The sequence below is a fragment of the Elaeis guineensis genome, chromosome 2 (assembly GCF_000442705.2).
Source record: "Elaeis guineensis isolate ETL-2024a chromosome 2, EG11, whole genome shotgun sequence".
In the NCBI taxonomy this organism is placed as follows: domain Eukaryota; kingdom Viridiplantae; phylum Streptophyta; class Magnoliopsida; order Arecales; family Arecaceae; genus Elaeis; species Elaeis guineensis.
Genome location: NC_025994.2, coordinates 125,172,532 through 125,226,397, shown reverse-complemented (window position 1 = coordinate 125,226,397; position 53,866 = coordinate 125,172,532). Strand labels below are relative to the sequence as shown.

At 44.3% G+C, this 53,866-nt stretch overlaps 2 protein-coding genes across 5 annotated transcripts; both read left to right on the top strand.

Moving 5' to 3' along the window:
• The first annotated feature begins 9,423 nt into the window (after window positions 1–9,423).
• LOC105052356 (ABC transporter A family member 7) lies at window positions 9,424–20,634 on the top strand. 4 transcript variants are annotated; one of them, XM_010933175.4, is made up of 18 exons: window positions 9,438–9,675; window positions 9,978–10,359; window positions 10,460–10,542; window positions 10,650–10,794; window positions 11,798–11,917; window positions 12,045–12,169; window positions 13,186–13,344; window positions 13,688–13,850; window positions 13,932–14,057; window positions 14,167–14,250; window positions 14,382–14,746; window positions 17,406–17,606; window positions 17,986–18,095; window positions 18,259–18,343; window positions 19,163–19,291; window positions 19,393–19,498; window positions 19,837–19,925; window positions 20,091–20,634. In XM_010933175.4, the coding sequence occupies exons 1-18, from the start codon at window positions 9,598–9,600 to the stop codon at window positions 20,388–20,390; spliced, it is 2,850 nt and encodes a 949-aa protein (XP_010931477.1). In that variant the 5' UTR covers window positions 9,438–9,597; the 3' UTR covers window positions 20,391–20,634. The 4 variants fall into 4 exon arrangements, with proteins under 4 accessions (XP_073107069.1, XP_019703592.1, XP_019703590.1 ...); XM_019848031.3 differs by lacking the exon at window positions 19,393–19,498 and having other exon boundaries at window positions 9,428–9,675; window positions 20,091–20,314; XM_019848033.3 differs by lacking the exons at window positions 19,163–19,291; window positions 19,393–19,498 and having other exon boundaries at window positions 9,425–9,675; window positions 20,091–20,314.
• Window positions 20,635–33,565: 12,931 nt separating this feature from the next.
• On the top strand, window positions 33,566–34,829 carry LOC105052439 (uncharacterized). Its single transcript, XM_010933279.4, has 2 exons — window positions 33,566–34,024; window positions 34,325–34,829. The coding sequence occupies exons 1-2, from the start codon at window positions 33,623–33,625 to the stop codon at window positions 34,541–34,543; spliced, it is 621 nt and encodes a 206-aa protein (XP_010931581.1). The 5' UTR covers window positions 33,566–33,622; the 3' UTR covers window positions 34,544–34,829.
• Window positions 34,830–53,866: the final 19,037 nt, after the last annotated feature.

Below are 53,866 nucleotides of genomic sequence, written 5' to 3'. Positions count from 1 at the left end.
TTGGAGTCTCGATCGTGATTCACAGGTACTGAGCAAGATTGGAACTTGCATTTGAATGCACATTATCTATTTGATTAGTTGTTTTTGGCGTTGCAATTATTGAATAGTGGCATGAATTGATGGGGAAAAATGGGTGTGGGGGCAAAAAGAGGATTTTGTTTCGCTTAGGTTAAGAACTCTCATAAAATATTCAGTTTTACGTTTTTTCTCGAAATATTTGATATTTTTGATGTGTAAATCTGTTTTCTTGATTTGGTCATTGTTTTCCTACGCTTTAGTACTGGAATTCGGTGCGGCAAGGGTGAGAAGGTATATGGGTTTGGAAACATTGGAAGTTTTATGTTGCTAGAAGGAATGAAAATCTGAGGGGCTTATTATGATAGCATTCGGATATGAATGTGCTAAATTTTAGGTTCTTCTTTCATTATTGCTAGTTGATATCTTATTGTCAAGTGAGTATGAGTCTTCTACTATCTTGTGCAATATTCGTACTGCCTTTTATCTTCCTTTGAACCTTTGTTTCTAGGAGAACTTGAAGATTGCTTTAGAAAATTATGCCACCCTGCACATGGCTCATAATTAAGCTCTAGCATCCTCGTCAAGCTAGGGATTTAAATTCATGCATTCATTTAGAAACATTACAATCGGAACTAAATATATATTTGCACGAGTTCGACATCCCTCAGATTTTTTATCCAGTTCTGTTCGACTCAATTATTCACCATCCATTAATTGTGGTGTCCAACCGTCAAAAGGTAACTCAGATGGTGTAATTTCTGGATTTATCTCCTCCTGTTCTATATTAATTATTCAATTACCTATTGTCGATGGTGAAGCCTCCTACTTAAGAGTATATCTTTGTTGATTCTTTTGTTATTTGGTTGCCATCGAATAATTATCTAATTTAGTTGTTAAAAGTTTATGACACAGTGCACAATATTTAATTAACATGCACAATATTTGGATCTTGACCTTGCGCGCTCGGGTCTTTGGTCCCAGTTGGCACCGAAGGCATCCAGCCCTACGCGCTCAGGCCGATGAAAGATGCCAAGCAATGTTAATTATGAATTAATTTTAAAAAAACTTACATTGCATAGAACTATAAACCTGTCTTTTGATTAATGTACATATTTTATTGTATCCGTACATTTATTTATTTTTGTACGGGTAAAAGAATTATGTACATTGGTCAATTGATTATCCAGTATGGATAGTTTGAAAAATGTGAGTAATTCTATAGGTCATTACAATAATCAAATGGTATGCTGAGGGTTCGAAAAAAATTTCGGACGGTATTTTTCTTTTGTTCTCCCTATACGGGAGAACTAAGAAAAAATATTGCCGAAATTTTTTTCGGCTCTTGTTGCATATCATTTGATTACTATAATTGACCTATAGAATTAATACATTTTTTGAATAGAATAGGACCTTCTTTACCTATTAGTTGATGATAGCAAGCATTTACTATGTAAATCTTATCATATCTAGATATATTTTTGAGTCTTCAAGTTATATAATGAACTACAGTAGCTGTTATTTTTTTAAATTTTATGAAATGACTGATATTTTTTACTCATTGCATTAATATAGATTGTATAATTTTTTTTATGTTTAGATAAGTTGCAAGTTCGATCATTTTTATCCTACAATGGACAAAAGTTGGATAAATAAATCAAGGAATAGTAAAGAATATTTAGATGGAGTTCATGACTTCATTAAATTTGGTATGGAGAAAAGTAGTTTGAATGAAAAGATTTTATGTCCATATCGAAAATGTGTAAATAGTTCTTCTTTAGATCCACAAATTGTTGAAGAATATTTGGTATGGAATGATTTTTTAAGAGGTTATACCGACTGAATTTTTCATGAAGAATCTATGTTGCCATCATCATGTAACCAACCCCTGACTCATTTTGGATCCACTAGCCTACAAGATAATTCTGCAAGAGATGATGATATAAGGGGTTTGATCACAGATACTTTTGGACTTGGTGTTCAAAATTTAGAAGAATCCAGTAGTATACAAGAAACAGTTGGGATGTTTGATGGATGTACGCATACGGAACGTATGCATATTGAGGAGCTTATACATACATCTAATGATGAGACAGCTCGTTATCACACCTTAATGAAAGATGCAGATGAAGAATTATATTCAGGTTGTACGAAATTTTTTAAGATTTCTTTTCTTGTACATTTATTCCATTTAAAATATTTGAATGGATGGTCTGGGAAGAGTTTTACAATGCTGCTCAAGTTATTAAAGGATGCATTTTCAGAAAGCACTCGTTTACCACCATCGTATTATAAAGCCAAGAAAGTAGTAAAGAAATTGGATCTTGGATACGAAAAGATTCATAGTTGTCCGAAAGATTGTATGTTATATCGGAGTGAAAATGCTAATCAAGAGTCATGCAATATATGTGGATCTTCAAGATGGATAACACAAAAAGAAGATCGAGATGATGTATTGAATGAATTGGATGCAACGTGGAGTAAAAAGAAATCGACGAAGGTATTACGTTACTTTCCTCTTATACCTAGATTGAAAAGAATTTATGCATCGTCAAAAATAGCTTCAACAATGAGATGGCATGATGAAGGACGTACAAAGGATGGAATGTTGAGACATCCAGCAGATAGTTTTCAATGAAAAGCATTTGATGATAGGCATTCTGATTTTGCCTCTGATGTTAGCAGTGTTAAGTTTGGCTTAGCTTCCGATGGCTTCAATCCATTTCGGACTCTGAGTTCTACCTACAGTACTTGGCCAGTCATTTTGATACCTTATAATTTATTATTGTGGATGTGCATGAAACAATCATCACCTATCTTGTCAATGGTTATTCCAAGAGATAAGGGTCTGCTCGAGATATCTTGCTAATGATAGAATTTATATGCCTCCTGCATGTTACACAATATCTGCTCGAAAAAAGGATAATTTTTTGAGAGTTTTGAAAAGATCAAGGTACCTGATGGATATGCATCAAATATTTCACGATGTGTGCATCTAAAAGATCGAAAACTTTCAAATCTTAAAAGTCATGATGGTCACATATTGATGCAAGATATCTTTCCAATAGCTTTAAAATCGTCATTGCCGAAACAAGTTGTTGCAATTATACTTCGATTATCGTCATTCTTTAAGGTATTATGTTCAAAAGTTATTGATCCTCGAAAACTTGATTAGTTAGAATCCGATATTGCAATTACACTTTGCCAGATGAAAAAGATTTTTCCTCCTGAATTTTTCACTATTATGGTACATCTGCTCATTCACCTAGCTTCAGAAGTTAAAGTTGGTGGACCGGTATATTATAGATGGATGTATCCTATTGAGAGGTATTATTGCAAACCTTAAATCTTTTGATAATTTTATTAGAAACAACAGTATACTGATATTTTAATAAATATTTAATTTTTCAAGGTATCTTATGTGTCTTAAAGATTATGTGCGAAATAGAGCCTATCCCGAGGGCTCGATTGCTGAAGGATATATTGCGGATGAATATTTGACATTTTGTTCAAGATATCTTCAAGGTGTAGAGACTATTTTTAGTCGACCTCAACAGCATAATGACTTTGTGGAGAATGCAGAACTGTATAAGTTCTCAACTGCTGAAAAATTCTTGAGAAGAGCTGAAAGTATTGTACTTGATCAAAAATCTTTAGCACAAGCACATCGTTATGTATTACTTCATAATGACATAATATCTGACCATCGTAGGTTAGTATATTTAAGGTATGACATTAAGATTTAAATTTTATATTAGATATAATGTTCTAAATGATATATTTATATTTTATGTAGTGAATTTTTAATTTATCAGAGATGAGCCAATCATAACATTCATCCTAATGCAAGGATTGAACAGCGATGGTTGGTCAAGTTATTCCCTATGTGGCTTTCGAATTAGATGTGATTTATATTTAATTATGGGATACATTAATTTTTGATACATATTTAATATCAGATAACTCAACAGTACTTCATATCATTTTTTTTAGGTATCAAAGATGATGGAGAAAAATAATTCAGATGAACTAATAGCTCTTGCTCGAGGATCTAACAAGATTGTGAATAGATATAACAGTTTCATAATTAATGACTTTAAATTTCATACTAGAGAACGGGAGAAATTTAGAAAAACACAGAATAGCAGTGTTATGGTGGAAGCGGATGGAAAATCCTATTATGATGCACTTAAAGATATTTATGAGTTGGATTATTATGAAAAATTTAAAGTAGTATTGTTTAGATGTGATTGGGTAGACATAAACTCACCAAGAGGTTTGAAACAAGATGCAAATGGATTTACACTTGTAAATTTTTCAAGGTTGATACACACTGGTGTGTTATTGAAGGATGATCTATTCATGTTTTCATCTTAAGCTCGTCAAGTATTTTATGTACAAGATGCAAAAGATAAAGATTGGTTTACTGTAATCAAAACAAAACCTAGAGACTTATATGATATGGAAAACCAAGTGGAGGATGATGACGATGACACTTATACACAATGTATGTCCTACAATTTTGTTCCAGCTGATGATTTAAATACTACGACGACGTTGGTTAGGACAGAATTTGAAGGAAACACTATTGCTTGATTGTTATTAATAATAATTATTTATGTTGTATATAATTTATATTAATTATTGTGTTATTTTACTCTATATATTAACTGATTCTACTTTTTATTTATATAAATGCTAGGTGACATCATGCATCGCAGGGGACGATATGCTGGTGTGCAGTTCCAATTTTCACAGACAGAGGCCGGTATGTCTTCTTCAGCACAGCAGCCTGAGGCCAGTTCAGCTGCACAGCATTCCGAGCCCTGTCCTTCTTCATCATCAGCACAGCACGATCCTCCTATTCATCAACCAGATGATGAGATACACGTGCAGGGTATATATTATCTTTTATATAATTTTATTTTTATTTTATTTTATGTATATTTATGATATCATTATTTTTATGTATTTTTTGCAGATGGATCTGGGAGAGTACGCCCTAGACGCGGACCCACAGTAGTACGAGATGTGTGGCAGATGCGTGAGGGTGAGAGAATTGTTGTGGAGTGCAATCAGCTAGGTCAAGCAATTAAGAAAGCTGCCTGCTTATTGACTTCATTTTTGGGGACTGTTGCTCGGAGGCCTCAGCTATGTCCGTTGGGCTATGCAAAATAGAATGACATGCTTCCAACGTACAAAGTTGAGCTCCTCCGAGTTATAGAGGTAATGAATTGATGTTCATACTGTATATTAATTGTTAATCACTTATATAATTTATTTCATTTAATTTTTTTTTTTATAGAGCAAGTTTGTTCTCCCTCCATCCACTCATGATTTTGTAATGAAGTCTCTCAACCGCAAATGGAAAGAATATAGAGCACAATTGAAGAGGGACTATATGAGACAGGGTATGACAGAGGAGGAGGTTGCTAGGAATTATCCTCCTGATGTACCCCCTCATCAGTGGATGGAGTTGGTTCATTATTGGTTCTCCGAGAGGACACAGGTATATTATCTGCTCATTATCTTTTCTTTTAAATATTTTATAAAAATATTAATTTATATTGTATATTATATATTATACATATAACAAGTTCTTTACTTTATTTTACAGACTTATTCTGCTATTGGTAGAGCTGCACGAGCAGCTCAGTCTGTTCCACATACATCGATTTCGAAGAGTTATGCACGACTCCGACAGGAGTTTGTATGTTCCTTAAACTTTCATAATTAACTTTTAATTTTTATGTTAAAATATTTATATAACTAATATCATTATGTATCATGGATCATGTCTGTATCATGATACTCATATATTTTTTTAAATTATTATAACTGTTTGCTTAAAATTGAAATTATTTGTGTAGGTGGATGAGCATGGGAGGGAATCCGGTAAAATAGAGTTTTACTGGATGACTCATACTCATCAGGATGGTACTTTTGTTCGTGATGAGTCGAGAGATTTTTATGTACGATATTATTAATATTCTATTTTTTGTAATGATTTTAATTTTATTTTGTTAGCTATTAAAGTATAACTCTTGTTTTCAAAATAAATACAGGAGAGGGCTACATCTCTCATTGCGGAGCATGACGACGAGTCCGCAGCATCTACGCAGCAAAACCGTATCGAGGTCGAGGTGTTCACAGAGTTGATGGGACCAGAGCGCTACGACCGAGTGAGGGGTTATAGAGTAGGATTCACCCCCACTCAGTTATCTGAGGTTAGTAGATATATGCAGCATGCTGCAGTAGATGCTCAGGATTCACGCGTCCGCAGACTCGAGGTGGAGATACAGGAGATTAGACAGAGTCGTGCCACTGAGATGGAGGAGATGCGACAGAGTCGTGTCGAGATGCAGGCCATGAGGGGACAGATTGATCGGCTTACATCTTTATTAGAGATGTATGGCCCATCTCAGGTAAACACATATTATTAAATATATATTTTTATATTAATTTAATGATCTATATATTTTTATTTATAGATATGCAAATCAAGATTTTCATATGTTTCTTGTAGGCTCCTTACACATCAAGCACCCGTCGAGACGGCGGTACGTCACATGGAGATAGCGACAACCATCCGCCTGCAGATTGACATCATTTTATTTTTATTGTAGTCTTATATTTATTTATATTACTCTTGATTGTAATAGACGATTAGTATTTTATTTTTATTTATATAAAACAATGTCTTTTGGTTTGGTTAAATTTGCTATTGAAGTTTGCTTTTGGTGTGAATGGTGGTGATTGTACAGGTTTATATTTGAATAATTGATATAATTTTATACAGGAATGTATGTATTCTTTTTTTTGTATATAAAATCTGTATATATTTTTTTTCTGTTAAAAAATATAACGACGCTTATAAGCATCATTAATAGACTGTTTAACGATGCTTATAAGCGTCGCTAGTGACTTAACTGCCGATGCTTCGAAAAGCGTCTTCGAAAAGGATGGAAGACGCGTTGTCATTAACAATGCTAAAAAGCGCCGCTAAATTTTAATTTTACAACGCTTTAAAGCGTCGTTAGAAAATATTGCGACGCTTTTAAAAAGCATCGGTGTTTGTCGTCTCCACTCTTACATAGGCGACGCTTTCGCGATACTTTTTGAAGCATCGTAAAGTTTATTTCCGACGCTTATTAACATCATAAAATATCTTTTATAGCGTCGTCTTTTACCATTTTTACTGTAGTGTCATTTCTCTCATCTTCTTTGTGTATCAAAAATGATAATATGATATAGAATTTATTTTTTCATTCCAAATTATTCTCAATCAAAACAAACCCCAAACGTAATATCTTCGTACAATATTGGAGATATTGTGGGAAGAGAGGTGTATTGAAATCTTGGTAATCGATTTGATGCGGAAACTTAGGAAGACTTTCTAGCGCAAATCAACATGTTCATTCTGGTTTCAACATGACAAAAAAGCAAAAAAACTGATCTACAAGTTGGATTTGCTAGGAATGGATATCTATATTGAAATAAATACTGGAATATGTGTCTACTATATTTCATTCCGAGGTGCCTCCCATCAGCGGTACTTGGCAATGTGGATTAGCATGTGCTCGTGCCGGTTGACGCAGCCCACGGGTATTCAATAGTCAATGTACATGGATGATCGCTCACAGGTGGATAGGTATCCTGAGAACAAACCCATCATGCGGACCAGATTTCTTGTGTGACTTGCTCCTTTTAAAATTTTTCAGTTCATGACTTCGTGAAACGATGATGAGCCGTTGACACTTGGAGATGAAGTCATCGATTGTGAATTTATAATAACCCAATGTTCAGAGGAGACTGGTCAAGCCGATCCATGCTACATTTCTTAGGACGCATGGTTTTTTTTTTATTATTATTATTATTTTTAAAAAAATCGGTTACCTGTGGTAATCATCGTGAAATCATTAGATGGATCAGGTACCATTCATCATGAACCTAGAATGAATCCATCTGTCAGTTTCATCCCAAGTGGAATCAATCCATTGATGATGAGTGAACCCTAGTTCCAAACCCCCCTCATAATCTCTCGTAGTTGGGTATACGGCCAGAGTTTTGGCTCTAGTCTAGCGGGGAATTGTAGGGGTAGTTTGGGTACATGGAAGAAGGTCCGGAGGGATGCAAGCAAATGCATAAAGGGCATTTTGGTCATTAAGAAGGTTATTTTGGGAAGAAAATCTGTAGCACCGTTCCCAGAAGTTTCTCTACCTTCATTGCTTGCTTAAAGTACTTCGGAACCTGGTGTCCGTTCAACTAACTTTTTGTACTTAAAATTACAGTACGCTGACTTTAATTTATTTGGTTTGTACTAATGTTCAACGAAGCTATTAGAAGTTATGCAATTGTCAAATTTATGCAAGTTGATTGACTAAATAAAGTGGGCTAATAGCTTAGGCACCAATCACTGGACCACGAAACTGCTCTAACATTTCCAGGCATCGCTGATGTCAAATCGTAGAAAAAAAAACTTTGAACCATTCAAGTATTCTTATCTACAAAAGTATAGCTACGAGCAAAGCTTCCTTTTCTCCCCCCCTTTTTTTTTTTTTTTTTCCTACCAAAAAAAAAAAAAAAAAAGGAAACAAACATATGGGCCATACTTTGTCTGCTCTTGGTTCTTCTTTTGTGGTTGCGTCCTTTGATTTGGAGAACCAAGGATTGGTTATGAGGTCTACCACAACCCTTTTTGTCTGCATGTATTTGGTGTCTAGTGCTAATGATTTATTAATTTGGCACATAGATGTTCATCCATTCCAATGACTTTCTTAGCATGAAATGGAACATCAAACATATAAAATAAACTCACGAAGATATCTTTTTTCCTCCGTAAGAATAACAATGGGAGCGCCATCTTTTTAGGTCAAATATAAGGTCTCTTCTCGGTCCAAGCACAAAAGAAAGAAGGGCAAAAGCTCAGAGAAAGGAGGTGCCAACAGACAGAATAGTATCTCATCGGCAAACTCAAATAATCTAATATTATCAAAAAAAAATAATAATAATTTGGAAGTAAAAAAAACTCAATTCATTTTCAAAGAAAAAAAAAATTTGACAACCAACGCTGTAACCAGTATCTTCACTCATCCTGAATGGAAACATCCCATGGTGGGACCATTGGAAACATGACGCCTAATTATTACTTGGATCAGATCCAATAAACCACGCCAAATCCCACGGTGGATAACATGCCATATTATCGTTTGCATATCACCAATTCTCGGTTGCACGTCATCTACTGTTTATATGCTCCGGGATTTGCCCTGGATCAATTGAACCTGGTCCATACAATAATTTCTCGCGATACTCGTCCCCAGTTTGATCCCTTTTCTTTAGACGGTGAAATTTGTTGTCATGTTGGTTGTCGTCCAACGGAGTGGAAATTCTGTATGTAATCCTCCATGCCTTGGACCGGGAGTAGCCAAGCGTTGTCTATATAAGTTGCCGCCGGGAGAAAGAGGCCCGAAATAACCAAAGCCCCATTGGCGTCATTTGGCGTGAGGGCCGAGGACAAGAGCGAGGCTCCAACGGCTATTTACCTTTTATCTATACCTCGTTTGCGTCTCTTTGATCCAAATGGAGCCCTCTTCCCGCGGCCCGGCCAGCTTCCTCACCCAGGCCAATGCTCTCCTCAGGAAGAACCTTACCTTCCAGGTCCTCTCTCTCTCTCTATCTCAATTCTTAGATTCTTTGCTTTCTCCTCACGAATCAATTCAAAAGCTTTGATCACTTCGAATGTTACGGATATCATCAAATCGAAGTTGTTCTATCAATTTTGAACGCTAAAAGTTCATCTTTTGTAGCGAAAGGAACAACTTTGGAGTGCTAAGGATTGAAATTTGGATTTTGATTACTGGTTTTCAAACTTTAGGCACCGTAGAATGGCAATTTAGATCAGGAATTCTGTTGTTCATCTAATCATTTGCCGATATTACTCCGTAATTCATGATTCACAGAAACGGAATCTGAAGACGAACATCGGAATCATTGGCTTCCCGGTCTTCATCTGCGTGGTGCTTGTCATCCTCCAGAATGTACTCAACGATCAGCTCGGCAAGGCCAAGTACCGATGTGGATGTGTCTGCATCGATACAAATGGAGATGGCAACTGCGAGACCGTCTGTGGGCTTCAATACTCGACACCGGATCAAGTGAACAGCTGCCCGATACCCAGCCCTCCGAAGTGGCCAGCTCTATTGCAAGTCCCTCGCCTTGCATCTCGTGCCGTTCGATCTGGTTTTGTTTCGTCCACGGACTTGCCGGATGCGTCCTGCAAAGATTCAAAATCCTGTCCGGCTACTGTACTTTTCACGGGTCGTAACCAAACGCTGGCAGAAAGTATGCAGCTTGTTGCCTAAAAGATGTTACTGGAGATGATGTTCTTAAGCATTAAATATTGTTTGTTTCATTTGTCTTAATTGACTTTATCTATTGATAGGTCTGGCGGGGAATTTGTTTAAGAGCACTTCTTCCTCGATGAATTTCTCAGATTATCTAAATCTTCTATCTAGTGTTGTACCGGTGAGTTTGGTTGATATGTCCGCGTGTTTGTGTTTTTGCTGGATTTATCCTTATCATGCCTCAAAAGGTATGCTTTTGACTTTTCTGGCTGTTTGGTAATCTTTCAGGGGTCGGACACACCGACCAGAGATACACAATTCATCGAACCTGCGTTCGTCTCTGATAGACCATTATATGTGTTGCAACCTCAATGCACAGCAAATTTCACACGTTCAGTTTCCTTTGAGATTTCTAACAGAACGCTTGAGCTAGGTAAACAGCTTCTTGCCTATGTAAAAGGCCAATCTGGTTTTGTTGGAATGTTTTGCTCAATATGCATCAGAAATCAGGAATAGTGGTCTTCACAGGTTTAGTTTTTGATGTCAAACTTTGTTGATAAAGTGTTCCAAGTCACTATTAATCATGTATGAGATTTTGTCCCTTGGTAGCTATATATATGATTGCATCTTGTTTTACAAGTTTGCCTATGTGTAACACAAGATGATTCTATTATATATTGCATAATTCTATTCCAAAATAGATGCCGTATCAACTCATTGGTGTATTTAATTTGTGGAGTTCACTGGCTTAGACACTTATTTTCCTTATCTGATATTGATGGGCATCCATGGCGCTAGAACCTTGTTCAGAGATGTTTTTGCTGGTATTGATCCAGATTTGGATACTCAAGTAGAATTTGGAACTTACTTTGGAAATAAATATACTTCCATGTATCCTCACGAATCAGACAATACTATGCTATTTCCTCTGCTTGTATTGGTACTGTTTACTTTGTTTGTTATTTATTTCGAAACAAAATGCTTCCGATTTTTTCTTCAGTCAAGCACTGGTTAGGTGCTAGATTATAAAATTCATAGGCCTATGTGTACTTGCTTATAGCAAGCATGCAAACTTGTAAAGCCTTCTGTGTTTCACATTATGTGTTGATACTTATTATATGAAACTTAAAAGAGCGATAAAATGTGTTTTCCTCTCATATCTCTGTGTAGCACTTTCTCATGGACTTGACAAGAAAACATTAACAGCAGGGTTTTCCTGAAGGCTGCTATGGCTATCTATTAGGAGATCATACTTGTGCTCTTATTTGTAGTAAGATGCATTAGTACGTGCTAACATGGTGGTGCCAGAATTTTGTTTAGACTGACATAACTTATCAATGTACTGAAAATGGTCCCTTCCACATACGTATACTGCCAAATGCAGATTTCATTCTAAAATGGCTGCATTCTGAATAATGTCTTTGAAATTGGAGCAGAGGTAGAATGTGTTCAAGGACTGTCATTATGGCGTGATAGTTCATCGGCAGTAAATGATGAGTTGTTTAAGGGCTACCGACAAGAGAATACAAAAAGGAAGACAAATGAATACATTGCAGGTGATATTATACAAACTTTTGTTTTCTTTCTAAGGAAAAATGGTTTCTTTTTTTCTTCAATTTACTGTTTTTCAGCTTCATGAATGATGTGGCTTTCTAAATGTAAAATCTGCTTTGTTTATTGCAGCTTATGACATCCTGAACTCTGATGAGAATGGTTTCAACTTGAACATTTGGTACAACTCAACCTATAATAACGACACTGGGTATGTCCCAATTGCATTGTTGCGTGTTCCTCGCTCAATGAATGCGGTATGTACTCTCAGATTTTTTTTCTGAGTATCTTTAATATAATATATGTCTTCTTTTTGGTTTATTGACCATAGTTAGATTATAGACTTGACTATCAAAGTTGTACTATTTTCTTCGATTTTGTAAAAGGACATTGACATACAATTCTCTCCTTGCTGGACTGATTAAATTTTATTAAGAATGATAAAGCCTTGCACATTGAACTTGACTTTCCAATATATTCATTTTTTTCTTTTTCCCCCATCCCCTGCTTAGCCAAACTGAATCAGCAAGTCAGAACTAGTATCAGAAGCCCAGGATCATCCCCAAAAAGAATTTGTGCCTTGAAACTTAATCGCGTATCTGGATTATTTCTTTAAGAGGTCATGTTCTAGTGAAAATGGTCACCTGTGTTTTCCTTCCAATTCAGTTTGTCTTTAGATGCTTATGGCTATTCTCTATCTCATTTTTTTCTCAATTAATTTGTTTTCCATTTAAATTTTCAGATGAAGTATCCCTTTTTGTTGCCCCCCATCCTTATGGATGGGCATACATACTTGGCATCAAGGAGGGGGCTTATTTTGCAAACTTGATGCCATGGCCTTTAATGTCCAATCTTATTCATGATCGTGCAAACTAATGAATGATATGTCTCTGAGATTAAGGTGATGAAACTTTAGGGACAGTTAGTATGGTTGCTTATAGTATTCTATGTACACTACACGTGCGTGTTTAGAGTGCTTCTCTCTTATGTAAAGTCATTGTACTGGGCAGTCCATGGATAATATGATAAAAGTTTTGTTGATAGGTTGTATTTATGCACCACTTAGCATGGTTTACTTCGGTATGGGTCCTGTCTAAGCATCTATACATGACATTGAGTCTTAAAGAGAAGGAAATCTCCTCCATATTCTAAAACTTCTCATTTTGGAGTTCATTTTCCTTTTTGTCCGGTTGATGTTTGCAGATTTTGGTTAATACAATCGACAAGATGCTGATCTTTTCTTTTTCGGAAAAAAAAAAAAAACAAATTACAGGCCTCCAATGCATACCTCCGGTTTCTAAGAGGTATGGGCGTAATGATGCGACTTGAATATGTGAAAGACATGCCAAAATCAGGAACAGATAATAGATTTGATATTTCTTCTCTCCTTGGTGCATTGTTCTTCACGTGGATTGTTAACCTACTTTTGCCGGTGAGTATTACGAGCCAAAATCTCGAGTGATCTCTATTTCCTGTTTTCCCAGTGCCCCATTTTACTTGTACCGCCACTTATTTTATATGTATGCTTTTTTCTGGTGTCTTGAATGCTATTTTGCATTAATGTGTTTTATGTACAAACACACTTGTGCAGATAGATATATTTAGGGAGAGATGGTTGTATAGTCATAAATTGAAAATTTAAAAATATATGTGCTATTTCCCTGCTTTTACTCGAAACTCTGCTATAGTTGCTTTATATCAGCATACTTTTAGGCTCAAAATTTCTGAAATGAAGAGGTAGGTTGTATTGAGTACTTCTTTTGCTTCTGATGTAGGTTATATTGAATTACCTGGTATACGAGAAGCAACAAAAGTTAAAGATTATTATGAAAATGCATGGGCTAAAGGATGGACCCTACTGGGTCATATCTTATGCTTACTTTTTTTCTCTGTCAGCAGTCTATATGATATGTTTCGTGATATTTGGCTCTGTTATAGGTGAGGATAAGAACTTCATTTGTCTACATTTCTCTCAGATTAAGCAGTACATAACCTTTTTTTTTTTTAAATTCTATTCAGGGCTGAAATTCTTCACATTGAATGATTACAGCATACAGTTTGTATTCTATGCCATTTACGTAAACTTGCAGATTGTGACAGCCTTCCTAATGGCAGCCTTTTTTTCTAGTGTAAAGACTGCTACAGGTTAGTCCTTGAATGATTTCTGAGCTCAGAAGAAACAGAAATCTTGCTTAAACACTCAGTATGGGGCTAGATAGTGACATATTTTGTTGATGTGATATCTGATGTGCAGTAATTGGGCACATATATGTATTTGCTTCGGGCTTATTAGGACAATTTCTTTTGCGTTTTTTTATGGAAGATAGCTCATTCCCAAGTAAGTAATATCATTTTTGCATTATTTCTTTTCAAATGCTTGTCGAAATAATGTTTCTGTAAATTGTCTACCTTGATGCCTTTCCCCAAGTCATATGCATTACAAACCAGAAATTCTTTTTATGAATTTAGGAGGTTGGATTATAGTCATGGAGATTGTTCCCGGGTTTTCCTTGTATCGTGGGTTATATGAGTTTGCCCAATATGCTTTCATGGGAGATAATATGGGGACTTCTGGTATGCGATGGAAAGATCTAAGTGACAGTCAGAATGGAATGAGGAACGTCTTGATTATTATGACTGTGGAATGGCTAGTATTGCTTCCAGCTGCATACTATTTAGATCAGGTTGCCTCATCAGGAGGTATCAGAAGAGGTCCTCTATTTTTTCTGCAGTATTTTCAGAAGAAGCCTTCAGCATCTTTTCGAAAACCAAGTTTAAAGCGAGAAGAATCCAAAGTTTTTGTAGAAATGGAGCGACCTGATGTTTCTCAAGAAGTAAGCTCAGTTCCTACATATCTATGCTAGAGTTAATTGTACTGACTTATTGCATTTATTTATTAATATCTGCTTTAAAAAATTATCATCTATATAATATTGCTAAGTTTGAGGTCTTCTACTTGACTTCTACTTCTATTGGTATATGTTAATTAAATATGAGACTGTTTGAGCACTTATTTGAGCAGATTGGCATTAAAATCTTGATGAATGATTGAACAGGATGGCACATTGCTCTATTTCAGATTAAAAGTCAAGATTTACCTTCTCAATACTCTTGAAATATGACCTTTGTTTCTCTTAATTGTTAGATTTACTTAGTTTGGTGACTTCTAACTTCAGATCAACATGACTTCTATTGAGATTGCAATATATTTAGAGCTACATTTATTTTTTAAAAAAAAACAGTGGGATGCCACCATCCAGGTTCGAACCTGGAACTCTCCCCAGTGCATGCATTGAGAAGCGGGGTGCCAACAAAATGACCAAAGTCCTTTTGGCTCTATTAGAAACAACATTATTGACTGGATAATAATACTCAACATGCAGTTGCCACAAGCTGGAACAAGTAAACAAGCAAATGGTTAGATAGGCCCTGCAGTTGCCAACATTCAGTATGCTTGTATGGAAAGCTAGTATCTCATAATGTTCTTCCTCAAGCAGGTGTATCAAATACTAAGAACACTCAGCCTGTCAAGAATAGCCTCTAAATGGAAAAGCCTAGGTTTGACTAGTTGTCAACTGTTCTAGCCTCAATGACTCAAATATACTATGGGACCTAGTGCAATATTAAGCGATTCTTGCTGATATATCCCCTAACAAAGGTACAGTAGCCAGATGTGCAGTGCCTATGATCAGGAGTTCTATCACAGTGAAAATATAAAAAGGCAGAAAAAACCCATATTCCTATTCAGCCTGCGGAATTCTGTTTGAAGAAGAGGCTTTCGATATTTTGAGTATAGTTGCCTGATGATCAGCACGTATTCTCAACCTAATCAACATATCAGTATACAAAAACATGTCTGAGCATCTCTACATATTAATTGCGCTTTCTTTTCCTAAGAGGCCTATTGATAACAAGGAATATCATGCCTTTCATGTACAAATCTTTGTGAATATGCATGATTTGACAAGTGACAACTAAAAGAATAAAGATGGGTCAAACTTGGTAAATTTGAAATATATTAAGGGGGTGTTGGGTTGGAGGCAATGGGGGTCTGGAATCGGAATCGAAATGGGTGACTCCCATTCCAACTATTTGGTTGGGAGGAGTCCCATTTTGATTCCGATTTTCGGGTGGAATGGAAATGGCTCAATTTATATAGAACTCAATCTCTACTCTCCTCTATGGATTCAAATTTTCATTCCAATTTCGATTCCGATTCCGGTCACGAACTAAACACTTCGGAGGATTTGGCCATTCCGATTCTGATTTCAAGCCATTTTGATTTTCATTCTCATTCTGATTTCGGATACGAACCAAACACCCCCTAAATTTGTGACACATCTTTGTTAGGAGCAAAATCTTTTTAATGCTCCTGGGCACTAACAAAATTCTGACTTCAATTGGAAAAAATCAATTGGCTTGAAATTAAATTTCTCTATAGAAAACCATGTGCCTTCTGGGAGATATCAAGGTGCTTTTTCAATTTTTTGGATGGAGAAACACTAATTTCCTATAGATATATATAGGGTCTAGAGACTCATCAAAATCATTTCAAAGATACATCTTCAGCTAATTATTCAGTTTCTATATCATTGCTTCTAAGAAGCTTTTTGTTGATACAAATTGTTGTCATATAGGAGGGTATAGGAGGGAGGGTATTATTAGTCCTACATTGATTGTGAGTCAAGGAGGACTTTGGTATATATAGGAAGGGACCACTCTTTTCATGTGAGGCATCTTTTGAAGAGCAAACCATAAGGCCCATGGGCCAGAGCGGACAATACCTCATGTGCCGAGCTATAAGCCCTTGGCCGCAACACAAATAATACTTATATGTGTGCCTTTATACATCATGATTGTTTTCTCCATAATAATAAAAGAGAAATCTTCTAAATTGTCGTGAGCATTTTACATGCCTTTGGGCTGTTTGGTTGCATATGAATTTTTTCGTAACAGGTGAACATAAAACACGCTATGTAGAAAACAGGCTTCACAAATAACAGTGGAAGGCCTGTTTTTCATTAACCTTAATTTTCAGGTTTTATGACTTGTCAGTTTTGGCAAAACAGTTTTACGAAACCAGCCAAACAAACATTTTGTGAGATGGATTTTGTACTCATTTTAGTAAAACTTGTGTACCCAACAGTCCCTGAAATCTTTTGGAAAATTTTACAAGAGAAATGGTTAAACCTACATTTCTATGTGGATATTTCTCAAAAAATTCAATGTTGTGTGGATGAAAATGTTGTAAAATATAGATGTGATCATGTAAATCAGCATTGTAGATATGTAAAAGTGCTTAGAATTAATTTTGACAGATTGATTTTGAGTTGTGTCAACTTGTTCTAGAAGGATGTATTATAGTTTATCTTAACTGGTTCTTTGATTAGCTTATAAAATTCTGATATTTATCTGATAGTTTTAGTTAATTTATAATGTCCAGGAACTAAACTAGTCTATTTTGATAATTGTTTGTTTTTTACTTCTTTTCAGAGAGAGGTAGTTGAGCAGCTACTATTAGAACAGAGCACTAGTTATGCAATCATCTCTGATAACATTAAGAAGGTTTACCCAAGAAGAGATGGAAATCCAGAGAAGTTTGCAGTTCGGGGGTTATCTCTAGCTGTGCCTCATGGGGAATGTTTTGGCATGCTTGGTCCCAATGGTGCTGGAAAAACTTCATTTATCAATATGGTTAGTGATAACACAGTCACTTTTAACCCTTGAATTATGAATCAATATGGGGATATCTAGAAAACCTGCCCTAGTTTCTAATTGCATTGACTAAGTTCAAGTATAATATCATTTCAAAGATTAATTATTGTTTCTGATTTTTCTTATGACATTTTTAATTAAGAAGCTCATGTTATTTCCTATTGTCTATCTCATCATTTATTGCTAAAGAAAATCTTAAAAAAAAAAAAAGATAAATTGCCGCTCATCTCAACATTTATGAAGCATTATTTGAATCAGTAAACCTCTCTTCCTTTTTAGATTCATGTGGTCCTAGCATAATCATTTCACATGCAAATTCCAGTTTTTACATAATATGAAGATGTTCATCTGCTGACAGATGACTGGACTTACTACACCAACCTCTGGCACTGCATATGTTCGTGGATTGGACATAAGGATTGATATGGATGAAATATACACAAGCATGGGTGTATGCCCGCAGCATGAGTATGAACCTGAATTTTATCCTTGTAACTAGAAAGGATGTTTGTGATGAAGATGGTGCATATCAAAACAAATTGATTCAATTGTATTGGTCATTAGGAAATTGATGTTATTATTTTCGATTGGTATTATTCTTGTGCTGATTGATTGTCATTCTTAAATACAGCTTGCTTTGGGAAACATTGACGGGCAGAGAGCATTTATTGTTTTATGGTCGATTGAAGAATCTCAAAGGTGCTGCATTAATGCAGGTATTGCATTTGCTATTAGCATACATGCCCTTCTTATATCTGACATGAGTTTTAGTTTGGCTTTTGTTTTATATGAGAGATCCGAAATGTATGAAGTCAAGATATTTTTGTACTTAGTGTATAATAGGCAAACTTGGTAGTAAATAGATATTTAAGTAACAGCATGAGTAACCTAGTTTATGCAACCAAGGATGCTATTTTCTAGTGCATCTTTGGGAAAATCGAGTGGATTTACTATTCCTGAAATAATCAAATAGCAATGTAACTGGATATATGTACTTTTTACAATGCTTATAAATGGAATTGAAAATTTCTGAATGCTAATATCATTCTAAAAGATGTTGTTATACTACACAAAACATCAAAACTAATAAACATCATTTTTTGGTCAGACAATATCTTATTCCTTGCTATGTTAAATTTCTTAGATTTTCTTTTGTGAGAACATATTAGTAATAATGCGGAATGTACATGCTTGCATGCCATATTGTTTCATTGCCAAAACATTAAAGAGATATTAGCATTTAAGAGATGGTGTGTCTTTGCACAATGATATGGTCACAGGTTCAAAGCACGGAAACAGTCTCTCTGCGTATGGGGGTAAGGCTGTGTCAGTTGACCCTCTCCTAGACTCTGCATTAGCTGAACAACACCCTTTTATTTTAACATTTAAGGGCTTACATTGTGAATGTATTGTGCCTATAAGAGAGCTGTTAACAGAGTAGCTAAGTCATGAGGTCTGAAATTTTGTTTGACCGCCAAAGCGCATATAAAGGTCTCCTTTTTCTTGGATTACTATCTTGTCCTCTTTATTTCCAGGCAGTTGAGGAATCCTTGAAGAGTGTGAATCTTTTCTACGGTGGTGTTGGTGACAAACAAGCTGGAAAATACAGTGGTGGTATGAAGAGGAGACTTAGCGTCGCCATTGCACTGATTGGTGATCCAAAAGTATATATCTTTGATATCTGATTTAAGTCCTTGAAATTGACTATTATCAGTTTATGGAGGTCTAATTGGGTAACATGTCATGTGATGAAATGCTTTGTTAGGTTGTCTATATGGATGAACCAAGTACTGGATTAGATCCAGCATCAAGAAAAAACTTATGGAATGTTGTGAAGCATGCAAAAAGAAATCGGGCAATTATTCTCACTAGTATGTTTCATTTTCTCATTTCTATGTTAGAACTAATACATCTAATCATTCAAATTCAGAAAGAGCAGAGCCCATAATGATACCTAAACTTGTCTACGGAAGTTTTAAGTCCCCCTTTTTTTTGGGTGGGCTGGGACATACATAATTGTATTTTAGCTTGGTTTATGGTAGAATTTGTTTAAACATTATTGTGACTGTAACCATCAATCCTTTTTCCCCATTAGTTATGGTTGGCCTTCTTAATTCTCATCCAGCAGTCATTGCTATTAAGGGATTTAATGTTAACATAAGTCTACTTTTGAATAACATCATAAATGAAGCTTTCTTGATTATTTCAGCACATTCAATGGAGGAGGCAGAGTACCTATGTGATAGACTGGGTGTCTTTGTGGATGGAAGTTTGCAGTGCATAGGAAATCCAAAGGAGGTAAATGCATTATATAATATACACAACCTTGCTTTCTGGCAGGTGGCCTAGATCTAAAAATATTGAATTTCATCTCATAATCTACACCATATGCAGCTCGTAAATTTTAATTAAACCTAGATTCTTTAGTCAGAATAACCATTCTTTGATGGTGTCTGATGACAGCTAAAGGCTAGATATGGAGGATCTTACGTCTTTACCATGACAACATCTTCAAATGAAGAGGAAGAGGTAGAAAGCTTGGTTCGACAGCTCTCTCCTAGTGCAAATAGGATATATCATATATCTGGAACCCAAAAGTTTGAAGTGCCAAAGCACGAGGTTAGAATTGCTGATGTTTTCCGAGCAGTAGAAATTGCAAAGAAGAAATTCACCATACATGCTTGGGGCTTGGCAGATACCACCTTAGAGGATGTCTTCATCAAAGTTGCCAAAGGAGCACAGTCATTTAATCTGCTCTCATGATTGTTAATAAACTCAAGGTGCTGCATATATTACTTTTGTTTGACGTTTTCGTTTGCTGATGTCTCAAATAGTTCCCACAGACAACTTGTTCTTCCTGCTGCTGTTGCTGTTGCAACATCAGAGATGGTTTGTTGCATGCATAATGTATTATAGTAACTAAATCTGTAGATCCTGAAATATTTTTGTGGTTGTGTGCGGTTTTGATCTTTAATTTTGTTTTAGTGAAGTCTCCTTTCTGGCGAAACTACTATCCATTTTCATTTTTTTGTAATTTTTCATCGAGGATTGCTGTCAGAACCTTAAAATTCCTTCAGTAATCTGGATCATCTGGTTAGAAATTATATGCATTTGGAGATTGGCTACCTAGGAAAATGATCATTCTTAGTGTTGATTATATAGGAGGCCAATTGCAAAGTTGTGTTTTAGTTTATCGTTATACAAAAAATCATGCATATCAAAGTTTCAACATTTGTAACATGGATTATCTTTTCTAGATTACCCCATGCTCCCCCCACCCTCTAAAATAAATTGCATGAATTTAATGTACGGCCCAAATTAAGAGGGATTTATTTGTGGTTTATCATAGTGTTCTCCTACGGGCACATGGGATTCAAGTTGCATCTTTTGCATGGAAAAATTATTGATCTTCTTTCACTATGTGGACCACTGGATTGCACCCTGCATAGATTTCAAATCCATTTAACTACTTCATTCATCTGCCTGCATAGTTTTCAAAGGAACTGTTGGTGCAAAAATCCGCCTGCGTCGGAGAAACTGGAGTCGAGGGAGTCGCGGTCGCCGCCGGGACCTGCAAAAGAAATCTAAACCGGAGTTGGGGTTGCTCCGGCAAGATCCTTCGACGCTCAAGTCAGTTCTCTGCCTCAACAAGAATGGAGTGCTCGAACAAAAATTTTAGCAGAGTTTTTGGGATAGAAGCTAGAGCTCAAAGAATAACGTATCTGGGGTCCCCTTTATATAGGCGGAGGGTGCGATAGATGATAGCGACGTTTGTAACCGTCTGGCAGTGGGCCGTTCGGAGCCAGGAGGAGTCTATTATGGAGGGTAGTGGAGTGAAATCGTGGCCATCACTGTGACCTGCCACGTGGAGTCTGTCATGGGGAGTGGAGCGGCGTCCGTTGTCGCGACTTGCCAGAGGGTGGAGGACCCGCGCGGTATCAGTTGCAGGAAGTGGAGCAGAGTCGTGGTCATTACTGTAGCCTGCCAGGGAGTGATGGAGCCGTGCGGAATCCGTCGCAGGAAGTGGAGCAGAGTCGTGGTCATTACTGTGGCCCGCCAGGGGGTCCAGGCCTGTCGGCAATAGAAATCCGACAGGAATTCGCCCTCAACGGAAGCTCGGTCAAAGGCTTACGGTGGGAATCCGGCGCGGACCGCTCGTGGCAGAAATTTGAGGTAGATCGTTTGTAGCAGAAACTCGGAGGGGGTCGTTTGCGGTAGGAGCTCGAAGTCTGGCCCTCGTAGGAGATCGGGGTGAGGTCCACCTGCAATAGGAGTTCAGGATGAAGTCCGGCTCCCGTAGGAGTCCGGATGAAGTCTTCCTGTAGTTGAAGTCGGGGATGAAGTTCGGCTCCCGTAGGAGTCCGGATGAAGTCTACCTGCGCAGTTGAAGTCGAGGACGAAGTCCGGCTCTCGTAGGAGTCCGGACGAAGTCCACCTGCAGTCGAAGTTGGGGATGAAGTCCGGCTCTTGCAGGAGTCCGGATGAAGTCTACCTGCGCAGTTGAAGTCGGGGACGAAGTCCGACTCCCGTAGGAGTCCGGATGAAGTCCACCTGTAGTTGAAGTCGGGGGCGAAATCCAGCTCCCGTGGGAGTTCGGATGGAGTCTTCCTGTGCAGTTGAAGTTAGGGTTGAAGTCCGGCTCCCGTAGGAGTCCGGATGAAGTCTACCTGTAGTCGAAGTCGGGGACAAAGTCCGACTCCCGTAGGAGTCCGGATGAAGTCTACCTGTAGTCGAAGTCGGGGGCGAAATCCGGCTCCCGTGGGAGTCCGGATGGAGTCTTCCTGCACAGTTGAAGTCGGAGACGAAGTCCGACTCTCGTAGGAGTCCGGATGAAGTCCACCTGCAGTCGAAGTTGGGGACGAAGTCCGGCTCCCGTAGGAGTCCGGATGAAGTCTACCTGTAGTCGAAGTTGGGGATGAAGTCCGGCTCCCGTAGGAGTCCGGATGAAGTCTACCTGCGCAGTTGAAGTCGGGGATGAAGTCCGGCTCCCGTAGGAGTCCGGATGAAGTCTACCTGTAGTCGAAGTCGGAGGCAAAATCTGGCTCCCGTGAGGGTCCGGATGAAGTCTTCCTGTGCAGTTGAAGTCGGGGACGAAGTCCGACTCTCGTAGGAGTCCGGATGAAGTCCACCTGCAGTCGAAGTTGGGGACAAAGTCCGGCTCCCGTAGGAGTCCGGATGAAGTCTACCTGTAGTCGAAGTTGGGGATGAAGTCCGGCTCCCGTAGGAGTTCGGATGAAGTCTACCTACGCAGTTGAAGTCGGGGACGAAGTCCGGCTCCCGTAGGAGTCCGGATGAAGTCTACCTGTAGTCGAAGTTGGGGACGAAGTCCGACTCCCGTAGGAGTCCGGATGAAGTCTACCTGTAGTCGAAGTCGGGGGCGAAATCCGGCTCCCGTGGGAGTCCGGATGGAGTCTTCCTTCAATTGAAGTCGGGGACGAAGTCTGCCTCCCGTGGGAGCCCGTATGAAGTCTTCGAGGTGGTCGACCACTGCCGGAGCTTGGGCGAAGTCCGCCCATCGTGAAGAATTCGTCCTACACTGGTGGCCGTTTATCCATCGGCAGAACTTGGGAACGCTACGGAGGCTCGACCGCCGGAGAGGCTCAGGAAGATGCCGCCAAAGGTCGGACATCGGTAGAACCCCCGGAGGGTCACTCCTGACGCGAACTTCGACTGAGGGGGTGTCTCATACCCAACACCAGTCCCTCTACTTTCGAGTTCGAGTTTCGAATGAAGAAAGTACAGAGAAATTTCACAGCTGAAGTTGCCCTCTTGAATCCTGTGCACGACCGCCCTCAGATATTTTGGCATTTAATGCGCGCGTGCGGGAGTCTTTTTTCGATTAGGGCAATCCGAAGAGTCCTTTCGGAATTTCCTCCGAAGCGCAGTCCTAAGCGCCACACCATAATGGTCCCGCTAGCAGCCAGCCTTACGCCACGGTGAGTGGGACACGCGGCGGGCGCCGGTGGACTTAGGGATATCCTCCACCATAATTGCGCCAGGCCCCGTCGCCTATTTAAGCTCCCCTCCTTCCCTTTAGGGGCTTCACTTCGCCTGAGAGTCGACATCTTTCTTCTGCCAGAGAGTTTAGTCACTCCATTGGCGCCCTTTTTGACTCTAAGCATTCTTCGCACCGGTCTTCGTCATCTCCGTCGGCACCCCGCCGCCTTCAGCCTTCTGAGCCCCTTCGAGGGGTTCCCCCGTCGGGGCTTCTGTCCCGGAGGCCAATCTCGAGAGGATGTTGCGGATCGAGAGGAGTAGGAGGGGAAAGACAGTGGTCGGTGGGCGCGTTCCACCCGAGAGTTTCGGAGTAGTTGAATGAGGCGATGCCGGTCAAGGGGGTAGAGCTGTCATCATAAGCTGTGACGGGTCTCTTGACGTCGTCGGGGCCGAGAGACCAGAGGCGGTCGGCACTGACTGCCGGGCAGTAGAACTTGTTGCGAGGATGGTGGAAGTAGCGCATGCCGACCTTGCCGAAGTACCCAAGATGGTGGTCGTCGCGGAGCACACGGTGGTGGTGCATGCCTCCGGCATCGTCGCGGCCTCTGGGGTACTTCTGGTTCTTCTTGATGCAGGTCGTCGTCGTCGCTGCCGTCGCCGTCCTTTGAATTCTATCCCCCCCTTTTCCCCCTAGGGTTGGGGTTTCGGCAATGGAGCGGAACGAGACGGGGGGCGAGAGCAGAGGGGTTTATCACACGCGCTGGAAAATATCGCTGAAAAGGATGGAACTGGAAGGAGGAGTCGAAAGCTTGAAGTGGTCCCTAATCGTGTTCCTTTCGAGTCCTGTAGTAATGTTCTTTTTCCTCGGCCTCCAGGGTCTTGTAACGTACATCTTGTTAATCGAGAATGAGAAGGAGATTATGTTATTTTGTCTGCACTTTGTGTCAAATTATCGTCTGCCGAACTTCTTTCATTCACCATTGTTATTGTTGTATTCCCCTCCCCTTTCTTTTTTTTTTTTTTTGACGTCGTCAGGCGGTTACTGGTCGCTGCCGCATCGGCTCGCTCTTCCGGTCATCCTTCTTATTCGGCCCTAAGGGCTCTGTAATGCATATTTAATAAATAATATGAGAAGAAAATTTTCCGCTACCTCTTTTACTCATGTGTTGAATTGTCATTTACCGAGCTTCTTTCGGCTCTTGCCTCGCTCGAAATCGATGCCGTTCGGAGGCACCCGATTGCCGTCACATTGACCTGTCCTTTCATCCACGGTCGTAAATTTGTCCGAGGCTACTCGGGTATGACGCCCCCCTTCAAAGTTTGAGCTCAGAGGTCCGTACTTCTCGTCACCCTGAGGAAGCCGTCTTATCTCTGGCTTGTGTAGAGAGCTTTCTTGAAGATCGGGGATTTTGATGAGAACCCCAGTCCTCGCTGAGATGAGGTTCCCTGCATCTTTGATGCTGTTTGTTTTTCATTCATCGCTGATGCAGTCTGTCGCTTTCCTTTTTAACTCCCCTCCCTTTTTTCCTTTTTCTTTTTCGAGTGAGGGTTTTCCCTCTGCTCTTGGTGGGGTCGCGGGAGCGCGAAGGGGCCACTGAGGAGGTCCTCCTTTTCTGATCTGGTCTTGGATGATCAGACCTTAATTGGTGTCAGGACGGGGTTCTTCCCAATTTCTGACGTATTCGGTTTTAGCTCAGGTTAGGACGAGGTCCTCCTCTTGTCTCTAACAGGGCTATGGGGGCACATATGGACGTTGCGGGGCCTCTCCTCCCATCCGGTCTAAGGAGAATCGGACCTTTGATTTTGCTCAAGTTAGGACGAGGTCCTCCTCCTGTCCCTAACAGGGCTGTGGGGGCACATATGGGCGTTGCGGGGCCTCTCCTCCCATCCGGTCTAAGGAGAATCGGGCCTTCGACTTTGCTCAAGTTAGGGCGAGGTCCTCCTCCTGTCCTTAACAGGACTGTGGGGGCACATATGGGCGTTGCAGGGCCTCTCCCCATCCAGTCTAAGGAGAATCGGGCCTTCGACTTTGCTCAAGTTAGGGCGAGGTCCTCCTCCTGTCCCTAACAGGGTTGTGGGGGCACATATGAGCGTTGCAAGGCCTCTCCCCCTATCAAGTCTAAGGAGAACCGGGCCTTCGATTTTATCGAGATGAAGTTCTCCTCCTGCTCCCGACATGGTTTGTTTTGACTGTCCTGTCGATATAGGCTTGTGCCAAGAGAGAAGACATGCGGATATAAAATTTTTATTTAAAATAAATTATCGGTAATACATTCGTAAGTTTTTCGAGCTCCATGGCCGTGGGAGGTCTGCTCCTCCGAGCTCCTTGAGGTAATAAGTTCCAGGCCGGACTACTTCTTTGACTTCGTATGGGCCTTCCCAATTTAGGGCGAGCTTCCCCCGATCCTGAGGTTGCGAGACAGCGGCTCGTCGAAGCACTAGATCTCCTGCCCTAAAGACTTTAGTCTTGATCCAAAAATTATAATAGCGGGCGACTTTCTGTCTGTAGGCTGCCATCCGGACTTGAGCTACCTCCCACTTTTTTTCCAGCAAGTCGAGGTTGGCTTGAAGATCTTGCGAATTGTGATGTTCGTTGAATGCCACGACTCGTGCCGATGGGAGCTTGAGCTCAATTGGGATAACAGCCTCCGTTCCGAAGGCTAGAGCGAAGGGGGTCTCCCCTGTGGACAGCCTTTGGGTAGTTCGGTACGCCCACAACACATGATAAAGTTCGTCTGCCCAAGTTCCCTTCGCTTTTTCGAGCGTTGTCTTGATCCCTTGCAGCAGAGTTCTGTTGGTCACTTCAGCTTCGCCGTTCGCTTGAGGATGGGCTACCGATGTGAAGTTGTGGGAGATGTTTAGGTCTTCATAAAATTCGACGAATCTCGCTCCCGCAAATTGCCGCCCGTTATCGGTAATTAGGGTTCTCGGCAGGTCGAAACTACAAACGATTGATTTCCAGACGAAGTCTTACACTTTAGCTTCTGTGATTTTTGCCAGCGGCTCGGCTTCAACCCACTTGGTGAAATAGTCAATCGCTACTAGGAGGAACTTCCTCTGCCCCGACGCCACGGGAAAGGGTCCAAGGATATCCATCCCCCATTGCGCAAACGGTCATGGGGCACTCAAGGGTGTAAGCTCGATGGTGGGCTGTCTCTGGATGTTGGCATATCTCTGACATCGGTCATACTTTCTGACGTATTCAATTGAGTCACGATGCATTGTTGGCCAGTAATATCCTTGGCGAAGCAGCTTGTGGGATAAGGATCTAGCCCCCAGATGGCTTCTGCAGATCCCTTCATGCACCTCCCACAAGGCATAGTCAGCTTCCGAAGGCCGGAGATATTTTAAAAGGGGCAGAGAGTATGATCTCTTGTACAACTTGTCCTCATAAAGGATGTACCGGGAGGCTTGATTTCTGAACTTCCGAGCTTCTTTTGCATCATGAGGGAGAACCTCACCTCTGAGATATGCCACCAGCGGGTCGATCCAACTGGACTCATGGTCAATTTCATCACGGACTGCGATTCTTCCGTACTCGGATATTTCAGAACTTCAAAGAGAACACCCTTGGGCAATTCAGCAGGAGCCAGCGTAGCCAGCTTGGAGAGAAGATCGGCCCTGGTATTTTCCGTCCTTGGAATCTGCCTGATGCTGAAGCTATAAAGGCGGGGACGAGCTCCTTCACCTTTTCAAGATACTTGGCCATGCTGTCCTCCCGCGCTTCGTAGTTTCCGCTGACTTATCCCACTACCAGTTGGGAGTCACTGTGAACTTGGAGCCGGACTACTCCCAACTCTCTGACGATCTTCAATCTTGCGATCAGAGCTTCATATTCCGCTCCATTGTTTGTTGCAGGAAACTCGAAGCACAGAGCGTACTCCGCGACGATTCCCTCTGGACTGATCAAGATCAGGCCCGCGCCTACGCCCGACATGTTGGAAGATCCGTCCACGTAGAGGGCCCAAAAGCAACCAGAGGGGTCTGCTTCTTCTTCGGAGGAGTTCGATCGGGGCTCTAGGCCGTCAATTTCGCCCTGTTCAGGTTCGGCCTCCTCCGGGATAGTGCACTCCACTATAAAATCTGTCAATATCTGGGCTTTCACTGCTGGTCTGGGTCGATAGTTGATGTCGAATTCTGTGAGCTCGATCGCTCATTTCGCCATCCTCCCGGAGGCATCTGTCCGGTGCAGAACCGCCTTAATCGGTTGGTCGATGAGCAACGTTACGGTGTGCCCTTGAAAGTAGGGTCGGAGCCTCCGGGCTGCAACCAACAGGGCGTAAGTTAGTTTCTCTAGTTTAGTATACCTGGTTTTGGCGTCTCTCAACGCGCGGCTGATGTAGCAGATCGGCCGTTGAATTTTGCCTCTTCCTTGACAAGGACTGCTGCGATAGCCATAGGGGACACCGCTAGGTAAAAAAATAGTTCCTCTCCAGGCTCGAGCTTCGCCAATAACGGAGGCGAGCCGAGGTAGCTCCTCAGCTCTTCGAACGCCTGTTGGCACTCAGTGGTCCAACAGAAGTCCTTCGGCCGCTTGAGGGTTTGGAAGAAGGGTAAGCACCGTTCGGCCGACCTCGCAACGAAGCGATTCAGGGCTGCTACCCTCCCTGTAAGGTGCTGAACCTCTTTTATCGACTTCGAGACGGCCATCTCCTGGATGGCATGAATTTTCTCTGGATTAGCTTCAATTCCACGCCCCAATACCATGAAGCCCAGGAACTTCCCCGAGGTCACTCTGAAGGCACATTTAGTCGGGTTCAGCTTCATTTTATATTTTCGGAGGGCGCCGAAGGTTTCCTCGAGGTCGGCGATGTGGTTCATGGAAGATTTGCTTTTCACTAGCATGTCGTCCACGTAGACCTCCATGTTGCGGTCGATCTGCTCCTTGAAGATTTTGTTCACCAGCCGCTGATAGGTCGCACCTGCATTTTAGAGGCCGAAAGGCATGACCCTGTAACAGTAAAGGCCACGGTTAGTAATGAAAGCAGTCTTTTCTTCATCTTCCGGCGCCATCCTGATTTGATTATAGCCGGAGAATGCATCCATAAAGGTGAGAAGCTCATTACCCGAGGTTGCATCCACCAGTTGATCAATTCTGGGCAGAGGGTAGCTGTCCTTTGGGCAGGCTTTATTCAGCTTTTTGAAGTCTATACATATCCTCCACTTGCCGTTTGTCTTTTTGACTAGGACGACGTTGGAAATCCAGTCAGGATAATTGACTTCTCTAATGAATCTGACTTTCAGAAGTTTGTCCACTTCTTCGGTTATCGCTTTCTGCCTCTTCAGTGCATGACCTCGGATTTTTTTTTCATCGGTCGATGCTTCGGATCGACGGTCAGATGGTGTTCCATGACTTCTGTGTCAATCCCCGGCATGTCTGCTGAAACCCAAGCGAAAACGTTCGCATTCTTTCGTAGAAAATCTATGAGATGCATCCGCACCTCTTCCCCCAGGTTGGAGCCGATCTTCACCACATGCTCTGCATTCCCGTCGTTCAAAGGGATCGAAACCAGATCTTCGATTGGGCCACCCCTCTCCTCAGTGAGGTCGTCGCAGGCATCCAGCCCATCAACTGGACAGAGGTCGGATTGGTCACCTCTTTGTAAGACTATGTTGTAGCAGTGTCTGGCCAGGGCTTGGTCTCCCCTGACTTCTCCGACCCCCTGGTTGGTAGGAAATTTTAATTTGAAATGGTAGGTTGACACTACGGCCCGGAGAGCATTGAGGCCAGGTCGGCCGAAGATTGCGTTGTAGGCTGACGGCGCCTTCACCACCAAAAAATTCATCAGAGCTCTGGATTGTCTTGGATATTGACCCGCAACTACAGTCAAAGATATTACTCCCTCCACCGGGACAGCATCGTCGGTAAACCCTACCAGAGGGGAACTAATCGGTCCCAAATGGTCGTCAAGGATGGACATTCTTGAGAAGGCGTCGTAGAATAAAATATCGGCCGAACTTCCATTGTCGACAAGAATGTGGCGGACGTCGTAATTAGCTATATTCAAGAAAATTACAACTGCGTCGTTATGAGGAAATCAAACTCCCCGAGCATCTTCTTCAGTGAAAGTTATGGATTCCTCAATCTTTTGCCGCTTGGGAGGTCCGATCAATACGTCGGTCGCTCTCCGTCGGGATTCTTCCGAGATGGTGTTGGCGAAATCCATCGGAGGCTGATTGTCTGACCGCTCCATGCCGGCGGCCGTTGCCGGAGGAGGAGGAGCCTAGGAAACTGGAGGTGAAGCCGGAGCCTGAGATCTGGCCGCGGAGGCTGTAGATCGCCGTGCGGATGCTTTGCGGGGAGGCATCAGGCGAAGATCTAGTGAGGAAAGGAGGGGAGGATGTCGGAAAAGATGATCGGAGGCGGTCCCGTTGAGCGCTCCTTTAAGAATAAGGGTACTGCAAAGACACAGCCCCTTCCTCTAGCGCCAATCCTGTTGGTACAAAAATCCGTCTGCGTCGGAGAAGCTGGAGTCGAGGGAGTCGCGGTCGCTGTCGGGATCTGTAAAAGAAGTCTAAACCAGAGTTGGGGTTGCTCCGGCAAGACCCTCCGACGCTCAAGTCAGTTCTCTGCCTCAACAAGAATGGAGTGCTCGAACGAAAAGTTTAGCAGAGTTTTTGGGATAGAAGCTAGAGCTCAGAGAATAACGTATCTGGGATCCCCTTTTTATAGGCGGAGGGTGCGATAGATGATAGCGACATTTGTAACCGTCTGGCAGTGGGCCGTTCGGAGCCAGGAGGAGTCTGTTATGGAGGGTAGTGGAGTGAAATCGTGGCCATCACTGTGACCTGCCACGTGGAGTCTGTCATGGAGAGTGGAGCGGCGTCCGTTGTCGCGACTTGCCAGAGGGTGGAGGACCCGCACGGTATCAGTTGCAGGAAGTGGAGCAGAGTCGTGGTCATTACTGTGGCCTGCCAGGGAGTGATGGAGCCGTGCAGAATCCATCGCAGGAAGTGGAGCAAAGTCGTGGCCATTACTGTGGCCCGCCAGGGGATCCATGCCTGTCGGTAATAGAAATCCGACAGGAATTCGCCCTCAACGGAAGCTCGGCCAAAGGCTTACGGTGGGAATCCGGCGCGGACCGCTCGTGGCAGGAATTTGAGGTAGATCGTTTGTAGCAGAAACTCGGAGGGGGTCGCTTGCAGTAGGAGCTCGAAATCCGGCCCTCGTAGGAGATCAGGGTGAGGTCCACCTGCAATAGGAGTTCAGGATGAAGTCTGGCTCCCGTAGGAGTCCGGATGAAGTCTTCCTGTAGTTGAAGTCGGAGACAAAGTCTGGCTCCCGTAGGAGTCCGGATGAAGTCTACCTGCGCAGTTGAAGTCGAGGACGAAGTCCGGCTCTCGTAGGAGTCCGGACGAAGTCCACCTGCAGTCGAAGTTGGGGATGAAGTCCGGCTCTTGCAGGAGTCCGGATGAAGTCTACCTGCACAGTTGAAGTCAGGGACGAAGTCCGGCTCCCGTAGGAGTTCGGATGAAGTCCACCTGTAGTCGAAGTCGGGGGTGAAATCCAGCTCCCGTGGGAGTTCGGATGGAGTCTTCCTGCGCAGTTAAAGTTAGAGTCGAAGTCTGACTCCCGTAGGAGTCCAGATGAAGTCTACCTGTAGTCGAAGTCGGGGACAAAGTCCGGTTCCCGTAGGAGTCCGGATGAAGTCTACCTGTAGTCGAAGTCGGGGGCGAAATCCAACTCCCGTGGGAGTCCAGATGGAGTCTTCCTGCACAGTTGAAGTCGGGGACGAAGTCCGGCTCTCGTAGGAGTCCGGATGAAGTCCACCTGCAGTCGAAGTTGGGGACGAAGTCCGGCTCCCGTAGGAGTCCGGATGAAGTCTACCTGTAGTCGAAGTTGGGGACGAAGTCCGGCTCCCGTAGGAGTCCGGATGAAGTCTACCTGCGTAGTTGAAGTCGGGGACGAAGTCCGGCTCCCGTAGGAGTCCGGATGAAGTCTACCTGTAGTCGAAGTCGGGGGCAAAATCTGGCTCCCGTGAGGGTCCGGATGGAGTCTTCCTGCGCAGTTGAAGTCGGGGACGAAGTCCGGCTCTCGTAGGAGTCCGGATGAAGTCCACCTGCAGTCGAAGTTGGGGACGAAGTCCGGCTCCCGTAGGAGTCCGGATGAAATCTACCTGTAGTCGAAGTTGGGGATGAAGTCCGGCTCCCGTAGGAGTCCGGATGAAGTCTACCTGCGCAGTTGAAGTCGGGGACAAAGTCCGGCTCCCGTAGGAGTCCGGATGAAGTCTATCTGTAGTCGAAGTTGGGGACGAAGTCCGGCTCCCGTAGGAGTCTGGATGAAGTCTACCTGTAGTCGAAGTCGGGGGCGAAATCCGGCTCCCGTGGGAGTCCGGATGGAGTCTTCCTTCAATTGAAGTCGGGGACGAAGTCTGGCTCCCGTGGGAACCCGGATGAAGTCTTCGAGGTGGTCGACCATTGCCGGGGCTTGGGCGAAGTCTGCCCGCCATGAAGAATTCGTCCTACACTGGTGGCCGTTTATCCGTCAGCAGAACTTGAGAACGCTACGGAGGCTCGGCCGCCGGAGAGGCTCAGGAAGATGCCGCCGAAGGCCGGACGTCGGTAGAACCCCCAGAGGGTCACTCCTGACGCGAACTTCGGCTGAGGGGGTGTCTCATACCCAACAGGACCATTTTGTGGTCCAATGATAAATTCATGCAACAGGAGCTGAGTCCTTTTCGTGAGAAAGATACAACCCTGATGCGAGCATATATGTTACTTTTGTCGATCCTAATATTTTTTATGTATAATATTACAAACTGCAAGTATGCTTGTAGGCTTGATCTGCTAAATATCCAGCTTTTGATTCGCTTCATTTTATGCTTTATTTTATGGGACGAACAATAAAAATTCATCGAGAAATGAATTATCCAATGGCATCAAAGAAGCCATTTATCAAAGATGCTTAGCCCTTTGAATAGTTTCAGCTACTCAATGGAAGTAACTTTTCGGCCCAAAGACAGCAAATTATTTATTTAGATTTGTTACTCTGATCTATTTTGTTGAGATTAATTTAATATAAAAAAATAAATTTTATATCAAATTACTATATTCAGTATGAAAAATAGAAGAAAGAGATGGTAAAAAATTGATGAATTTTATATTTATTTATTTTTTTAAAATAAAATAAATATGATGAATATTTAATAAATTTTTAAGTGACAGTAATTTATACTTGATAAAAATATTTTAAATATATTAAATAATAAAATGAAGAATGTGATATTTATGAAAATAAAAATATCGAGAAGAATTGAGCTCAAAAAATAGAGTACATATATAGTCGTAGAATTTATTTTGATATCTTTTCAAATTCATTCAATAATTTTTTTTGTAAAAAAAAAAGATACAAATGATATTATGCAAAGGGTTACGTAGTTATAATCATTATATAAAAATTAATTATAGATGATAATATTATTTTTATATTAAAACATTATTTTATATTGATGGATATATTTATAAATTTGATCAAATTCTTATATAAAATTATTTTCAAGCAAATATAATAATCTTTTTCAGTATTATTTTTTGAAATAATTTTTTGAATAATTAAATATAATAAGAAATAAATTATCATCATCTTTCTCAAAATTTAAAGTAATTATAAATTTTTCTTCAATATTTTGAAAATACACAGCCTATTACCTAACTTTTACTATATATATATATATATATATGACACATAATTTTTACAAATATTTTTATATTAAATAAATTAATAATCTTACTAACATTATCACTATCTAATCTATTTAAATTCTAAAATATCTTATTTTTTTATATCAATAATTTTTTTTAAATTTTAAATTTTTATATTTAATTAAGATTTATGCGTATATTTTTGGAACTTCAGGTGGAATCATATAATCATCCCAAATCTTAAGAGGAACCAGGATAGTTTATTCTATAATAAATTATTTTTTTCATAATTATTTTTGTCAGAATCTTAATAATCATGAAATCATCCATAATTTGACTTACGCCTATCAAACGGACCTTAAAAAGAGATCGGATCGCATGCCCTGAAAACCAAAAACGACGAAGAAGAAAACGAGATGGCCGCCGAAGGCGAGAGGGGAGAATCGATCGAGCCCAAAAACGACGAAGAAGAAAACGAGATGGCCGATGAAGGCGAGAGAGAAGAATCGATCGAGCCCTGCGAAGAATCGTCGCCAAACCCTAACCCTAGATCGGTGGAGACCAAGGTCCCGGAGGTGGAGGTCCACCTCTTCCGGCAAGGGCGAGGGCCGATCGACGTCTTCCGATCGAAGCTGGGTGGTTGGGATCAGGACCGCCTCGAAATTCAGGACATCCTCGACAAATATGGATTCAAATCCCTCTTCGCGTTCCATCCCTCCTCCGGGCGGAGCGCACCTATCCGCTTCAGCGCTCGGAACGGCCGCTCCCTTCTCTCCTACTCCGACGGATCCGTCGTCCTCATTGACGGAGAGCCCAAGGTCTTTTTTTTGCCCCCAATCCATGGCTTCTTTTCTTCTTCTTCTCTCTTTTTTTTTTTTTTTTTGTTTTTGTTAATCTACGGTTTCATTTCCTTGTGGAATCTTTCCTTGAACTTAGACTTCGATTTTGAAAGCAAAGTCGTTGTCTTTAAAGAATTTTTATTAACACGTAAAGGGTTTTTAATTTATAGCATTACAGGGCCCATGTTCTTTCTTTTTAGGGCTCCGTTCCGCACAATTAATCTGACCTACTTTAAAGATTTTTTTTTTTTTCTTTTATTGACTGGTTCTCATTCACAGGATTCATTGGTAAAACCTATTACAAAGATTCTGATCGGGACGGCAGTGTTGACTCTTCTCATAGCCGTGTTCTTGAAAGAAACTCCAGAATGGTTTCAGACATTGACATCGAGATTCTCTGGTGGAACTTTTCCACCATGGATCCTTGCGTGCATGGTTATAGTTTTCACTCGGCTGAGGAAGAGAACTAAGAATGTATTGAAGAAGTTCGGATGGTGATTATATGATCCAAGGTCCTTGTTTTGCAGAAGTTTACAGAACTCCCTTCTTCTGTTTAATTCCTGGTTGATTACATTGTGTTCTCGAGTGTACTTGGTTTGGAGGGCCTTAGGATACCACTTGTCAGAGTTTGCTTTAGATTTGGTTTGTGTCGTGTAAAAAAATGACCAATGAAAACCCATTGCTAGAAAAAGTGTTGGAAAAATTTGGTCTTTTAGGATGTTTCTGCATTCAGGTTTGATGGTCCTATATGCCAGTATCTTCGCAATGTTTTTTAGTTATTTCACAGTTTATGTCCGCTGCTATTTTTTCTTCTTCATATCTGTTGATCAAATCACTAGAGACAACATGGAAAAGCACATGGTTGCTCCAATGGTCATGCGACAACAAATTTTTACAGTTTATGGAATGATTACTGAATTATACACCCCTCCTGCAATCTCAGCCAAGCCATCTTTTAAGGTTGAATCAGCCAAAAGTCATGCCGGTACAGTAGCTAGCACATTTTGTTTTCAGCATCTCATATAAAATTCTGACTTATGGCAAAAAATGGTGGAACTTATTTACTTATGAACTGATTCAGAGTTCTTGGTATGATTGCAAAGGCATTGTCATCTAATCACAGAATATCCTTTATTTCTAGATTTTACCTGCTAGTGCATCATACAACAATTGACAGGTTATCTTCTTAGTTGAAACATAGATACACATCTTTCTTAACCAATAAAGGATGATGTGTCTCAGTCTTGATGATCCCATTGGATATCTACTCATGACACTTTAGGGCTTTCATAGTCTTGAATGGGTAGATCTATATTGGTAGAAGACTGGAATTGTGTTGTCATCCATAAAGATTTCTGCTTGATCATATTTAACTTTTATGCATCCTCTATAGCATTGGCTGAATCATTAAGCTTGGGCATGAGTTCTGGATGATTGGTTTGTATTTTCTGTTTCTTAAGTAATTATGACATATGGACCTGGTTGGAGAAAATTATATAGACAATTGGCATGACCTATTTGTTTTTGGAAACGTCAAAATGGCAACTCATGCGACGCTTATATTTATGAACAGATGAGATAGTCTATTCAACAGCTCTAATACAAGTACAGTACTGAAACCCATAGTCCCAAAGCTAGCATATTAATTTCTCACTGCCTATAAACTATAAAATAGGGGCAATGAACTACACTTTGATTGTTCTTGCAGTTTCACAGTTCATTAAGCATCTTCAAATGAAGAGCCAATTCTTGTATATGGTACCGGGTTTGTCTTATATAATTATTTTCCAAAATAATCATATTTAAATAATGACAAGTGTCCCTGGAATTTCGGTTGGTATCTTTTTCTGATGCCTTCTACATTATATGGTAGTGATGTATATATTTTTAAGCTTCAGTTAACCATGGTATTGTCTGTTTTTTATGTACAGTAGAACTTCCGGATATTCCATTTTTCTTAGGTTTGCACGCATTCTTGCTGCATGATGCATTTATTCACCATGAATTTTAAATGTAACATGGAAAGAACTCCCATCATAAGATATCCAAAATCTTATTCACTGATGGCTTACGGACAATAGAAGATCGATGGTAAATCACGTTAGATGTGTTGATGAGCATTTTCTAGCGAGCTGACTGTGGCAGCTAAGGAAACTAAGTACTGTTTTTATTGGAGACTGTCTTCACATCACTATTAACTCCCTCTTTACTTCAGGAAGAGCAGCAAGGAAAGCACATTGATGGCTGGGTTGCATTACTAATTTAGAATTGGGTAGTCAGTCATGGCTATCTATGCCTTTTGTCACATGCATTACACAAGACTGGTTGTATGCACTCCCCTAGCTTATGATCGGATTGCAAATTTTTGTGCATTGATGAGCTTGGCCTGGGTATGCATAATATTTAATCACTTTTAATAACAAATTTAGGAGTCATCTCATAATTTAATTTGGAGTTTTTTCAGATTATTCCCTGAAATCTTTTATATTTGCATATTAATCCCTATATTTATTCATATTTATATAAAAAATTTTTTCTAGTTTTGCAAAAGAATAAAACCATGATTGTTTTAACAGCAAATGGGGCATAGGACTTGCCTCTTGCTCACCTCAACCTTTTCTTACACGAGGGACCAGCAGCATAGGTTGGGAGGTGGTTAAGTTTGAAATTAAGGATAAAATATCCAAAAGATATAAAATTAAAAGTATATTCTATTCTCATCTAGTTAACTTGAAGCATATGTATTATAGCAAGTTTTCATGATTTAAAAAATTTAAACATAAATAAGAAAAGACAAATTACTAAGATTTTAGTGATTGTTTTACCAAAAAAACCCTTAATTTTTTTTCCTTTTCTCATTTCTAATTTGGATATCTGCTTAAGTTATCTGCCTCTAATTGGGTACACCAGCAAAAGAGATGAGACAAGAACAAGAAGTTCAAACCATAAGGCCAGGCTTTGGAGCGGAACTTCTAGGATAATAGATTCCAATAGAAGGGTGGTGTACATCTCCAATAGAAAGGTGGTTTATGATAGATACTGGCAATCAGCGAGCAGTTCAGAAATAGTTAGATTCAGTTCAGAATTAGTTAGACAGTTCAGAATTAGTTCAGATTCTGTGAGGAGGTTTAGAAGTTTGTTTCATGTAATAACAAAATAACTAACTGACAGTTGAAGCCAGTAGTTTGTTGTAATGAGATGAGCCCCGGATTATGGGAAGCCATCTCTATAAAAGATACATTAGAATGAAGGCATGCAAAGTCTGAGTTTCTTCCTTCCTATTCCTGTCTCCTAACTTCTGTTCCTCTGTTCTGTTTCTGAGTTTCTTCCTTCCTATTCCTGTCTCCTAACTTCTGTTCCTCTGTTCTGTTTCTATCTCTTCTTTCTGTCTCTATGTTCCATCATCTTCTTCTTACACCACAGCCATAACCAGATCTCAATCTCGCGCTTCTTCAAGCTTGCATCAGTGGTGTCTGAGCCCTGGAAAAGGTTTCGCTGAAAGATTTTATGCAATTGAAGGCAGAGTTTGGAGAACTACGAGCAGCCTTAACTTCTTTGCAAGCTAAAAATGATTTTCCATCAATGACTGAACGCAACCTTCCTCGATGACTAGATCTTCCATGCTATGATGGATCCACGATCCACGGGAATGGTTGTACAAAGCAGATTTGTATTTCCAATTCGATGGTGTGAGTGATGGTCACAAAGTGGCAATAGTCTCCTTTCATCTTCACTCAGAAACTTTACAGTGGTTCTGGTGGTATACCAGTACACAAGAGGCAATCAGCTATGCTGATTTTAGAGCTGCTCTACTCAAAAGATTTGATACCTACGAGGATCTTCATGCTGCTTTATGCAAACTGCGTCAAACCACATCAGTACAAGATTATCAATGCGAATTTGAAAAATTCGCATATCAAGCCGGCCACTTGCCTGATTGACATCTCCAAGGAGCATTCTTAAGTGGTCTGCATGATGGCCTTCAAACATTGGTGCGAGCCTTTCATCCTATTACCTTAATAGATGCCATGAAGCTTGCTAGATACTTAGAGTGGGAGGGTTCGTTTTTAAAACCTCCACGTTCTACTCTCCCATCAAAATCAAAGACTTCTACTTCTTTTCCATCATCCAAACCTTCCCCAGCTTCATCTTCTGCTTCTTCTTTCTGTCCACCTCCACCATTACTTCCTACAACACCACTTCAACGCTTACTTGTTAAACAACTATCTGCTGCCGAGCATGCTTATTGCACCAAAAATAATATTTGCTATAGTTGTGGAGATAAATGGAATCATGCTCATAAATGTAAATCCCTATCTGTCATACATATTCTATCAAATGAAGGTTTTTATGAATGTCAAGATGATGAGCACGATCCTCTGCTTCTGTTGGAAGAAAGGGGGCATGTTCCGAAAATTTCTCATTTCGCACTCATGGGAATTTCGGATGATCCAGTTTCCCTTACTATACGTAAAGTGAGAGGAAACATCTCCAATATTCCTATCACCATTCTCTTAGATTTAGGGAGCACTCATAATTTTTTGCATCTTAGATTCGTCAACAAGGCTAACCTTCAATTATCCAGTTCTGAAACCTTCAAGGTCAGACTTGGCACGAGAATTCAATCCATGAGCTCTGGAAATGCTTGCAAATTCTAATTCTGGTGCATGGGTTGTTACAAGAAATCGATTTTTATGTGTTACCTTGGGGAGGCTGCGATGTGGTTTTGGGAGGTATGTGGTTTAAATCTTTGGGTGATATTATCTGGAATTTTGACAAACTAACCATGAAATTTCAGTCGAACGGGAAGAATTACTTGTTCAAATGCTTGCCATTTGATAATTTGAAGCTAGTAAATGACAAAGAACTCAATCATGATCTCAGAATGATAACAGAAATGCATCTGATTCAATGGATGAATAAGGAAGGAGCTGCACATACTTTAGATTTTCAGTTGATAGAAACTATGGAACCCGCATTGGCCACCTTTCTTTTTCAGTACAAACAAATATTTGACCAACCAACATGTCTACCTCCTGTTAGACCATACAACCACAAAATTCATTGATTGATGAAACTCAAGTTATTTCCTTACCTCCTTATCGACATTCTCCCTATCAAAAATCAGTTATAGAACAAACTGTCAAGGAAGCTTTAGCAGCTGGATTTATTCGGCCTAGTTCAAGTCCTTATTCCTCTCCTGTGTTACTGGTTAAGAAGGCAGATGTATCTTGGCGGATGTGCATTGATTACCGCATGCTCAACTAGAAAATCATAAAGGACAAGTATCCCATTCCTCTCATTGACGACTTATTGGATGAACTGGTAGGATCTAAATATTTGTCTAAGCTGGACTTGCGTTCTGGATATCATCAAATTAAAATGAATAAGGCAGACATTCCTAAGACTGCTTTCAAGACTCATGAGGGTTGTTGGGGGATACCCACCGACCGATCGACCGATGGCCGGAGGAACCGATCGACCGACTTACGGTCGAAGGAACCGACCGACCGACTGCCGGAAGGACCGACCGACCGACCAACGGTCGAGCGGACCGACCGACCGACCGACGGCCGGACCGACCGACTGGCGGCCAGAGCGACCGACCGACGGACGCCATCACCGGCTAATTATCGGCTCACGACCGACTGAGGATATGTCGGGCACACCTTCCCCGACCGACTGAACCCAGAGGTCTGATGGCCGACTCACGTAAGACTCCCCGACTAACGGAGGGGTCCGACGCCACTCAGCTGGCCACCGACTTAGGGTCGGTCGACTCCTCCTATCGCCGTACAGCCGCCAGACCTTGTCAGTTCTGACAGCAACATGCGGCGCGGCTATCTAGGGGCACTGTCCCGCCAAGGGCATTGTCAACCCTGGTGATTTTACAGCCCCACGGCGACGTGACATTTTCACGGCGACTCTGACAGTCTACGGTAAGTTGACAGCTCCTCACTTGTCTGCGCCATTAATGACGGCGCCATGCCGTGCTCCACTATATAAACCGGGGAAGGCAACAGTGCAAGGGATCCCCGTTCTCACCTTCGAGACCACAGGCTTGCTCCTCCCTCTCCCTCTCTCTCTCGATCGAGCTCTCTGTCTTCATTTCACTGTTGCCCGGTCACCTCTCTGACTTGACCGTCGGAGGGTCCCCGCCGGAGCCGCCTCCAGTCAGTGTGGACTTCTCGTTTTTGCAGGTGCACGCTCTCCGACGATCGGACGACGAGGCGATTGGCCGCAACAGATTGGCGCACCAGGTAGGGGACAGAATGACAAAGACAAGAGCTCAACGATCGAGGATCACCGGATCGGCAAGGCGCTCTTCCCGTCGGGAAGAGGCCTCCCCGCCACCGCCGGCGGCGGAGCCCAGCTCTCCACACCCCGCGGTGACCACGGAGGCACAGATCGCGGCCATCGTACGGCAGATGACCGTACTGACGGACGCAGTCAAGAGCCTCCAGCAGCAATCGGCGGCCCGTCCGATGCCCTCCAGGAGCAGCCGCCGCCGACCGCGCCGATCCCCGTCACCTCCGCGCGAGCGCCCTCAACAGCGCTCCCACGGAGAAGAGGAGCGGCCATGGTGCGACGACCGACGATCCCAGCAGCCCTCTCTTGCCCCGCTGGAACGGGCAAGAAAGGAGAAACGACCGCGCACGCCGTCGGCCTCCCTCTCGAAATCATCCGGAGACTCCACTCCTGGGGTCTCCCAGCATCGACGAGTGGACGACTACGAGCGCCGGTTCGAGGAAATCGACCGCCGACTCGCCCAGTTGCAGATGGACGGCCAGAAGTCTTCGAACGACGTCGACTTCCAGACCGCCCAACCTCTCTCCCGATTGGTCCTCGACGAGCCAATTCCCAGTCGGTTCAAAATGCTGCACGTGGAGCCATACGACGGCTCCACCGACCCAGTCGACCACCTCGAGGGCTATAAAGCTCTCATGACGATTCAAGGGGCAACCGACGCTCTTTTTTGCATCGGCTTCCCCGCTACGCTCCGCAAGGCTGCCAGGGCCTGATACTCCGACCTCCGATCGGGAAGTATCCACTCCTTCGGACAGCTCGAGCACTCGTTCGTGGCCCATTTCAGCACCAGCCGAAAGCCGCCGCGAACGTCGGACAGCCTTTTCTCCCTCAAGCAGGGGGAAAATGAGACGCTCCGACACTTCGTGGCGCGATTCAACACGACCACGCTTGAGGTCCGGGACCTCAACGAAGACATGGCTGTCTCAGCCATGAAGCGGGGCCTGAGGGCATCCCGATTCACCTATTCTCTGGACAAGACCCTCCCCCGGACATACGTCGAGCTGCTGGAGCGCGCATACAAGTATATGCGCGCGGACGAAGGAGCGTCCGACCGACGCTTGATCGAGCCTAGAGGCCCGAAAGAGAAGCGGAGAAAAGGTCGGGAGCCCGCCGAACCCAGCAGGCCCCCGACCGATAGTCGGGTCTCGCCACCCCGACGAATCCAAAAGTCACCCCGACAACAGACTCCGAGGCCGGCACGCCCCAGGTATGACTCCTACACTCCTCTCTCTGCTCCTCGTGCGCAGATCCTAATGGAGATCGAGGGGGAAGAATACCTGCGACGGCCTCCGCCTCTGAAGGCAAAAGGCCTCGACCGTCGGAAGTACTGCCGATTTCACCGAAGCCACGGCCACGACACCGAGCAGTGCATCCAGCTGAAGGATGAGATCGAAGCTCTCATCCGCCGGGGTTATCTCGGCAAATTTCGGAAGGATCCGCCGACCCAACCAGTTGCCGATCGATGACCCCAGCCGACTGAAGAAGCGGCGAACAATCAGCCGACGGCCGGAGTCATCAACACGATCTCCAAGCGGCTGGGCCCGGGGACGCCTGCGGGAGGGGAGCCGACGAAAAAGCTGTGCCCGGACGACGTAATCACCTTTACGGAGGACGACGTTCGGGGCATCCAAACTCCCCACGACGATGCCGTTGTTGTGTCGGCGACAATAGCAAATTATGATGTAAAACAAATTTTTGTTGATAATGGAAGTTCGACAAATGTTTTGTTTTACTCGACCTTCTCCCGAATGCAACTGTCAACTGACCGACTTAAGAGGGTCTCCATGCCCTTGATCGGCTTTGCCGGAGATGCCGTCACGACAGAGGGAGAAATCACCCTGCCCGTGACGGTCGGTACCGAACCACGGCAAAGCACGGTCCACCTAACTTTCACAGTCGTCCAAGTTCCTTCGGCTTACAACGCCATACTTGGACGACCCGGATTGAACGCCCTCAAGGCGATCGTCTCGACGTACCATCTCCTTGTTCGGTTCCCGACCAAAAACAGAATCGGGGAGATGCGCGGAGATCAACAGCTCGCCCGACGATGCTTCCAAATCTCCGCTCAAAACGACGAGTCGAAGGGCTCCCTGACAATCGACAAGCTGGACCAGCGGGAGGAGGAAGAGCGAGGTTCGTCGGTCGAGCAGCTCGAGGCGATCCCGATAGGAGAAAATCCCGACAGAAAAGTTTGGGTCGGATCCCAATTGCCCGACACCGAACGACGCAAACTGACGGAGCTGCTGACGGCCAATGCCGACATATTTGCTTGGTCGGCAGCAAATATGTCGGGCATCCCCCCAAAAACAATAACCCACCGACTCAACATCGACCCGACGATGAGGCCGGTGAGACAGAAGAAAAGGTCCTTCGCTCCAGAAAGGCAGAGGGCCATCGACGAAGAAGTGGACAAGCTACTCGAAGCAGGCTTCATCCGAGAATCCACGTATCCCGATTGGCTCGCCAATGTTGTCATGGTCAAAAAAGCCAACGGGAAGTGGAGGATCTGCATCGACTACACCGACCTCAATCGAGCCTGCCCAAAAGATAGCTTCCCGCTTCCCAAGATCGACCAGCTGGTGGATGCGACATCCGGATTTCGACTGCTCAGCTTCATGGACGCCTTCGTCGGGTACAACCAAATCTGAATGGCGCCTGAAGACGAGGAGCACACCGCGTTCGTGACTCCCAAGGGCCTCTACTGTTATCGGGTGATGCCCTTCGGACTGAAGAACGCCGGCGCCACCTACCAGCGACTCGTCAATAAGGTCTTCAAAGATCAGATCGACCGCAACATGGAGGTGTACGTGGACGACATGCTGGTGAAAAGCGCGCAGATCCCAGACCATGTTCAGGATCTCGAGGAGACCTTCCACACCCTTCGACGACACCGAATGAAGCTCAACCCGACCAAGTGCGCTTTTGGGGTGACCTCAGGGAAGTTCCTCGGATTCCTCATTTCACGGAGGGGGATTGAGGCCAACCCTGAGAAGATAAAGGCAATCCTCGACATGCGTCATCCGAACACCAAGAAGGAGGTCCAACAGCTGAACGGAAAAATTGTCGCTCTTAGCCGATTCAATTCTCGATCAGCTGAAAGGTGCCTCCCGTTTTTCAAAATTTTGCGTCACGCAAATGGGTTTTCTTGGTCGGATGAGTGCCAACAGGCCTTCGAAGACCTGAAGAAGTACTTGGCTTCCCCACCGCTGCTCGTAAAGCCGCAGGTCGGGGAAACCCTGTATCTCTACTTGGCCACATCTTTTGAGGCGATCAGTTCGGTGCTCGTCTGAGAAAACGAGTGCCGAACCCATCAGCCTATCTACTACACCAGCAAAGTGCTCCACGGTGCCGAGGCCAGATACTCGGAGACGAAAAAGATGATTTTCGCCCTGACCGTCTCCGCGCAACGACTCCGTCCATACTTCCAGGCCCACGCCATAGTGGTGCTCACCAACCAGCCCCTGAGGGCGATATTGCGCCGACCCGACACATCTGGACGACTCGCGAAGTGGGCGATGAAGCTCAGCGAGTTCGACATTCAGTATCGACCAAGGCCTGTCCTGAAAGCTCAGGCCTTGGCCGACTTCATCGTCGAATGCCCGACAACCGACCAAAGGTCGGGAGCTGAAGACCCAGGACGAGATGCGGTCTCTGAGCCAGACCCGATCTCCACCTGGATACTCCACATCGACGGAGCCTCAAACGCTCAGGGAAGCGGGGCCGGGCTCCTGCTCACGAATTCGGAGGGGGTGGTCACCGAGTACGCCCTCCGGTTTGACTTCAAGGCCTCCAACAATCAAGCCGAATACGAGGCACTCCTCGCCGGCTTGAGGATGGCAAGGGAGCTGGGCGTCGACAGTCTCCGGACATTCTCCGACTCTCAGCTGATCGTAGGGCAGGTCAAGGGCAAATTCGAGGCGCGAGATCCGACCATGGTCAAGTACCTTCAGAAAGTGAAGGACCTCGTGGCACGCCTCAGGTATTTCGAAATTTCCCACATCCCTAGGTCGGAGAACGCCTGCGCCGACGCACTCTCCAGACTGGCGACTTCGGCCTTCGACTCCTTGGGTCGGACGTTCGTGGAGAACCTCGAGCAGCCGAGCATCGATCGGGTCAAAGGAGTACAGCAGCTAACATCCAAACCAAGTTGGATGGACCCGATCATCCGGTATCTGACCGACGGGATCAGTCCCGAAGATCCCACGGAGGCCAAGCGACTCCGGTGGTCGGCCTCTCAATATGTCATCATGGATGGCCGACTCTACAAGAGGTCGTTCTCCCTTCCCCTGCTTAGGTGTTTGGGACCGACCGACGCCGACTACGCTCTCCGAGAGGTTCACGAAGGAATTTGCGGGAACCACTTGGGGGGCAAGTCCCTGGCCTACAAAGTCTTGCGACAGGGCTACTACTGGCCTACCATGAAGAAGGACGCGGCCGAGTTGGTCCGGAGGTGCGAACCATGTCAAAAGTATGCCAACATTCAACACCAACCGGCCAGCCAAATTGCCCCTATTGTCGCTCCGTGACCCTTCGCCCAGTGGGGGGTCGACATTCTCGGTCCTTTTCCACCAGCATCGGGCCAGAGGAAGTTCATCGTTGTCACCATCGACTACTTCACCAAGTGGGTGGAGGCCGAACCATTGGCTCAGATCACCGAGCGAAAGATGGAGGAATTTATCCAGAAATTCGTCATCTTCAGGTTCGGATTGCCGCACACCATCATCACCGACAAAGGATGGTAATTCGACAACCAGGACTTCAGCGACTTCTGCGCCAGGTTCCACATCAGGCATCGACTGACTTCAGTCGGGCACCCGCAGTCCAATGGTGAGGTCGAGGTGACCAACCGAACCTTGCTCCACGGACTCAAGACCCGACTAAACGAAGCCAAAGGCCTCTGGGTCGACGAGCTAGGCTCCGTTCTGTGGGCTTACCGAACGACCCCCCGCGTTCCGATCGGAGAGTCGCCTTTCAGTTTGGCCTATGGAACGGAGGCCATGATCCCGCTCGAGATTGGACTGCCATCTTCAAGGGTCGAGCGGTATCAAGAGCTGGACAACTCCGAGAGTCGGAGGGCCGACTTAGACCTCCTCCCCAAACTGCGGGACGAGGCCCAAATTCGCATGACTTCGTACCGACAGAGGGTCGCTCGGTATTACAACGCCAAGGTCAGACCGAAGCTCTTCAGGACTGGCGACTTGGTCTTAAGGAAGGCAGAAGTATCGAAGCCCCTGGACCAAGGGAAGTTGGCTCCAAATTGGGAAGGACCCTACAAGGTAGCAGACACCTACGGTCCGAGAGCCTACCGACTGGAGACCCTTGAGGAAAAATCCATTCCCCGAACTTGAAACGCCGACAACTTGAAGCTGTATTACCAATGAACTTTGTAATTCGATAGTCAGAATACAAATTCAGTTCGAAAGTTCGGAGTTTTAACTCTTCAACTAATGATCGATGCTCATCAAGGTCAAGCCCCGACATGCCAATGTGGACTTAGTGTCCTCCTGGAACCAACGGTCTTATCGCCGGTGATCCATCAGACTCTTGCGAGGACCAACTCATCTACATGGTCGGGAGTTGACACTCCTTCGACGACGCATCGGACCCTTACAAGGACCGATGAACCCTTATTGACGGGAGTTGACACTCCTTCGACGATGCATCGGACCCTTACAAGGACCGATGAACCCTTATTGACGGGAGTTGACACTCCTTCGACGATCGACGATACATCGGACCCTCACGAGGACCGATGCACCCTTATGGACGGGAGTTACACTCCTTCGACCTTCGACGACACATCGGACTCTTAAGAGGACCGACGCGTCTACATCGACGGGAGTTGACACTCCTTCTACGGTCGAACTTTCAGGCCAAACCATCGGCTGACAAGCCGATCGGGCCCCGACCAAAGAGAGGCAAAATGCCTATGCGACTGACGTCGCGACTCCCGACCAGGCTACGGTCGGTCGAAGGATATTCAGCTTACCACCGTCTATCGCACAACGCGACCTTAGTCGCATCCACGACTTGCCAACCGACCCACGACCGGCTGGACGATATTCGGCTTACTACCGTATATCGAAAGATACAGAACGAATACCCGACGCAAGAGCATGGGGATCCGACTTATTGTCGTTCCCCCGACACTGCGCCGGACAACATTCGACTGAACGCGTCCATGGAAGCCCGACTACCGAACCTTTGCCAGGTTCGGTCGGCTCCCGACTCAACAAGACGCGCCCGACTGACGAGCTCGACTATCAGAAGCCGACCCAAAGTCGGGACTTACCCCTCCTTCGTAGCGGCACGAGTTGCCGAACGTCTTACCGACTTATGTGAGTTGGCGACTTACATGAGTTAATGACTCACTAAGGCATTCAACTATACATTTGGAAGAAGGAGACAAAGGGAAAGCAGAAGAAATTTTCATTCAAAATTTTCATTCAAAGTGTACAAAGTCGGGTCGGAGCCCGATTACATGTATTTCAAAAAAACAGAAAAGGCAAAAGGAAGTCGGTAGGGCCCGATCACCCATCTGAGTCGATCTCCTCGACCGACGGGAGATCGGGGATGACTGGTGTGTCGGCCACGATCGGAGCTGAGTCGACGTCTGGAGCTGGTCCTTCGGTCGGCGGGGGACTGGCAGTCGGCGCCGCTTCCTCCGGGACGACTTCCTCCGCAGCAACTACGCCTCCCGACGGCTGGTCGGCTATCTCCTCGGTGGCTTCCTCCTCGGCCCCCGGTGGGACGATGCTGCTAAGGTCAAGCTACTGATACAAGGCCCGGACTGCCTCCCGACAGTCCTCGTACCCCACCCGGTACGAGGCGAAACCCGACTCGAGCATCTCCTCCCGATATTGGTCGGAGACCCGGAAGTCTTCAACCGCCCGGTCGAGCGACTCCCTCGCCGACCTTGCCTCTTCCTCCGCCCGGCCGAGCGACTCCTTCGCCGACTCCGCCTCCGTCTTTGCTATGTCGGCGTTGGCTTGGGCGATCGAAAGCTCCTCCTCGGCCTTGGCGAGCTTCTCCAGGCTCACCCGAAGCTGCTCGCGCTCGCCTTGGAGTTCGGCGGTGGCGCCGTCCCGTTCGTGCCGAAGACGACGCACGGCCCGACCCTTATGTCTGGCCTCCTTCTTGGCCGACCTAAGCTCGGACCCAAGCCGGGAGACCTCGTCTACTAACTTGGCCTCCCGGTCGGCCGATTGCTGAAGATGGTCGACCAACATCGCCTTCTCGGCTTCGATCGCCGCCGACCTCTCCTTACAAGCGGCCCGGACATTACCGAACCTCCGGTACCCGGCCTCCAGTTCCGACATTGTATAGATCAGCTGCCGATTGCAAATGCTTCGTCAGGATCACATAACGAGAAAAATTTCTAAGAAAAAGAGAAGGTGATGCGAAGCTTACCTCGACCATAGTCGGGTAGAACTTGGACAGCATCTCGGTTACCTGCCGAGATCTTAGCGACTCCACGTCGGCCGGAAGAAGGATCCCCTGGCACAACCTCCTCGCCAGGTTGTGGTCGGCCAACGCCGACGCCCCTTCGGGGAACTGTGCGCTGGGTGGCACAGAGCGGCTCCCCGACCTTGTCTCGTCCGCGGGGTCCACCGGGGCTTTCCCTCGATCGACCGCCCCGACCGACGGAACCGGCAGCGAGGGGATGCTCGAAGTAGAACCAGCACCCCCCGCTGCGGCCACAGACGCCGCCAGATGATGTTCGGTTTCCCGAACTACATCCGGCTCCACCATCTCCGGTGATGCCGCCGACGTTCCTTCGGCCGCTTCACCCATCGGCCTCTCCTCCGAACGCGTCGTCGAAGCCGCGAGCGCGATGATGGGCTCGGATTGATCGGTCACCGACGCTTCGATGATCGGCGCCGCTGGAGCAGGCTTCTTCGGCGGACGCAAAGGTCCGGCCCCCGATGCTGGCCTCTTCCTTGTCGCGAATTGTCGAATCTCCGCGTCTGTCGGCCGCATTCTTGGAGGTGTCCCTGCAATACCGACAAAGGGGTTAGCTAAAGAATCGGACTAGGGGCCGGATGAAAAGGAGACTGGGAGATTGGACGATACCTAGTCGGGGGACCAAGCTTAAGCCGACGTCATAGAGAGCTTGTTCGGTAACAAGCTCCCTCTGCTTCGGGACCGACATATCTTTCAGTCGGTGGAAGTCCTCCCGGTCGTCTGCTTCCACCCGGCTGTTGTCATTGGCTTCAGTTCGGGGCACGCCCCAGTGAGAAGAAAAGCCCTAAGAAGATGGAGAAGAAACAAAGAAGAATTGGTTCTTCCACCCATGAATGGACGATGGAAAATCGGTGATGAAGGAATGGCCCTTCCGGAGGTTGAAGAGCCACCACCCTCGGGCTTTAGGGTGGGGTCGGAGCACAAAGAAGGCCCGGAAGAGAGAAATGCGAGGGTTGGTCGGCAAGAGCTGACACAACAACACAAAACTGATTATGAGACGGACAGAGTTCGGCGCTAGTTGCGTCGGACAAAGTCCGTAATAGTTCAGAAGATTCTGGGCGAACTCCGAAATTGGGAGCCGAAGACCCGCGTGAAGGTCCTCGACGTACAGCGCCAGCTGACCAAGCGGAGGGCTGTTAACCCGACCGCCGGCCCCTGGGGTGGACAGTTGAAACTGCTCCGGGATGCAATATTGCTCCCGAAGCCGATCAACATTCGGCCCCGAAAGCGAGGAAACCTCATCTTCCGGAGTCGACCGGGAGTCGTCGGTCGGGTTCTCCGACCGAGCTCCCTGAGTCGGATTCCTGACCATTGTACCGGAACCGAATGAGGAAGGAACGGAGAAGAAGAAGAAGATAAGGAGGACGGAAGAGAGACCACGAACCGGAGGAGCTCTTCTGGAAGCAAGAAAGCTCTGCCCGCGACGACTGAGAAATCGCCCGGACAGAGTTTCGACAGCAAAATGGCAATGGTGGGGTCTTGGGTCCGAGAGGTCCTATATATATAGGCCCGTCCGACGGCCAAGATGACTCCGCGCCGACCGAAGCTCCATGGATGCGCGACACGTGGCGGCCTCCAGGTGGCTGAGGGTTCGGCGCGCCCCGTCCCGGGATGGCCGCACCGCCCATATTAAATGCGGGGGGCGCCAGCCAACCACCTTCGACACGCGGCACGCGGGGACGTCGTTTCGCATTTATGCGCCCACGCCGATTCGCGTTCCCGATGGGACGCCTGCCAGCTCCCCACGCTCCCACGATCGGCGTCGGATATTCGGTCGTCTGACACCGTATCATCCGGCGCCCGATCTCCTGACACCGACGTAACGTCTGACGACGACAAGATGCGACGTCTGACATCAGACGCGACGTCTGACACCTAACGCCGACGTGACATCTGACACCGACTAGACACCCAAATCGCTTGGCATTTATGAGGCGCCTGACATCGGATCAACCGGCGGTACGGTCGGATCTGTGCATGCGACAAATCCACTCCTAGTCGCCCAGGATTGCTGCCCGAATAAAAGCATCGGCCAGCTCACCATCCGACTCAGGAGTGAAGGGGGGCAACTGTTGGGGGATACCCACTGACCGATCGACCGATGGCCGGAGGAACCGACCGACCGACTTACGGTCGAAGGGACCGACCGACCGACTGCCGGAAGGACCGACCGACCGACCAACGATCGAGCGGACCGACCGACCGACCGACGGCCGGACCGACCGACTGGCGGCTGGAGCGACCGACCGACGGACGCCATCACCGGCTAATTATCGGCTCACGATCGACTGAGGATATGTCGGACACACCTTCTCCGACCGACTGAACCCAGAGGTCTGATGGCCGACTCACGTAAGACTCCCCGACTAACGGAGGGGTCCGACGCCACTCAGCTGGCCACCGACTTAGGGTCGGTCGACTCCTCCTATAGCCGTACAGCCGCCAGACCTTGTCAGTTCTGACAGCAACATGCGGCGCGGCTATCTAGGGGCACTGTCCCGCCAAGGGCATTGTCAACCCTGGTGATTTGACAGCCCCACGGCGACGTGACGTTTTCACGGCGACTCTGACAGTCTACGGTGAGTTGACAGCTCCTCACTTGTCTGCGCCATTAATGACAGCGCCATGCCGTGCTCCACTATATAAACCGGGGAAGACAACAGTGCAAGGGATCCCCGTTCTCACCTTCGAGACCACAGGCTTGCTCCTCCCTCTCCCTCTCTCTCTCGATCGAGCTCTCTGTCTTCATTTCACTGTTGCCCGGTCACCTCTCTGACTTGACCGTCGGAGGGTCCCCGCCGGAGCCGCCTCCGGTCAGTGTGGACTTCTCATTTTTGCAGGTGCACGCTCCCCGGCGATCGGACGACGAGGCGATTGGCCGCAACAAGGGTCATTACGAGTTCTTGGTTATACCATTCGGCTTAACCAATGCTCTATCTACTTTTCAGTTATTAATGAATGATATATTTTGATCATATTTGAGGAAATTTGTGTTAGATTTTTTGATGACATTCTCATGTATAGTAAATCTTATGATCTGCATCTCTCACATTTAGGGCTGGTGTTTCAGCTTTTCCTCAAGCATCAATTATTTGCTAAATACTCTAAATGCTGCTTTGCTGTGATAAAAGTAGACTATTTAGGCCATGTGATTTTCGAAGACGGAGTGGCAATGGATCAAAACAAAGTGGCAGCTATCACTGCTTGGCCAGTTCCTCCATCTATTAAAATCTTAGGAGGTTTCTTAAGCCTCACTGGATATTATAAAAAATTTATCAAGAATTATGACCTCCTTGCAGCTCCATTAACTAAGCTCCTTAAACAAGATTGTCTATTTATTTGGACTAAAGAGGCTCAGGATGCATTTGAATTGCTTAAAGAAGCATTACTCACAGCACCAGTTTTGGCACTTCCAGATTTCACTAAAACTTTCATTATTGAGAGTGATGCAAGTGGAGTGGGCATGGGTGCTGTGCTTATGCAAGATGGGAATCCAATTGCATATATTAGTAAAGCATTCAGTAGCCGGCAATTGAGTTATTCAACCTATGAAAAAGAAATGGAGGCCATTATATATGCTGTTACGAAATGGAGAACTTATCTGTTGGGACAACAGTTTATTATTAGAACCGATCATCAATCACTCCGCTATTTGCTTCAGCAAAATATTCACACACCAGCTCAACATAAATGGTTAGTCAAATTGATGGGCTTTGATTTCTTGTTAGAATATAAATTCGGTCATCATAATCAAGCTGCCGATTCCTTATCAAGAAGAAATGAAGATCCTCTTTATCTACACTAACCATTGTTGTTTCTGATTGGGATCAAGAATTGAAGGAAGCTTACAAAGTTGATATTCAATATCTACAGCTTATGGAACTGTGGCAAAAAGGTGATCTTGATCCAAACAAATACAAGCTTGTGGATGGTATTCTGTTTTATAAGAACAGGATTCTTTTATATCCAGGCAGTACTCTAATTAAAAAAGTTTTGCATGATTCCCATAATTCTCCTTCAGGAGGACATGCTAGTTTCCATAAAACCATGCATAGAATCAAGAGAAATTTTCATTGGAAACATTTAAATTCTGATGTACCGGACTTTGTTAGGCAATGTGATATATGTCAACGCTGCAAGTATGATCCATAACGTCCTTAAGGTTTATTGCAACCTTTGCCAATCCTAGATCAAATTTGGGAAGATTTAGTCATGGATTTTATTGATGCATTACCCAAATCTGACGACAAATCTACTATTTTAGTGGTTGGGGACATAATATCCAAGTATGCTCATTTTTTGCCTTTGAAGCATCCGTATACAGCATCATTAGTGGCAGAAGAATTTCTAAAAGAAATTGTTAAACTCCATGGTTTGCCTAAATCTATTGTTTCTGATAGAGATACCATCTTCACAAGTATATTATGGAATGAATTATTCTCCTTAATGGGAGTTCAGCTCAAGTTAAGCACTGCATATCATCCACAATCAGATGGCCAATCCGAAGTTCTTAATCGTTGCTTGGAAACCTATCTTCGATGCTTTTGCTTTCAACAACAAAATACATGGTTAAGTTGGCTTCCTTTGGCTGAATTTTGGTATAATACATCATATCATTCAGCTATTGGAATGACTCCTTTGGAAGTTTTCTATGGAAGACCACCCCCTACAATACTTATTTATGTTCCTGGTACCGCTTCTGTTCAAGAGGTAGAGGGATGGTTGAGGGAAAGAGATTTGATACTCACCGAGCTCAAGCAACACCTTTGTAATGTCCAAGAACGCATGAAAAGTTTGGCTGACAAGAAGAGGCTGGAAAGAAAATTTGCAGTTGGTGAACAAGTTTATTTGAAGCTACAATTATACAAACAAAATTCATTAGTCTACCGCTACAACCACAAGGTTGCCGCTCGTTACTATGGTCTTTATAAAATTTTGCAGAAGATTGGCAAGGTAGCTTATAAACTTGAGCTACCTCTTGCAAGATTCATCCAACCTTCCATGTGTCCCAGCTCAAGAAGAAAGTAGGAAACTCATCTGCACAAATTTTATCACTGCCTGACATCCCTGTGGTTGAAGACTTACAATCTGCTCAAATTTTAGGCAGGCGTATGGTCAAAAAACACAACCGAGCGGCAGTACAGCTATTAGTAGTACATTGGGTAGGTTGTCCAGCTGAAGAAGCAACATGGGTTGATTACTCTGATTTTATTGTTAAATATCCTTCATTTGATGTAAGTTCTTACGGGGAAGGGAATTGATAGATACTAGCGATCAGTGAGCAGTTCAGAAATAGTTCAAATTCAGTTCAGAATTAGTTGGACAGTTCAAAGTTCAGATTCTGTTAGGAGGTTTAGGAGTTTGTTTCATGTAATAACAAAACAACTAACTGGCAGTTGACCATCGTCTTCTTCTTACACCACGGCATAACTAGATCTCAATCTCGAGCTTCTTCAAGCTCGCATCAAGTGAATTGATAGAAATTAGCGGTCAATGAGCAGCTCAGAAATAGTTCAGATTCAGTTCAGAATTAGTTGGATGGTTCAGAGTTAGTTCAGATTCTATTAGGAGGTTTAGGAGTTTGTTTCATGTAATAACAAAACAACTAACTGGCAGTTGAAGTCAGTAGTTTGTTGTAATGAGATGAGCCCTGGAATGTGGGAAGCCATCTCTATAAATTGCCAAGATGTATTAGAATGAAGGCATGCAAAGTCTGAGTTTCTTATTTTCTGTTCCTGTCTCCTAACCTCTGTTCCTCTGTTCTGTTTCTATCTCTTCTTCCAATATCTGTTTTCCATCATCTTCATCTTACGCCACGGCCATAACTAGATCTCAATCTCGGACTTCTTCAAGCTCGCATCAAGTGGTGTCTGAGCCCCCTTCCGGTACCACGGAAAAGGTTTCGCCGGAAGACTTTATGCAATTGAAGGCAGAGTTTGGAGAACTATGAGCAGTCTTAACTTTGCAAGCTAAAAATAATTTTTCATCAGTGACTGAATGCAACCTTCCTCAACGACTAGATCATCCATCCTATGATGGATCCACCGA

Excerpts from the sequence above, each read along its gene's own strand:
- LOC105052439 (XM_010933279.4), top strand. The coding sequence starts at position 33,623 with ATGGCCGCCGAAGGCGAGAGGGGAGAATCGATCGAGCCCAAAAACGAC. Across the intron at positions 34,025-34,324 it reads TCATTGACGGAGAGCCCAAG|GATTCATTGGTAAAACCTAT; the intron begins GTCTTTTTTTTG and ends TCTCATTCACAG.
- LOC105052356 (XM_010933175.4), top strand. The coding sequence starts at position 9,598 with ATGGAGCCCTCTTCCCGCGGCCCGGCCAGCTTCCTCACCCAGGCCAAT. Across the intron at positions 10,360-10,459 it reads TAACCAAACGCTGGCAGAAA|GTCTGGCGGGGAATTTGTTT; the intron begins GTATGCAGCTTG and ends ATCTATTGATAG. Across the intron at positions 18,344-19,162 it reads AAGGTGCTGCATTAATGCAG|GCAGTTGAGGAATCCTTGAA; the intron begins GTATTGCATTTG and ends CTTTATTTCCAG.